The 72,089-nt window shown below is 46.6% G+C and overlaps 2 protein-coding genes across 6 annotated transcripts; both read right to left on the reverse strand.

The window, feature by feature from the left end:
* Positions 1 to 3,347: 3,347 nt before the first annotated feature.
* On the reverse strand, positions 3,348 to 4,332 carry LOC123428753 (chaperone protein ClpB1-like). The gene is made up of 4 exons (XM_045112911.1): positions 4,128 to 4,332; positions 3,933 to 4,062; positions 3,415 to 3,702; positions 3,348 to 3,351 (listed from the first exon to the last, which is right to left on the reverse strand). The coding sequence occupies exons 1-4, from the start codon at positions 4,330 to 4,332 to the stop codon at positions 3,348 to 3,350; spliced, it is 627 nt and encodes a 208-aa protein (XP_044968846.1).
* Positions 4,333 to 34,164: 29,832 nt separating this feature from the next.
* Positions 34,165 to 41,775, reverse strand: LOC123427796 (disease resistance protein RGA2-like). Of its 5 annotated transcripts, none has more exons than XM_045111921.1 (7): positions 41,265 to 41,775; positions 38,912 to 40,701; positions 38,115 to 38,608; positions 36,013 to 38,035; positions 35,637 to 35,930; positions 34,909 to 35,071; positions 34,165 to 34,520 (listed from the first exon to the last, which is right to left on the reverse strand). In XM_045111921.1, the coding sequence occupies exons 1-4, from the start codon at positions 41,566 to 41,568 to the stop codon at positions 36,454 to 36,456; spliced, it is 4,170 nt and encodes a 1,389-aa protein (XP_044967856.1). In that variant the 5' UTR covers positions 41,569 to 41,775; the 3' UTR covers positions 34,165 to 34,520; positions 34,909 to 35,071; positions 35,637 to 35,930; positions 36,013 to 36,453. The 5 variants fall into 5 exon arrangements, with proteins under 5 accessions (XP_044967856.1, XP_044967855.1, XP_044967853.1 ...); XM_045111920.1 differs by having other exon boundaries at positions 36,013 to 37,517; positions 37,602 to 38,035; positions 38,115 to 40,701; XM_045111918.1 differs by having other exon boundaries at positions 36,013 to 36,112; positions 36,260 to 38,035; positions 38,115 to 40,701.
* Between the last annotated feature and the right edge of the window lie 30,314 nt (positions 41,776 to 72,089).

Consider the following 72,089-nt stretch of genomic DNA (forward strand, 5'->3'; position numbering starts at 1 on the left):
TGGAGAAGGGGCTGGGAACCAAAGCTGAAGTCCAGCCATTTACTGCATGTTTGTGTGGATCAATTGGTTATGACGAATAAGAATAGAGGAAACAGAGCATACCTGGTGTTGTCGACGGCAAGGAGGACCAAAACGGCTGTGACATCCAAGACGGTGAACCTCAACCACAACACCAGCGTTCTCCTTCACAATAGTTAATGACCAAACTTCAGAGATCTGCTAGGTGAGCCATAAAGATATATTACGATTTACAACACATAATTAGCAAATGGCCAAATGTTCCAACTAAGAGCAGTGAAGACACTTGATTCACAGGATGTGAGAGATCCAGCAGAGGAGACTAAGAAAGACAAAAAATACTTACCAGGACGAAGGGATGCCATCATGCGCCTCCATCACCTTGTACTGGTCCAGGTTTCACAATGGACTGGCCACCAGCTCTGCTATTGGAATGCTCAGAGCTCGTGACACACGCACAACACAAGGAAACACTATTGCAGTCCAGTGTGGAAAAGAAAGTAGTGGAGTGAACATATGCTTGCTTATGAGGAAAAATGGAAGCCAATGCGAGTATTGACTTTCTCGGGAACAAGTGGGAGCGTTTGGTTGCTTCCATCAATCATCACAAATATAAATTGTTGGTTGTGCAAGTTCAAAAAAAGATGTTGGTTGTGCAAGTTCAAAAAAGAAAATGTTGGTTGTGCTTATTAAAATACCTCTATGGAGAAGTAGAGCAGGATCTACACTTCTTCAGCTAAAATGCAAGTCAACTGTCCAATCTTGCAATAGCTCAGCACCGGGTACTACTTTTAGACTGCACAATCAGCTGAGCTTAAAACAAAATTATTCACTCCAGCTGACAGCACCTGCTGCAGGGCATTGTTAATTTTTGTGTTGATGCATAATAACAGGGACACCTAACTGAACCTTCCGACATCAATAAATTCTCGGGTTGATATAAAAAGAAAATAAATCAAATATATTTTTCAAGAAGATAAAGGATAACTGAATTCTCACCTTAGTAGAGAAAGAATAATTAGATTAAGGATAGTTGGATGACAAATATGCTTAGAACAATTTCGAAAGTTTAAAAGGAAGCACATACATATAGACACAAAATCAGCAAATGTGCTACATGAACACCAACAAATAAGTGATAATATTACTCAGACCAGCAAAGCCATATTTTGCAGAAATTAGGTGTAACAAGTGGGTTGGTCATAGACTCAAAGTTATTCAAATCTGTGCAAAGATTCATAGATCAAGTGTCAACAACTCTAAATTTCATAAATCTTCTCATTAAAGCAGCCCTACTGCCTTCAAAAAAGTGCAAGTACACATGCAGATCATGAGGGCATTGGCTGATGGGTAATGGGTTGACCAGTAAAAATTCCATGTGCTCGTAACAAAACCATCTTTCCTGCCTTGAAGCCTAAGAAAGAATATGTATGCTGAGTACTTCGAGCGACAAATTTATTGATCCCCACTTTTTACTGATGCCCATGTGAAAAATTGGATCTGAAAAAGAATAAAAAGAGCGCATACCTTGGTGGCAGCTATTGCGGCCTACGAATCGAACAAACAGGTCCCAAATTTGCAGTTTACTGAAAGATAAGAAAGGACAACACCGCAATAAACACCTGAGTAGAGAATGACCAAAATGGAGCGCTCCATTTTCCTACATGACATTACTTTCTAGGAATGTCAGAGGGTGCTTTTATAAAGACAACTACCATATGGGAGACCTGTTAAGAGTACAAATAACATCTATTACCTTTAGGGTGTTTGGAGAACACAGCCCACAACCATATGCATTTGATTGTACACCTAGCATTGATGATAGGAACTCGTCCTTGGGGTTCTAAATTAATTCCAAGAGGAAAGGCTTGTGCTTTAGCTCAAATCTCTAGTAGCTAGACGCTTTTCTGCAAGCACAAACAGAAATAAGACAAACATATAAATAAATGTGTTCTGGTTCTCAAAAGGATGTGTGCGATAGCTACCGTACCTGATGTACTAGTTTAGTTGGATAGAAAGTTCCCACTATGAGGAAACAACTAATGATAAGGATGTTCACAGGGTCATGTCATTGCTTAGAAAGACTACTATTACAAAACATTGTTTTGTGCATATAAAGGTCTTTGTCTGAGCCAGCAACGGCCAACACAATTTGTGACATTGTATGATCAAGTTATCTGCTTCCTCGCGAATTTCCTGGTCATCTCATCTAGCTTTACATGCATACCACGCCTAATGCAAAGCTGAAAAAACACGAGGAAATGATCAAGGGAGAGGTCAAATTATGAGGGCCTCGCAGAATCGAGCTCGTTGGCTCGACAACCTTGGTCTTTGCAGACATCTCCACTATAGCAATGACCAGCCGCAAACATTACTAATTATCTAACACTGCCCAGAATAATTGCACTACAAAAACAATCTTTACACTACAGCTTGTAAAAACTATAACTCTCATCTGCTCTGTTTAGAGACATAACTTACTACACTGTATTTTTTTGTCATTCCATCTTCGTCCAGGCAGCCTTCCTGATTGAATAGCAGATTCCATCTCATTGGACCTGGTGTGCAGTGAGGTTGCCAAAGAACAACAAAGAAATCAGTATAATGAGTTGAAAAATTAATGCACTCAATGACAATACACGACAATATTCAATTATGTCTCTAATCAGCTCTTGGGACTCTGAATTTTTATACATAGGCATAGAGGATGATCTAGAGATAGGGGTTGATACTTCTGCCTATTAGTAGTACTCTTACACCACCGCGAACCCCGACGGGCACCCGTTGTACGACGCGTGCGCCGCAGCCTCCGCGGCGTCCTTCAGGCACCCCTCTAGGTCGCCGACGGCTGATGTATGCCAAGACCTGCCATGCTCTGGCCGTCTTGGCGTTCACCAGCCCGCCGGTGCGGTCCACCCGGTAGGCCAGCTCGTCCTTGTTGGCGGCGTCGATGTACACCATGCAGTTCTTGTCGATCTCCTCCTGGATCAGCATCTTGGACAGCTGCGTCACCACCCGCTTCTCGATCCACCTCCGGATCGGCCGAGCGCCATACACCTGCAACAATGTGGAACGAATTCAGAGTCAGCGTCCGAGCCCAAAGAAGGTGAAGAAATTTAGATTGTTGTCACGTACTGGATCGTAGGCCAGAGACGGGATGACATCCAGCGCGGCGTCGGTGACGGCCAGGGCGACGCCCCGCTCGGCCAGCCGGACGGCCACGGCCTTCATCTGCACGCGAGCGACCTTCCTCAGTTGCTCGTGGGACAGCGGGTCGAACACCACAATCTCGTCCAGCCGGTTCAGCAGCTCCGGCCTGAAGTGCCTCCTCACCTGCACACATACAGAATACAGATTACAGAGATAGTTTTGGTGGTTCTGGAATCGAAAACGAACTGATCCATACATACCTCCTGCATGACGAGGTCGCGGGCGACCTTCATGGAGTTCTTGCCCATCATCCCGGCGAGGAGGTGCTCGGCGCCGAGGTTGGAGGTCATGATGATCACGGTGTTCCTGAAGTCCACAGTCCTGCCTTGCCCGTCGGTCAGCCGGCCGTCGTCGAGCACCTGGAGGAGCGTGTTGAACACGACCACCTTGTCCACCTTGTCGAACAGGATCACGCTGTATGGCCTCCTCCTCACCTGCTCCGTCATCTGCCCGCCCTCCTCGTGTCCAACATACCTGCATTCAATGAAATAATTTAATCAGCACCCAACAAATTCAGTCTTTGTTTACCCTCACAATTGCATATGGAGGGTGAAATGTGAATAAGTAGTAACACTTAACAACATGAATTTAGTATTCAGAATTATAAATTAAATCCTGTAAGCATCCAATTCAGTCTTTCTCTACAGCTAAAAAATTAAGGGATAAAACGTTGAGCAGAATCATCAGTGACTCGGTGTGCTTACCCAGGTGGTGCTCCGATGAGGCGAGCGAAGGAGTGCTGCTCCATGTACTCGGACATGTCGATGCGGACGAGCAGGTTCTCGTCGTCGAACACCGTCCCAACGCGCGGCCGCCGCCTCCCGCGCACATGACCTGCTCTTCGCCCACGCGCTCCTCTTCACCGCCACTCCCGCCTCCCCCACCCCCGATGCGCTCACGCTCGCCGAGCCCCTCCTGGCCAACCTCGACGCCTTCGTCGCCGCCATGGACGAGATCTCCGGCGGGGCCTTCCCGCGTGCAGTGCCGAGCGGCGTGGGGGCGTGTCCCACTCGCGGAGGGCCGGCGGGGAGGAAGAGGGCGCGCCGGCGAGGAGGGCCGGTGGGAAGGGAAAGGGCGCGGGGTGGGGGACGTGTTTTTTTTCATCGTTGGTTCGGAGGTGGATTTTTTTCATCGATTGTTCTCCGTGTGGGGTCATGTCGAGGGGATTAAAAGAATCGGTGGGAGGTTTGCATGTACGAGGGGAGGTGGGATCGATCGAGGGTTTTTTACCATCCTGAAGGTTGAACCATCACGACGACGGCAGATCCCCTTTAATAGTAAAGATTGTTGAAATCCTTTGCCCATCGGCTCCAGTCTGCCCAACGGCTCCTCGCCCCTGGTCTTGACTTGCTCCGCAAGAAGCATGCATGCATGCGATAACTTGGCTCCTGCGCCAGCTCTCCGCATGCAGTGCCACGCCCCGCACGCCCGCATGTATAGGAAGGGATAGCCATCGCTAACTGACGTGCCGCGTCGCCTGGCGCTACCGATGCTGACTAGCTCCAGCACTCTTTCTGTTAGATACTTGATGATCTATCCGTGTATATATATACCTAAGGATTGGATTGAATAAAGTGTGCAGATCAAAATATCCCTCTCTCAATTCTTACATGGTATCAGTTTTCTTCTGATCCTCTCCCCGCTCCGCTCCCCACCTACGGCATGGCCTCGCCCGCTCCACCCTCTCCGGCGAGGTGAATCCCTTCGCCGTCCTCGAGCCCGCCTCAGCCGCTAGTCTTCGGTTGATTCACATCCAGGACCATGTTCCTGTCGTGCTCGATCTCCACACCCCCTCCTTCTCCACTTGGCGCACCTATTTCTCTCACCTTCCGCGAGTTCCAGATCAAGGATCACGTCGACGGCTCGGTGGACGCACGCGCCATGCGCGAGGACGCCAACTGGATGGGGGTCGACGCCAGCATCATCAAGTGTCTCTACCGCACCGTCAGCAACGAGATCCTGTCGCATGTCATCCGCGATGACGACTCGGCTCTCGGCGTGTGGACTTCCATCCGTCAGCTCTTCCTCGACAACCAGCTACAGCTCAAGTGCTTCTCACGACGGAGTTCTACAGCCTCTCTCAGGAGGGCATGGGGTTGTTCGACTACTGTCTTCGCCTCAAGGTCCTCGCCGACGAGCTTCGTGACGTCGGCGCCCCCGTCTCCGACGCCACCATGCTCACCAACCTGATCCGCGGGCTCGGTCCGGACTACGCCAACGCCGCCTCCAACCTCAACCTCCTCACCGAGCCAACTTTCGCCCGCGCCGTTAACTACCTTCGCCTCGAAGAACGGCGCATGCGGCAGTCTACTCTGCAACGCTCCCAGACTGCCCTCGCCGCATGCACTTCACCTCCCGCGCCTCCCGCGGCGCCTCCTGCGGCCGACACCTCTCCGCCTGGGCACGCCCGCAAGAAGAAACGGGGCTCTGACGGCCGCCCTCGTGCCGCCGGCAGGTCCCCGCTGGCCGGCCGTCTACTCCCTCCGGTCCCGCCCCTGCCCCTTGGTTCGGGGGCGTTAATCCGTGGACGGGCGTCGTCCACGCCTGGGCTCTGCCACCGGCGCGTGCGCCCCACCCCGGCATGCTCGGTCCTCGCCCTGCGAGCCACCAGGCTCTGATGGCCGCCTCTCCTCCTGGCGGCTACCCCGCGCCACCACCCAACGCCTGGCCGCCAACTCCTCCTGCGCACTGACTCGGCACCAACAACGGCGGGGCGTCCTCATCCCACGATCCCGCCCTCCTGGCGGCCCTGCACCAGGCCCCTTCCCCGGGCGCGTACTCCGGCAACGGCGACTGGTTCATGGACACCGGCGCCTCCTCCCACATGGCATCCCACCCCGGTATCCTCTCTCGATCCTCCCCGTTCCCTACATCTACCCGTATCGTCGTCGGTGATGGATCTTCTCTCCCCATCACCCACCGCGGCGATCTCTTCTCTCTCCTCTACTTCCCCCTTAAACTCTATGATGTTCTTGTTTCTCCTAATCTCATCACTAACCTCGTTTCTGTCCGTGCCTTAAGACGTCAAAACTTTGTTTCGGTTGATTTTGACCCTTTTCATTTCTCCATCAAGGACATGCGACCAAGACGGTGCTGCTCCGATGTGATAGTCCCGGCGATCTTTATCCGCTCCGGCCGTCGCTGCCCAACCACGCTCCATTTATTCTACTCGCCGGCGTCGATCTCTGGCATGCCCGCCTAGGGCACCCCGGGCACTCGACCATGCAGCAGCTCCTCCATAGCAGTTCTTTTCAATGTAATAAGAGCGTGCCACACTCCTGCCCTGCTTGCCGCTTGGGCAAGAGCACCCGCCTCCCATTTTCTTCTTCCTCTCATATCTCTCGTTTCCCTTTTGAATTGTTGCATTGTGATGTATGGTGTTCTCCGATAATAAGCAATTCGGGTTTTCAATATTACTTGGTGCTTCTTGATGATTTCTCTCATCTTGTCTAGACGTTTCCGTTGCGCCGCAAGTCGGATGTTCTCTCCACGCTCACCTCGTTCTGCACCTTCGTGCAAACGCAGTTCGCGCGCCCCATCCTCGGTCTCCAAACCGACAACGGCCGCGAATTCGACAATCACGGTGTTCACTCTCTCCTCTCCGCGCATGGCTCCATTCTTCGCCTTACCTGCCCGTATACTTCCCAGCAAAACGGGCGTGCTGAACGTATTCTTCGCACACTCAATGACGCCGTTCGCGCTCTGCTTCTCCATGCCGCCGTCCCCGCTCGCTTTTGGCAAGAGGCCCCTCTCCACCGCCACACACACGCTCAACCTTCGCCCCTGCCGTGCCCGTGGCCAGTTCACTCCCTACCACCTGTTTTACGGCCAACCTCCCTCCTACGACAGTCTTCGGGTTTTTGGTTGCCTCTGCTACCCTAACCTGCTCGCCACTACCCCGCATAAACTCGCCCCCGGTCTATCCCTTGCGTCTTCTTCGGATACCCTCCTAACACCAAGGGGTTTCGCTGCTACGACCCGGAGTCTGGCCGTGTCATCATCTCCCGACATGTCTACTTTGACGAAACTATGTTTCCCTTTCAGCAGGTCTCGTGCTCGTCGCCTTCGTCGGTGCCCCCACCTGCACCACGGTGCTCTACCGTGGTTCTGCTACCTGCACGACCTGCGCCCCACGGCCCTCGTGGCGCCCCTCGTGCCACGGCGCCGCCTACAGGCGGCTCCTCGCACTCGGCGGGCTCTCCGCACCCTACTCCGCCTGCTACACCGTCGGGAGCGCCCTCTCCACCACTGGGATCTGCTCTCCCACCAGAGGTAGCTCCTACACCGCCAGGGTCCGCTGCAGCTACACTGCCCTCTCCACCGTCTGTTGCCGACTCGGTCTCGCCTGCGCCACCCATCGCTCCTATGCCCGCAGGGGCGGTCACCCGTGCGCGCGCCGGGATTCATCGTCCCAGCCGGCGCTACACCTCCGACGCGTACGTCTGCACGGCTACCACTGCGGCTACCTCACCGCCTCCTCCCGCCGCGGCTCCCGCGCCTGCTCCTTCTCCGCTCCCTGCCTCCGTTCACTCGGCGCTCCAGGACCCCCACTGGCGAGCGGCCATGCAGGACGAGTACGACGCGCTGCTGCGCAACCACACCTGGCAGCTCATTCCCCGTCCTGCTCGTGCCCACATCATCAGCGGCAAGTGGGTCTTCCGCCACAAACTTCACTCCGATGGCTCCCTGGACAGGTACAAGGCTCGCTGGGTCATCCGCGGCTTCCGTCAACTGGCTGGTCTCGACTTCACCGAGACTTTCGCCCCCGTCGTGAAGCCGGGCATGATTCGCTGCGTTCTCCAGCTCGCCTGCTCGCGTCGTTGGGTTGTTCATCAGCTCGACGTCTCCAACGCTTTCCTGCACGGGCACCTGACGGAGCAGGTCTTTTGCCAACAACCTGCTGGCTTCGTCGATCCTGCCCGGCCTGACGACGTCTGTCTTCTATCGCGCTCCCTCTACGGCCTCAAGCAGGCCCCGCGAGCGTGGTACCAATGCATTGCTGCGTTCCTGGTTTGTATCGGCTTCATCATCACCAGGTCCGACGCCTCGCTCTTCGTCTACCGCCGCGGAGCTGCCATGGCGTACCTCTTGTTGTACGTCGACGACATCGTTCTGGCCGCCTCCACCGACGATCTTCTTCGACATGTCATTGGTCTTCTTCAACTCGAATTCGCTCTGAAAGATCTCGGCGCCCTCCACTACTTCCTGGGTGTGGAAGTCATGCGGCACCCCGACGACTTCTTCCTTTGTCAGAAGAAGTATGCTCTCAACCTGCTCGACCGTGCTGGCATGACCAACTACAAGCCCGCATCCACTCCCATCGACACCTCCGGCAAGGTCTCCGGACAGGCTGGGGTTCCCTTCTCCGACGCCACCTTCTACAGCAGCATTGTCGGCGCCCTCCAGTATCTAACGCTGACGCGACCCGACCTCCAGTACGCGGTCCAACAAGTCTGCCTCCATATGCATGCTCCGCGCGACGTGCACTGGACGTTGGTGAAGCGCATTCCGCGGTACATTCGAGGGACGCCTTCTCTCAGGCTCTCTCTTTGTGCCTCCTCGACGCTCGACATCGTCGCCTACTCCGACGCCGACTGGGCCGGCCCCGACACTCGTCGCTCCACCTCCGGCTACTGCATCTACATGGGGCCTTCGCTGGTATCGTGGTCGTCTAAACGGCAGCCCGCCGTGCCTCGCTCTAGCGCGGAGGCCGAGTACCATGCCGTCGCCAACGCCGTTGCCGAGTGCTCGTGGCTGCGCCAACTCTTAACCGAGCTTCACTGCGGCATCACCAAAGCTACGGTGGTCTACTGCGACAACGTGTCGGCGGTGTACCTCTCCGCCAATCCCGTCCATCACCGCCGCACCAAGCATATCGAGCTCGACATCCACTTCGTCCGGGAGAAGGTGGCGCTCGGGCATGTCTGCGTGCTTCATGTCCCCACGACGCAGCAGTTCGCCGACGTCATGACCAAGGGGCTCCCGCCGACGGTGTTTCGGGAATTCCGCTCCAGTCTCTGCATCTCCGATGGCAAGGCATGCGCGGGGGGGGGGGGGGGGTGTTGAAATCCTTTGCCCACCGGCTCCAGTCTGCCCAACGGCTCCTCGCCCCTGGTCTTGACTTGCTCCGCAAGATAGCATGCATGCATGCGATAACTTGGCTCGTGCGCCAGCTCTCTGCATGCAGTGCCACGCCCCGCACGCCCGCACGCGTAGGAAGGGATAGCCATCGCTAACTGACGTGCCGCGTCGCCTGGCGCTACCGCTGCTGACTAGCTTCAACACTCTTTCTGTTAGATATTTAATGATCTATCACTGTATATATATACCCAAGGATTGGATTGAATAAAGTGTCCAGATCAAAATATCCCTTTCTCAATTCTTACAGATATGATTACGTTGCACTAAAAGGATAGTGGGTTAAGCTGGGTAGCCTATTACGGACAAAAGATAAATGAAAATTTTGCAAGGGGACTTCAAAATTTTCATTTCTCCATGACCAACGTCCCAAAATGCTGTTCTGCTTCTTTTCAGAAAGATTTCCGTTTCTTTTTCTGTACTTCTGTTTTGTATTGTTTAACCAGTGCCAACTTGTAGCTTGAGAATACATATGGTCTAGTATCTCCAAAATGCGACCATACATGATGACAACTTTTGGGGTAAGACAAGACATCATGCTCACCACCAAGTTTTATGGCCTACAAAGTTTTAGAGAGAATTGACAGTGGGGCTTGTAAATTGCAGCTCCCTCTGAATGGGGGCATTCACCATGTGTCTCATGTCAGCCAGCTGAAGCACGTCGGCCACTCAGATCTACCTTCAGTGAGTTCTTGCTACTCAGTGGCTACTTGAGGTCAAGTGTGTTCTTCAGGGGGACGCATCGTCAGCTGAATCCTATTCTGCAAGTGCCATGTTACTCAGTTAACTGACGCGTACCGGTTCGGCTACAGTTAAGAAGATCCTAGGTGGAGGTTGATGATGCCAAAATGAATGGCACATCGAACCGAAGACTTTTTTAAAACCAAACTACTGTTACTTTTGCCGAGCTTAATCACTGTTTACTTTCATCGGTATACCGCATATGTGACTCACTATATAAGAGCAACTCTAGCAGACCCCGCCTCCCGTCAGCCCGCAAAACGCGTTTGCAGTTCACGCAATACCACTTTTGCGGGACGGTGCGGGCTGACACAAATACAGACGTCCTAAAGGATCCGTAAAAAAGTATATTCGCGGAATATGTTTTTTTACGGGTCGGCTTCTGCGGGTTCTGCTCGGGCTCCACCGCGACGGCCCGCAAACAGAAAAAACTGTAAATCTCGCATTTGACATAGGGTTTGGCAAACAAGTTAAAATTCAAACGACATAAACAGTTTGCGTGCAAATAAAAGCGAAGTTCATTACGCAAAAGAGGGCATGCAAAGGTTTGCGCCCATGTCCGGCATCATCTTGGGGGTCGATCTTCGCTCCGTGTCATGAAGTCCATATTGAAGTTCATCGGCGCCACCGAATCCACATTGGCACCATATGAAGCAGAGAAAACATCACCGGAACTGGAACACGGACCGGACGAGGCGACCATTCTCCTCTTCAAGATTTCTCTCCTTGCCATATCATGCCATGTTTTGGTGAGTCGTCCATGTCATTGCGGTTCATTGGCATGATCGTGTTCTCCTCGGCGAGCAACAATGACATCGATTTGTTTTCAGAGGAGCGTGCTTTTCTCTCCTCAATGGCAGCTTTGCGGAGCCCCTCTTCCTTGAGCATTTGCCATTTTTCTTGCTTCTTTTTTGCCTTCTTTTCGGCCAACTCTGTCTTGATCTCCAACGACTTCACCATCAACTCGTTTGATTGCACCATGGCATCAATATTCTTCCTCAAGCTAGCTGCTTCTTGCTCTCTCTTCATCTTCTCTTTAGTCTTCTTGTTGCCATCGAACTTGTGTAAATTTCTTGGGCCATCATCATCCTCATCTTCATACATGTTTATAAGTGAGCCTCTCTTTGGTGGGGATTCTTTGTCGATTAACTTCCAATTCTCGCACTTTTGGAGCAACTCCCAACAACTCCCAACAATTGCTCAAACGCTTCCGCTTCGATCTCCTTCAATTCGTCCGCACAACCATGATCATCCACGCCGCCGTTCGTTTCATTGTAGTCGAATGGTTCGAAAGAGGCATACCTTCCGGCCATTTCGTCGAAAACCTCGCTCGCGGGGGGAGTGGCATCGTTGAACGGCATCGCCGGAGCACCTCCTTGCGGGGGGATGGAGTGAGAGGTTGAAGAAGGTGGCTTCCTTGAAGCCGTAAACTTCCTCCGCTTTACGCCTGTGGCCTTGCCGACCTTCTCCGTCGCCGGCCGGGATCGCATTGCGTCATTGGCGCCCGGAGCGCGGGCCATCACGACGGGGGCAGCCGGATTCCCGTCCTGCGCGACCACGTTGCCCTGCCGCTTGCAGGAAGGCGCGACGTGTGCTTGGGCGACGGCGGCGGGGGCAACATGGCCGACGACGAGATCCGCCCGAGGGGAAGGAGTATGCGTGACCTCGACGGTGACGGGGGACGGCATGGGGTCCTCCATGGCGGCGAGGAACGGCCAGGGAGGAGGAACCGGAGCTTGCGGAGGGGGGGGCAATGGTGTCGGACGGTGCGGGGAGCGGGAAAGGGCGTGCGGAAATGTCCCTCCCGCCAAATCTCGCGCCGGATAGGGGTTCAGCTCGGGTCGACCTCCCAGCCCGTGAAGATAGAGGTTGGGAGAGAAGATTTGCCACGCCCTGCAAAAAAAAATTGCGGGCCGGGGCGGGATGCAGGGTCTGATCGTGCGGAATTTCCGGCCCCGACCCGCAAATTGGCGGTTATTTTGCGGGCCGAGGCGGGATGCGGGGTCTTCTAGAGTTGCTCTAAGTGCCTGCGTGCGAGTGGGTGTCTATCCAATGCACTAAGCTACTCCTATTAAACACCTAGATATTTTTGAACGAAAGGGGTTTCCCCGTGTCCCATTTTATCATCTCTACTATTAAAAGCACGAGAGGGCAGATCCAACTCGTAATCTAAACCGTTTAATTATATTATCAAGGGCGTAAAAACATCGTTAACGAAACTAGACAGTTTTCCTTAGCGCTAATTGCCCACCCCACGTCGTCTCGCGGTCAATCCCCCCTCGCAACGCTCGCCCGCCTCCTCCTGGTCGCCCCGCTCGCCCGCCTCCTCCCGGTCGCCGCGCTCGCCCGCCTCGCCCTGGCCGCCCGCCCCCGACTGCATCGCTCGCTCGCCTGCTCGACCCGCCCCAGCCTCGCGCAGCCGCCCGCCCCCGCACCGCCCGCAGCCACCCGCCCCCGCACCGCCGCATCAGCCGTCGCCGATTCAGCTGCCACACCCCCCGCTCGGCGCGTCGCTGCTCTCCCTGCCGGTATCCATGCCCCGCACCCCTCTCCCTCCCCGTCGGGGCTCCTCTCCCTCCCCGTCGACCACCCTCTCCGCCTCTCCACCACCGTCGCGCCCCGCGCCATGTCGGACGTCCTCTCCCTCCCCGCCGACCCTTCTCTCCCTCCCCGACGGCCCTTCCCCCGGACCTCCTCTTCCTCCCTGCCATAGCCGGGTAGCGGGTGTCGTCTCGGCGTTGGGAGAGACAAACGCCCAGGATTCTGTCTGACAATTCGGTCAGGACAGGAGGAGGGGTCATGATTCGGTCTGCCTGACATTCCAATTTGTGTAGTAAGAATCGAACTCATGTACTGCCTTTTCCACTTTCTTATTGTAAATCACAGGAGCGGATGTGCACTGATATGAATAGCATCACGTAGAGTGTCCTACTTCGCAGAACCGTAGTGTCTCTTTGTTCAATTACTTATATAAAATAGAATTGATTCTTTTCTCATGGATTGTCTGCTACTTTATGGAGAAATTTTGTGTAGTACTAACCCTGGAGAGATTGCTGCAAGAAACAACTACATTTAGCATTTCAATAAATCAGTGGGCTAATTCTATAAAGAAAATTTCTTAGAACTATCGTATATGCTTGGAGCAATGAGGTAATTTTGTTCCATGTGACTTTCTTGCTCTTGAGTTTCCTCATTTCGTGTTTTCCCGATTTTGTAGGTTATAAGCCTTGACTCCCTAATTCGACATTTGTTAGAAAAGAAGTTGTTAGCTGTAAATACCATTTTATATATGAGGAATACATTTGTCTTTTTTTATTTATGGCTTCTATATATATTGTTCCATATATTGCTCCGAGCATGCAATGGTTGCTCATAAGTGATACATCAACAAAATTGTGTGACACTATAAATTTGTGATTATCTTATAATATGACAATTTTGGTCATCCTGATTCTGCATTATATATCTACTTGTTCAATGTTCTTGAAGCGATATGTAGTAGATTTGATCGGGTCTCGTAAACATGGGTCTAAGGTATTTATTGTATCAACTTCTGATTTGTAGGTAAATACCATATAAGCGTCGTTTAATAATCTACAATGAAATTTACTTTGCCTATGCAGTGCCAAGGTTCACTACTTGGATGCGGCCGCTGCAGGCAGCAAATTCTGGTCTACACCATCACTGCCTCAGCAACTCGACGTCACACATGGGTGAGATAGCCATAACTACTCGTGCACTTGTGTCTTGCTACATGAGGTTACCATTGAGGCTAGCGTCTTCCCCTTCCTGCTGGATCTCGTGAGGGACCTTGCTGCTCCGCTAGACGTAATTGATGGGAAGATGATACGTTCATTTTGCATCATGCTTTCATGTTATATTCCCCCGAAAGGTCTGACCCTCGTATCACACAAATTTCCTCTATTTTCGTTTCGAGCATGTTTTCTGCCGCAGATTTAGGCCAAGATGTCTTTTCAAAATTCAGAGGGGGAGAGCTATGTGGCCGATTACCTTGCTAACCCCAAGGTCTACGGGGACTTGGATCCTTATGGCTGGACCACTGATGAGAAAGAAGATTATGATCCCAAGGGGAAGGAACAAACAAGTTCCGATGAGGAGGAGGCTCCTCTACCTCAACTTGGACACACACATGTGGAGTTCAAGAAGTCGAGCCTCCCTGACTCAAAGAAGAAGCCTAAGACTTTGTTTATCCCTTCTCGTTTCTTGCAGGAGAGTAAGTAGGAATTATGCCAAATGGTGTTGAGGCTTGAAGAGGAAAATGATGATCTGAGGGAGCAGAATTTTATGCTCAAGTGGAAATTAAATAAGTTCAAGACCTCTGCAACAACTCCACCACCATCACCTCCAAAGGAAGACAACTAAGCATGGGTATGGGCAATCCCCTTGGCTTGTGCCCAACAGGTGGCTAGTATGTGTTAAACTAAAATTTCAATTATATATTCTGAGACATATGCTCTTCTTTGTACCGAGTTTAAGAAATTTTCTATTTCGTAAAGTTATGATATTGAATCTTTCATAACGATAATGATTACTTTTTTTATACACAGTAATAATATGTACTACTCACAGAATCAAATCACGTAGAAACCACATGCTGGTTCTATTTCAAATATGATAAGATACTTGCATGTCTCGGATGACTTTTGTTCATAGTCCACTCAAATTGACTTTGAAACAAGTGATGTCGAAATAAAAGATTGTTATCCCTGCCACACACTGGCTCCACATTCTCACGATATTGGCCCGACCAACAAAAGAAGAAAATTGAATTACATAAAACATTTCATCAGAAAGTTTGCGGTATTTGTATAAGCAGGTCCTAATTGGGATGTGTTAAAAACATTTCATCACTATAAGTTTTGCAGACAATTTTTTACTTCTAAACAATTGTTGTTTGATAATGGAAACTTCAGATTTATCATTTTCGGGTGCAAGTGATGTCAAATAATTACTTTTGATACTAAACTTATATACTTATTTAAACAATGTGTACCATATTATAATTTAAATTAATATGATTTTATATTACTCAATCACATATTTTTTCCCCAAATAATAGTTATATTATTCATTGTTACACAATTGTAATGTATATCATTGCAATTTTTTATTCTATAAAATTTAAATTGTATGATTTACTAAAAAAATCCTTTTTTGTTAATTTCAAATTATTTTTGTAATATTGCATAAATTATGTAGTGTATACACATATATTTGCATATCTATGTGTGTGTTCATATATATTTTAATATTGTACAATAACATGATAGATATCTATAAATTATACATCTAGCAAATATTTTAGTAGTGGTTTCCAGACAATCATATTCATAGAAATTTCTAGCGTATAGAAAACGTGACCTGCAAGTTGGGTTAATAATAAAATCATCGATGAATCAAAAATGTTGTTGATTGTACTTTTGCGCTTGATTTGAATACCTAATACGATCATCTTGATTCACTTGGTTTAATTTGGTGCAAATAAGATCCCATGCCCATTTCTCAAGTGAAAAAGTGTGGATTGGTTTAAACATTGAAATCTTGTTATCATAAATTTCATTATGATACTAAGACATCCATCATAAACTAAGACTAACAAATTTAAACTCAACTTCACTAGTCGAATTACTTTGCCTCTCCATGGTATAAGTATTACTATGTGGTGTGTATTTGCGCTCCTTCAAATTGAAGCTCTATTTTATGCATTTAATAATATTTCAAATGTAATGTATAATTATATAGTGTTTAATAGTACTCCATCCAGAAATACTTGTTGAAGAAATGGATAATTTATTCATTTCTTCGACAAGTATTTCCGGACTACATTCTCTCCCTTGTCAAAGGCGTTCGCGTGAATTTCTGGCGAACTCACCACCCCCATCTCTCCCTTGGTCCCTCCCCAGTCCTCACGCGTCGCATTCCTCGCCGTCGTCGGACTCCTGCTAGTTTCTAATCGATCATCGTGTCACCAGGAGTGCATCGCCCAATTTACCACGGGAAGGGGCAGGGCACACCTCCATGTCTCCGTCGGCGTGCGCGTGGTAGAGGAAGCGGAGGGGGAGAACGATGGGACCGTGACCGAGACAGACCCCCACATCGCCATGCACTAACCGCATGCGTCCGGTCTCATGGCGGTGGCTACTGAATCAGGGTCAGGGAAGGGAGAGTGGCATCTTCTTGCTCCAGAGGGAGAGAATGATAGATCGGGGAGAGGAACAACTTATAGCGCGTGTTTTTTTATCTATGAACGCACAGTCAACCATATTAACCCGATTTTTCCATCGGAGTAGCTACCCTCTAGGATAGTTGGCCCACTCACATCCAACGACTAAAAACGTGTAGAACGCTCGAACTAATGGCCAGAAGTGTTCAGTACATGAGAGGGCTAGGATTAAGTGTTCAGCACGCTCGTCTGGCTAACAAGCCTTGCAATCCCAGCAGTGGGCCGCCTTTGAATGGTCTAGCGGAAGGCTCAATGCACCAGAGGCCTTGCCTTCAGTACCTCGAGCAGCAGCCTGATCGTCCAATCTCTGGCGTTAACTAGACGAATGCTTATGACAACGAACCTTCTCCTGCAACGGAACCAGAAGAATGCTGATAGCACTCCCCGGTAATGAAACTAGAAGAATGTTGTTGATGGCCCACCAGCGCGTGGGTTCGCAACAGTTTTCAAGGGTAGAGCATTCGACCCAAATTTGTAGATTGCCTAAAGGAGGTGAGAGAATACTCTCGAGTATTAGCAGCTGAATTTGTCGGATTCAACCACACTTGAAAGATTAGTATCTGCAAGCACAGTAGTAACAACAAAATAGTATGATAACAACGATGTTAGAAACGATCTGTTGACGGCAAACTATTCCTAACAATTGTATCAATGGCGCCTTCGTTCCCGCGTTGACGGAAGTTGTCAATTCCCGTCAACGGTAGGTGAACCAACGGTGTAGCAGGTAGCAGCACTGTAACGAGCAATAGCAATGGCAAGGAACAGCAGTAGCAAGTAGCAAAAGTAGCAAGCGACAGTAGTAGCAATAGTAGCAGCAGAGCAAGACAAGTAACAGCAGTAGCAACAGTAGTAGCAGCAGAGCAAGACAAGTAACAACAGTAGCAACACTAGTAGCAGCAGCAGAGCAAGACAAGTAACAGCAGTAACAACAGTAGGACAAACTCGTAGGCAATGGGTCAGTGATTTGTTTGGATGATATTCATCATGCAACAGCTATAACACGGAGAGATATGTGGCTAGCTCCCGTTCGTCCATGTGATGTAGGCATGCATTCCGTGTGTCGTCATACGTGCTTAGGGAAAAGAACTTGCATGATATCTATTGTCCATCCCTCCCGTGGCAGCGGGGTCCAAAAGGAAACTACGAGATATTAAGGTTCTCCTTTTCATAAAGAACCGGACCAATGCATTAGCACTTGGTGAACACATGAACTCCTCAAATTATGGTCATCACCGGGAGTGGTTCTGTTATTGTCACTCCGGGGTTGCCGGATCATAACACATAGTAGGTAACTACAACTTGCAAGATCGGATCTAAAACACACATATATTGGTGACAACATAATAATTTCAGATCTGAAATCATGGCACTCGGGCCCTAGTGACAAGCATTAAGCATGGCAAAGTAGTAGCAACATCAAATCTTAGAACATAGTGGATACTAGGGATGAATACCCATCAAAACTAACTCGATTACATGATAGATCTCATCCTACTCATCACCGCCCAGCGAGCCTACAAATAGATTACTCACGAACGACGAAGAGCTTCATGGAATTGGAGAGGGAAGAAGGTTGATGATGACGATGGCGATGAATTTCCCTCTCCGGAGCCCAAGACAGACTCCAGATCTGCCCTCCAGATGAAGAATAGGTGGTGGCGGCGCCTCCGTATCGAAAACGCGACGAAAACTTTTCTTTTTTATTTTTTCTGGGACGAAAGGCAACTTATAGAGCTGGAATTGGGGGCGGCAGGTGCCTGTGGGCCCCACAGGCCTGCCCACCGCCACCAGGGGGTGGTGGCGGAGCAAGGGCTTGTGGCCCACTAGCCCACACCCTGAGGTGGAACTTGGCGCAGATATTTTTGATATTTTCCAAAACTTCTCCCCGTAAATTTTCAGGACGTTTGGAGAACTTTCATTTCTGCACAAAAATAACACCAAGGCAATTCTACTGAAAACAGCGTCAGTCGAGGTTAGTTCCATTCAAATCATGCAAATTATAGTCCAAAACAAGGGCAAAAGAGTTTGGAAAAGTAGATACGTTGGAGACGTATCAACTCCCCCAAGCTTAAAACCTTGCTTGTCCTCAAGCAACTCAGTTGACAAACTGAGAGAGAAAGAAAAACTTTGACAAACTCTGTTTGATCTTGTTGTTGCAACTATGTCTAACTCATAACCAGAATTTCAGCAAGATCACAAGTTAACCACATAAGCAAATGACACAAAGGTCTGACGGTAAACTAATATCAATGGCATAATCAGCTAACGAGCAAATAATAATGAGTTTCAAATACCAACACTTCAATCAAAACAAGCATGAAGTAATATGAATAGGTGGTATCTCGCTAGCTCTTTCTAAGACCGCAAAACATAAATGCAGAGCACTTTCAAAGATCAAGGGCTGACTAAACAATGTAATTCATAGCAACAAAGATCCAGTCATAGTCATACTCAATATCAATCAAAAGCAAAGCATAAAAATGACAGAGGTCTCTCTAATTGGTGCTTATAAAAGAAGAGGATGACTCGACAAGAAAATAAATAGACATGCCCTTCGCAGAGGGAAGCATTGATTTGCAGAGGTGCCAGAGCTCAAGCTTTGAAAATAGAGATAATAATTTTGGGTGGTATGCTTTCATTGTCAACGCAATGACCAAGAGTTCTCAATATCTTCCATTGCTACTCATGCTATAGGCGGTTCCCAAACAGAAAAGTAAAGTTTTAACTCCCCCAACCACCAATCAATCACACTCCACGGCTAGCCGAATCCTCGGGTACCGTCCATACTAACATCAATCCGGGGGGAGTCTTGTTTTACAGTTATGTTTTCGATTTAAGCATGGAACTGGGCATCCCAAATACCGGCCCCTTTCTCGTGAATGACTGTGAATAAACACATGTCGAGGATAACACTCCTAGCATGGAAGATACCAATAGCCCTCTGTCACCACATGAGCGGTTCGGGCATGCAAAACAGATTATTTCTTGAAGGTTTAGAGAATGGCACATGCAAATTTACTTGGAACGGCTGGTAGATACCACAAATAGGTAGGTATGGTGGACTCTCATGGAGAAACTTTTGGGTTCATGGAAGTGGATGCACAAGCAGTATTCCCGCTTAGTAGAAGTGAAGGCTAGCAAAAGACTGGGAAGCGACCAACTAGAGAGCGACAACAGTCATCAAGATGCAATGAGTTTGACTAACATTGAATGCAAGCATGAACATGATATAAATCACCATGAACACGAACATCATAGAGGCTATGTTGATTTTGTTTCAACTACATGCATGAACATGCGCCAAGTCAAGCCACTTGAAACATTCAAAGGAGAATACCATCCTATCATACTACATCATAGTCATCTCAAAATCTATGTTGGCAATCAAGACAAACCATTATAAGCTCTCAGCTAAATAAGCATGGCATCAGAAACTATGATCTCTAAGTTGTCATTGCAAACATGGTTCTCTCACAACAAAGCTAAATCTGGGTCGACAAGCTAGTCATATTTACAAAAACAAAATAGATAGAGTTCATACCAGCTTTTCAGTCTCAGTCACTTCATCATATACCATCATTGTTGCCTTTCATTTGCACGATCGAACGATGAAAACGATAATAAGCGCATTGGACTAAGCTGAATCTGCAGGCAAACACAAAGGAGAAGACAAAATATATGGCTCTTTGAAAGCTAAACAGGTAAGCATACAAGAACCAATAAACATTGTAACCAATATCTTCTACCTTGACCCAAAGAAAAAGAAAACTATTTACACGAGAAAGCTCCCAACAAGCAAAAGAAGAAAGAAAAATCTTTTTGGGTTTTCTCAAAAGGATACAAAACTAGAAAACAAGAAAACGAAAAGAAACTAGCATGGATAATACAGTGGCAAAGTGTAAACACCGACTAACAAAGTGAAAGCATAAGCATGAATGTAAAGTCGGTGAGAACACGTACTCCCCCAAGCTTAGGCTTTTGGCCTAGCTTGTTCTACTCCCAAGGTGGGAAATAACTAGCTCCGGGATACTCTGGAGCATACTGTGGATGCCACTGCTGTGTAAGCTCCTCTGGCTCCCACTGATAAACTGGCGTCTGGTACTCGACTGGCGGCTCGGGCACGGGCGCCTGTGGTTGGGCCAAGCCCCAATATGCGTAGATGTCCGCGGGCATAATAGTGTACCTGCCTGCATGAAGATCAAACAAAGAAGGAGCAGGCAAAGTAATAGTCTCTCGAGTACCCTCACTAAACACCAGGTTATAAATCATCCATCTACTAGCATCTCTATCCAGAAAATCATGTCGAACCATGTTGTCATAATCCAGATATCTCTCAGGGAGAAGCATCTCTCCTTCCTCTCCCAGTCTAATGGGTATCTCAAAGTGTCTGGCAAGACGGGTAGCATAGATACCTCCATAGACAACACCTTTAGAACGGTTCAGGTTCAACCGTTGAGCTACTATAGCACCCAAGCTATAAGTCTTATCGTTATAAAGGCCTTCGTGCAAAACCGCAAGGTCTGGAGAACTAAGTGATCCAGCCTCCCCACGGCCAATCAAACATTTTCCCAAAAATAGTGAGAAGTACCAAAGCACAGGAAAATGTATGCTAGCAATTCTAGCGCGAGACACTCCTCTCTCCTCTCCAACAACAATGGAACCAATGAAATCCTCCAAGTCCCGTGGACGAGAGTCACGGATATCCCCAATATAAGGTAATTTGCATACATTGCAAAAATCCTGCAGCGTCATGCACTGGGGGACATCGTATATCATGAACTCTACCATGGGAGGATTCTTCCTCGGATAAAAGTTGAAGCTTTGAACGAAAATATTGGTGAGGAGGAGATATTGTGGGCACTTATCTTCAACGAACGCAGTAAGACACGGGTTCTCCACCAAGTAATAAAAGTGTGCATAAAGTTCGGCAGCGCGCAAAAATTCATCACTTGGCCACTCGCACGCTCAAACTTCTGTGACTCGAGGGACTACGTACTTGGGGTGGTTCTTCTCATCCTCCTTGTGGTTACGGCTTGAAGAGCCTCTCAAGAACCTCCTCATCTCTTCCTTTTTCTAGCTCTGAAAAATTCTGAAATTTTTAGAGACTTCGAAAGAAAAGTGAATAAGGATTAACCCAACTTGTAGCAACTACTCCTACTAGTGCCTAGAGACCGTATCACGCGCTAAAACTACTTGGGACCAGCTAAAATCAACTTTTCTAGCTCAAGAACAGGGTCACCAAGGTAGCAAGAATTCGCGAAGGATAAGGCACTAGAGCAAAAACTAATTGGACCAATGGAGGAGTCACTTACCAAGGAGTAATTTCCCTAAAACGGTTCGGAGAATGGTGCTTTGAGCAAGGAGATCGAAAATCATAGCCAAATGAGCAAGAACACGGGTTTGAGTTGCAAAACAACTTTTTCTAGAGGTGGAAGAAGAGGCTGGGAGCTGGAACGAGTGGAGGGGGTGCCTGTGGGCTCCACAAGCTTGCACCCCGCCACCAGGGGGATAGGTGGAGGTGGGGGGGCTTGTGGCCCACCGGTTAGCCCCCCAGGCCAGCTCTCAGGCCCAAAAAATTTCAAAAATTCCAGAAAAAATCATACTAAATTTTCAGGACCATCGGAGAACTTTTATTTTCGAGGTATTTTTCTCCGGGACGCAAAAACAGAAAACAGGGAAAAACTAAAGTAATTCTATCATTTTTCTTCTAAGCAACAGAAAAGGAAAACTCAAACAGAGGTATGTGACTCTCTGATTCATCTGTTTCATGGTCATCGAAAGAAATCCGTCAATGGGATTGATCAAGTCCTTATGAAAAAACCTTCTCGAATCGCAAGAGAGAAAGGAGAATTTTAGAATAGCCACTAATTCACCTCAATAGGGATATGTACCTCCCCAACAAGCAAATCATACTTCATCTTGACACGGGGAATAGGGCATTCAAACCTCCCAATGAGAATCGATGAAGTCTTTTTGATAGCATTGATGCAATGTACTGGATATCGTTTCTTCGGAAAGTGCACTGTGTGCTCATTACCGTTGACATGGAAAGTGACATTGCCTTTGTTGCAATCTATAACAGCCCCTGCAGTGTTTAAAAAGGGTCTTCCGAGGATGATAGCCATGGCATCGTCCTCGGGGATATCCAAGATAACAAAGTCTGTTAAGATAGTGGTATTAGCAACCACAACAGGCACATCCTCGCAAACGCCGATAGGGAAAGTAGTTGATTTGTCGGCCATTTGCAGAGAAATTTCACTGGGTGTCAACTTATCCAACTCAAGTCTACGATAAAGAGAGAGTGGCATAACACTAACACCGGCTCCAAGGTCACATAAGGCAGTTCTTACGTAGTTTCCTTTAATGGAGCAAGGTATAGTGGGCACTCCGGGATCACCAAGTTTCTTAGGAGTTCCACCTTTGAAAGTGTAATTGGCAAGCATGGTGGAGATCTCATGATCTGTTATCTTCCGTTTATTAGTCACGATATCTTTCATGTACTTGGCATACGGAGACATCTTGAGCATATCAGTTAACCACATCTGCAGAAAGACGGGTCTTATCATCTCAACAAAGCTCTCAAAATTCTCATCGTCCTTTTTCTTGGATGGCTTAGGAGGAAAGGGCATAGGTCTCTGAACCCATGGCTCTCTTTCTTTACCATGCTTCCTAGCAGTGAAGTCATTCTTGTCGTATCTCTTAGGTTGTGGATTATCAGGATTAATCGTAGGTTCAATCTCCACATCCTCGTCATGGCTAGGTTGAGCATTATTATGAACATCACTGTCCATATTGTCACCAGGTTCATGTTCATCACCTGATTGTGTTTCTGCATCAGACGCAGAAATATCATTAGGTTCTTCAGGTGTGACAGTATTTGGTGAACTGGCGTGCAGGCTTCTATCATCCTTCTTCTTCTCCTTAGGATGACTGGGTGTATCACCATTGATTCCTTGAGAATCTTGATCAATTCTCTTAGGATGACCTTCAGGATACAAAGGTTCCTGAGTCATTTTGCCTCCTCTAGTAATGACTCTGACAGAGTTGTCATTTAATTCATTGAGCAAGTCATTCTGAGCTTTAAGTACTTGTTCTACCTGAGTAGTAATCATAGAGGCATGTTTACTCAGAAGCTTCAGAGCATTGACATTTCTGTCTACACAAGCACTTAAATGGCTAAGCATACGAGTACTTTGTTCCAAATGTTTGCTAACATAATCATTGAAACTCTGTTGTTTGGCAACAAAGTTGTCAAATTCATCAAAGCATAGGCTAGCAGGTTTATCAAAAGGAATATCACTCTCATCAAACCTACGCACATAATTCACTTCTACTACCTGTATCGGGTTATCGAGACCAGGGATCTCTTCGATAGATGGTAGATTTTTGACATCTTCAGATCTAATGCCTTTCTCTTGCATAGATTTCTTGGCTTCTTGCATATCTTCGGGACTGAGGAATAGAATACCTCTTTTCTTAGGAGTTGGCTTAGGAGGTGGTTCGGGAATAGTCCAAGCATTATCGTTGATCAAGAGGTTATTCAGTAGAGTCTCGGCTTGTTCTACAGTTCGTTCCCTAAAAACACAACCGGCACAACTATTTAGGTGGTCTCTAGAGGCATCGGTAAGTCCGTTATAGAGGATATCAAGTATCTCGTTCTTCTTAAGAGGGTGATCGGGCAAAGCATTCTGTAGCTGGAAGAGCCTCCCCCAAGCTTGTGGAAGACTCTCTTCTTGGAGTTGAGCAAAGTTGTATGTTTCCTGCAAGGCAGCTTGCTTCTTATGGGCAGGGAAATATTTCTCACAGAAGTAATAGACCATCTCCTGGGGACTACGCACACATCCAGGAGCAAGAGAGGTGAACCAGGCTTTAGGATCATCCTTTAGAGAGAAAGGAAACAACTTAAGGATATAGTAGTGGCGGATCTTCTCCTCATTAGTGAAAAGGTTGGCTATTTCTGAGAGTTTGGCAAGATGGGCTATGACCGTCTTAGACTCATAACCGTGAAAAGGATCAGATTCGACTAGAGAGATTATCTCAGGGTCGACAGAGAATTCATAATCCTTATCGGTGACAAAGATAGGTGAAGTGGCAAACTTCGGGTCATTTTTCATCCTAGCTTCACGAGATTTTTCCTTCCACTTGAGAAGTAATTTCTCAGCGTCATAGGCATCCTTACACGCAAGAAAATCCTCAGCTATCTCTCCCTCCATAACGTAATGTCACGCCCAAGATGCGACCCTATCCTCAATTTGGCACGAAGCCCTCGTCGGGGATAGAAGCGCATCTCGTCGTGTCGCAAGAATGGATATCGTTACAAGTACATGTACTGAAAAGAAGATATATATATATATATATATATAGAATTGGCTTACACTCGCCACAAGCTACATCAGAGTCACAACAGTACAGTACATAGTCATCATGAATAAGAGCAGGGTCCGACTACGGACGAAAACAAACGAGAAAAGAAGAACGACGTCCATCCTTGCTATCCCAAGCTGCCGGCCTGGAACTCATCCTAGATCGATGATGAAGAAGAAGAAGAAGAAGCAACTCCAAATGAACAATCAAGGCGCTCGCGTCAAGTAATCTTTACCTGTACCTACAACTGGTGTTGTAGTAATCTGTGAGCCACAGGGGACTCAGCAATCTCATTTCCAAAGGTATCAAGACTAGCAAAGTTTAATGGGTGTGGTATGGTTAAGTGGTGAGGTTGCAGCAGCGGCTAAGCATATATTTGGGTGGCTAAACTTACGAGTACAAGAAATAAGAGGGGGAAGATCTATGCATAACGGACGTGAACTACTGTTGATCAAATGAATGATCCTGAACACCTACCTACGCCAGACATAACCCCACCGTGTCCTCAATCGGAGAAGGAACTCACGAAAGAGACAGTCACGGTTACGCATACAGTTGGCATATTTTAATTAAGTTAACTTCAAGTTATCTAGAACCAGTGTTAAACAAAGTTTCCACGTTGCCACATAACCGCGGGCACGGCTTTCCGAAAGATTTAACCCTGCAAGGGTGCTCCAACTAGTCCATCACAAATTACCACAAGCCACATAGAAATCCTCAATCACGAAGCTCGCGATCTCGTCGGATTCCCTACTGGAATACCTCAACTCTGAGATTACCCAAAGCATCACCGGAATCCCGATGCACAAGATATCTCATCAAAGGTAAAACTAATCCAACAAGGCCACCCGACGTGTCGACGATCCCGATAGGAGCCGCGTATCTCGTTCTCAGGACACGACGGATAAGCTACGCGTACGAGTGCCAAACCTCGAGTTTCCTCGCGGTGGCCCCGCACAGTGCTCTGTTTTGGACCAACACCATCAGCACTGGCCCTCCCTGTATTATGTGAAATTACTCCTCGGGTTCATGACGCCCTATGCATTCAGTATTAACAAAATTATTATGTTGGGCAAATGTAGTACCAATGTTGGGCCTTGCCAGACCAGCTTTAATCTAAAACGAATTATCAAGGGGGTCCTCATAACAACCCCGATCGTGTTAGGAGCGCTCGTTTATGGAACATAACACCGGTAGTCGAAACTAAGGGGGCAAAGGTGGAACAAAACACCAGGCTAGAAAGGCCGAGCCTTCCACCTTTTACCAAGTATATAGGTGCATTAAATTAAATAGCATTTAATTAGGGTGATATAACAAGGAACCCATGTTGTCACATGGAAGCAACTACACCTGCAACTAGCAACGCTAACAACATGGTTAAGCAAGCGGTAACATAGTCAATCAGTGGTTTGCTAGGTTGAACAGGTTGAAGGTTTCATGGCATTGTTGAGAGGCTGATATTTAACATGTGGTAGGCAATGAGACATAATCGATAGAAGCGATAAACTAGCATGGCAATGATAGTAAAGATATCTGGGGAAATGGTCATCTTGCCTGAAATCCCGCTTGGAAGAAGAATGACTCTGAGATGTCGGCGAACCAACGTAGTCGAACGGGTCATCACATTCAAACACGCTTGCGGAACTCTATCAAGACGGGAAAACCGGAAACAAACATCAACACAGATATTCACCACACGATGCACAACATGATGCACAACCTAATATGATGCATGGTCAGTTCAAAGATGCAAGGCAGGCATGGCAATTCACCTCACGCAAACACTACACATTAAGTGAAGCTCGATATGCAACGGGTTGCATACCGACGGAACTCCACGTTTGATTATTTAATTCACTCCCGATTATTTACACGGCAATATTAACTCGTTCTTAACATGGCAAGGGGTGAAGCGGTGATCCTACATGGCATCCTAGTCGGTTTAACTCGTGGAACATAGAACGGAGCTATGGCACAAGAGGCATGCAACACAAGATTTATATGCCATGAATGCGTCTGCATGCAAGTTCAAACATCACGGGCAAGAAGAGAAAGAAACAGGTGTCGCCACGGCGAACGAGAGGGAACCATGGCGGCAAGGCGGAAACGATGCCACGGCAGCGTTCCTATCCCGATAACTCGTCGAGATATCGTGCCAACGTTTAGGAAGCGTGTGCGAGAACGCTAAATAAAGAATGGGGTGATCCCGTCTATCGGGTTCCCATGTGTCGGGCACAACATAGAGGGACAACGTGCAACGGGCAACATACGGTGCAACATACATTCAACTCATACAACACATACATACGGTTCTCGGCCACGTCTCATCGGTATACCTTCGAAGCGTGCGATTCGAAGCGGATCGGTGCGTAGCGGACGTCGTGGAAGTCGTGGTCGTCGTGGAAGTAGTCGTACACGGTCTCGTCGACGGTAGTCGTTCTCTTGCGTCGGTAGACAATCTTCGGTGTCGGGAGTCGAACACGGTTTCCGGGGATCGTCGAGGATGACGTGGTGCTCGGCGAATTTGTCGGTTCCACGAAGGAGGGAATGGTGCACGCGGCGACGGCACGCGACACAACAGCAACTACAACAACTAGCAAACGAAGCAAACTACCTACAGCTACTAGCACTAGCATCTAACAGCAAGCAAGCAAGTACAGGCAGCAACACGATGCATCGGCAACAGGGCAACAACAAGCATGCACGTCAGCTAACAACGGCAAGCATTAGCAGGCAAACACGCATCAGGCAACAGCGGCACAACTACCTAGCAGCATCAACCTACAGCAGCTATTAGCTAGCAAGCAACAGCAAAAACTAATGGCTACAAACAACAACTACATCAGCACGAGCAACAGCAAAAGCAAACCACCTAGCAAGCACGACCAACAACTAAGCAGCCACGCAGCGGCAACACAACAGCAAAACGCAAGCCTCACGCAAGGCAATCTAGCAGCAAGCTCGGCAAGGCAAGCGGCACGCAGCAACAAGAGCAACAGCTATAGCAATTGCAGAACTAAGCAACAGCAAACACAGCTATACATCTACAGCAATAGCCTAGCCACTGCACAGCAACGACACAACAACTCGGCAGCAGCATAGCAAAGGCAACATCAACTACAATAACATGCAGGAGGAGGCCGGGGTCCTGGAGGTCTTGGCGGCGGCGCGGAGAACGGCCGGCGGACACGGGACGAGGCACGGGGCCAAGGCGGCTCGGCGACGGGGCGAGCAACCGGAGGAGGAGGTCGGGCACCGGCGGCGCGGCGACCATGACGGGCGGCGCGACGACCACGCGGGCACCGGGAAGAGGAGGCGAGGCCTGGAGGGGCCGGCGCGAGCACAGCTCCGACAGTGGAGCTGCGGCGGCTCGGGGCCGGCGAGCTCCTACGCGGGGAGGCTGCGGCGGCGGGCACCCATGGTGGCGCAGCGCAAGCTCGCGAGGGGCGAGGGGCGAGGCGAGCACGGCAGGGAACCTGCAGGCGGCGCGGGGAACGGCGAGGCGGGCGGCGCAGCTAGGGAGACGGAGGCCAATCCAGCGGGGAGAGGCCGGCGAGCAGGGGGGAACTCGGCGCTGGCAGGGAGGCGGACACGGGACGAGGGGGATTCGGGACAGAGGGGAATCGGGGCATGGGGAAGGCGACGGCGCACGGGGAAGAACAGGGGGACGAGCAGCGCTAGGGCTACGGGAGGCTTGGGCCTGGGCCTGGCCCCCTTCCCTTCACTCCTTGCTCTTTTTAAAAAAAAATCAAACAACAAACACAAAAGAAAAAGGTTTTTTAACAAAATAATAAAATGCCTTTTACTCCTTTAAAAATACACCCCAACTTTAAAAATAGTTTGGGCATTTTTAAAAGAAATAAAATAAAACCTTTTGAAGAATTAAAATTAAAACCCTTTTACAAAAGAATAAAAATCAAATCCCTTTTATAAATAAAAGGGTCTCTAGTTTTTTTTAAAGAGAAAAAATAAAGCAAAATTTAGGGGTTGCCCCCACATTTAATAAAATAATTTTCTTTAAAAGAAGAAGAATCTTTATTTTTAAAAAAAATAGGGGTTAAAACGGAACTTTAGCAAAACCACAAAAAAAGAAATAAGAGGAGAGAGAGGGGGTGTTACTATCGCACTACGACTCGGTGATCACTCGAAGCACAACACTCAAAACACCACACGTGACAGACGATGCAAGATGCCATGCATGATGCGACGATGCAAACTAAATGATGGTGCAACAAACGAAATAATCACACGACGCAAACGGAAATACAGGGGAATCTTCTGGGGCGTCGGTCTCGGGCTGTCACACGTAACCCTCAGGTATATCAGGCAATTCATATCTAGGAGAGCTAGATCTAACAGGAGCAAAAACACGTTCTATCTCAATAGTATCGGCAGTATCAGAAGCATCACGAGCATTGGCAGTAACTCTAGCAATATGAGCATCAAGGAACAGTCCTAGTGGAACATCAGGCAAAGTAGTATCTCTAGCAGTATCAAGCATAGCATCATCAGGCAAAATAACATCTCTAGCATCATCAGGCAAAGCAGTATCAAGCATAGCATCTGTAGCAGTATCAAGCATAGCATCTGTAGCAGTATCAAGCATAGCATCTCTAGCAGTATCAAGCATAGCAGCATCAGGAATAGTATCAAGCATAGTATCATCAGACATAGTATCGCAAGCATCATCAAGCACACGCGACATATCAAGATTTATAGCAGGAGGTGATGTCGCAAACTTACTCATAACTGAAGGTGAATCAAGTGCAGAGCTAGACGACAATTCCTTACCTCCCCTCGTAGTTGAGGGCAAGACTTTGGTCTTCGGATCCTTCAGATTCTTCATAGTGATCAACAGATATAAATCCCAAGTAACTCAGAGAATATAAGAATACCTACCCGGCAACGGCGCCAGAAAAATGTTGATCGTGCAATCTCTGGCGTTAACTAGACGAATGCTTATGACAACGAACCTTCTCCTGCATCGGAACCAGAAGAATGCTGATAGTACTCCCCGGTAATGAAACTAGAATAATGTTGTTGACGACCCACCAGCGCGTGGGTTCGCAGCAGTTTTCGAGGGTAGAGTATTCGACCAAAATTTGTAGATCCCTAAAGGAGGTGAGAGAATACTCTCGAGCATTAGCAGCTGAATTTGTCAGATTCAACCACACCTGAAAGATTAGTATCTGCAAGCACAGTAGTAACAACAAAGTAGTATGATAACAACGGTGTCAGAAATGATCTGTTGACGGCAGACTATTCCTAACAATTGTATCAATGGCGCCTTCGTTGCCGCGTTGACGGAAGTTGTCAATTCCCGTCAACGGTAGGTGAACCAACAGTGTAGCAGGTAGCAGCAGTGTAACGAGCAATAACAGTGGCAAGGAACAGCAGTAGTGACAGCAGTAGCAAGTAGCAACAGTAGCAAGCGACAGTACTAGCAACAGTAGCAGCAGAGCAAGACAAGTAACAAGAGTAGAAACAGTAGTAGCAGCAGAGCAAGACAAGTAACAGCAGTAGCAACAGTAGTAGCAGCAGCAGAGCAAGACAAGTAACAGCAGTAGCAACAGTAGGACAAACTCGTAGGCAATGGGTCTGTGATTTGTTTGGATGATATTCATCATGCAACAGCTATAACACGGAGAGATATGTGGCTAGCTCCCGTTCATCAATGTGATGTAGGCATGCATTCCGTGTGTCGTCATACGTGCTTAGGGAAAAGAACTTGCATGACATCTATTGTCCATCCCTCCCGTGGCAGCGGGGTCCAAAAGGAAACTACGAGATATTAAGGTTCTCCTTTTAATAAAGAACCGGACCAACGCATTAGCACTTGGTGAACACATGAACTCCTCAAACTATGGTCATCACCGGGAGTGGTTCCGGTTATTGTCACTCCGGGGTTGCCGGATCATAACACATAGTAGGTAACTACAACTTGCAGGATCGGATCTAAAACACACATATATTGGTGACAACATAATAATTTCAGATCTGAAATCATGGCACTCGGGCCCTAGGGACAAGCATTAAGCATGGCAAAGTAGTAGCAACATCAAATCTCAGAACATAGTGGATACTAGGGATGAATACCCATCAAAACTAACACGATTACATGATAGATCTCATCCTACTCATCACCGACCAGCGAGCCTACGAATAGATTACTCACGAACGACGAAGAGCTTCATGGAATTGGAGAGGGAAGAAGGTTGATGATGACGAAGGCGACGATTTCCCCTCTCCGGAGCCCAAGACGGACTCCAGATCTGCCCTCCAGATGAAGAACAGGTGGTGGCGACGCCTTCGTATCGAAAACGCAACGAAAACTTCTCTTTTTTATTTTTTCTGGGAAGAAAGGCAACTTATAGAGCTGGAATTGGGGGCGGCAGGTGCCTGTGGGCCCCACAAGCCTGCCCACCGCCACCAGGGGGGTGGCGGAGCAGGTGCTTGTGGCCCACTGGCCCACCCCTGAGGTGGAACTTGGCGCATATATTTTTGATATTTTCCAAAACTGCTCCCCGTAAATTTTCAGGACGTTTGGAGAACTTTGATTTCTGCACAAAAATAACACCAAGGCAATTCTGCTGAAAACAGTGTCAGTCCAGGTTAGTTCCATTCAAATCATGCAAATTATAGTCCAAAACAAGGGCAAAAGAGTTTGGAAAAGTAGATACGTTGGAGACGTATCACAGCCCACAGGACAGCTGGGCTAGATTTAACACACCGTGGATCAAATCGACTTAGACAGGAAATCCGATGGCCAGAAACTCCTAGATCATAAAAACGGACGGCCGAAAATGCAAATCGCTGTGAGGGCAGGGATTAGGTATGGTTATACTGTCATTAATATGTATAGATGGGCTTCTTGCGTGGTTAAAGGAATAGGTGAGGCCATCGTTGTTTAATTGGAAATGACACTTTCGCAGCCGGAAACCGATCTGGACGCACTTCACGCGTTGGCACGAGCGACCGAGTAAGAGTCTTTTCCCATTGAACCCTTTAAGTCGGGTCTCGGCATTCAAATTCTGGAGTTAAACCTGAACTAGTACTAGTAGTTTCTGCTCAGAATTCTGAATTTTTTGAGGGAGTTTCCTTTGATCTCCAAACAATTCTTTGTGGATGACGAACTCCTTATTCATTTCATTTGCCCTCTGTGCGTAAGAATTTAAGATGGAAAAAAGGAGGATATATCATCATGAATTTAACACATGAGCTAGGATCCAAAACAAAATAGTGTGCAGAAAAGAAAGCATTCATAAGGTGCTTGTACATCGTCTTGTTGTATAAGCAACCTAACATCAAAGGAATGAACATCGAATGCATGCCTCAATGTAGCCACCGCCTCCTTCACGTCCACAAGTATGACACCATGCCGAAGGGACAAGAGGTTCTGCAGACCAAAGCAGAAATCGCCATTGCGATCATCTTTCGCCTTCTGGACACAGAAGTTGAAGAGAACCGTCTTGCCGCAGTTTCACGAAGCTGATGACCAATTCAGACAATTTTGAGAGATACAACGGCTCCTTTTTTATCCACTCGGGTACCACTGTGAATTCCCCACACCTAACCAATTGAAATGCATGGAGTTGTGGTGGTGGGAGCCACATTTTCCCCAAAAGATCCATGGATTGAAAATACCCATGAATAATTACACTTCCAATTTTCTTTAGGCTACGTAGAGATTCAAGAAAAACTTTCCCACGCTCTAGGCTTGTATTATGCCCAAACTTAATTTTGAACTCCCTTAGCATTGATAGCTTGAGCAGCTCTTTCACAATGTTTAGTGTGGCACCTATCTTCTTTAGTACTTTCAAGGATGTCAGATTCTCCTACCCATCTGCAAGGCTTATGTGATAACCATCAAGACGAAGACACATCAATCTTTTCAACTTACAGATAGTGGATTGTAATTCTTTTAGGTTAGAATTGTATCTCACATCCAACACCTCAAGAAACAACAACATTCCTATTTCCGTTGGAAGCTGGCGGATATTTGTACCGGCAAGGCCTAGGTACCTCAAGTGACATAAATTCCCAACATTCTTGAGGTTTAGGTGATTGTTTTTCCGAGTTGGCATCCATTTAGATCCAATGCACGATAAAACATAAAAACTCGACAATGCACACATATGATTAATTGCACGCGGAAAGGTAGTAATGGACCTCACTTGTGATTTACACATGGAAGCCGGTGGCTTTCTTTGATGATCTTCAGTTCTGTTCTGGATGGATAGTTTACGAACATTGCTTGGCGAAGATATGCAATGACTCTTGATACGTCTTCAACGTATTTATAATTTATAAAGCATTCATGCTATATTCACATCAACCTTGTATGGTTTCCGTGCACTTTATATTATTTTTATGTGCTAACCTATTAATCTACTGTTCAATGTCAATTATTGTTTTCTGTTTGTTTTTTCGTTTCTGGAAAATTATGAAAAGGAAGGTCTGACGAGGTGGGGGGGGGGGGGGGAAGAGGAAGACCGGACGCGGTGCAAGGCCACGCTGGTGGTGGCGTGCTGGTCAAGCGGTCATGCACGCGACACTTTACAAGGAGGTGAGAGGGGGGGGGGGGGTTAAGGAGGAAAGAGACTGGATGGTGAGGTGGGGAAGCAAAGGCCAAAAAAGAGAAGGGCTAAAGGAATGTTAGCTCGCGCTGTCATTCCTTTGCCACGTCGAATTCACCGTCAATTGATGTTTTGTGCATTTTATCATGGATTACCATTGATTTTGTCATTCCTTTGCCACGTCGAATTCACGGTCAATCGATGTTTTGTGCATTTTATCATGGATTACCATTGATTTTTCGTTAATGATGTCAGGAATGTTGTGGTTATGTGCTTTTCATAATACACATAAGCAATCCCGGTGACATATTATTAGAGACTAGGTTCATATAAGAATAGCAGTTTCGGGAAGTGTCATTAATCATCAAATCAAAAAGAGAAAAAGAATAGTAGTTCCGGGAAGAGTATCCATGCTGCTCTGCTCTCTACATATCCTCAAAGAATCCATCCACAGCAACAGCTTCCGCCGGTATTTCCATCTCTTGGAACTTCCATCCACGGACCACGGAGAGGTAAGATTGAGAATCTTGGCCGCGGATCAGAGCCTGCCGCCGTGCGCCGCGCTCCGGACTCCCGCCGCCGCCAGGGCCAGCAAGAAGCGCCAGGACCGCGCGTTCTTGGCCGGCATGGAGTCGACGACGTCGTCGGCAGGGCCCGCCACGGGCGTCAACTCGCTGGACGAGACCGTCGCCGGGGACCCCAGGCTGCGAGGGGAGGATCTTGCCGCGCTCCGCGCCCACCTCCTCCACTGCTCAGACTAACGCGGAGCTCGGACGCAGCCGTCGGCAACGGCCTTCCCTCCCGAGATCCATGTCCTACGGCCACGGCGGGGAGAGGAGCTGATTTGCCAAAAACAATAATGAAAACCGGTAATGATTCGTCAACCTAGCCGCAGTTGTGGTATATTCATGCAATTAACTCAGGCACAGAAGGTCGCATAGCAAAGTACAAATTCAACTAGTATTACTGAGAGTTGTCGCCATTCGACTGTATTTCTACTATCCATCTTCAATCAGGATGTGGTCTCCCTCTGTTCCACAGGTGGTAGCATTTTACTAGCTTGGAAACATTTGTTGTCCCATCTTCTTGTTGTCTCAAGCACGGGTGACTCCAAGTATATGAGCAGCGAGAAGACTTCGGCCTCCAGTTGTCATAGGAGGTCGTCACCGACTGATTTTCTGTACACGAAGAGTTTTTCATGGACATGGCCCAACTGCGCCAATCCACACCTGACACCATCAAAGTTGTTCGTCAGTAAAACCATCCTGCTTAGAGTAGATTCCTGTTGCGGGCTCCAGACTAACATAGGTAAAAAAAACCGATGATGAGGATGTTAACAAGAGTCCTGGAGTGATGTCAGATTCATAACATAGTACAATTTTATACAGTTCGCCGCTGTGGTTCAGTGTTTTTTTCATTTTTACGAGCAAACAGTTTTCTGAACTTCACTTTCCATTTATTACTACGATATAACTTGGCCGAAAGCTGAAACAAATGGCCACCATATAAAAACAGGCAAATACATGTAGACAAGGTACGTGCGGCAGATGAAATCAGAAAAGGTGCCCCTCGTGTGTTAATGAAGGTGAAGATAACCAAACAATAAACAGAACGTACCGAAAATGGCAGAGTCAGGCGACCAGCAAATTGATGTGCAGTCATCTGGTAGTCCTGGTTGACCGCAGATTCCAAATGCCGCGATGTAACATGGTAACAGTAAGCATCCTGCGTGAGGTTGGTTCGAGCAGTCCGCTGTGTGTGGTTTTACTGAATAACAAACCTGGAGCAAAATAAGAATACTTCAGTAACAAACCTAGTGCTAACTGCTTGTCCTTTTTTTTCAAAAAAACGCAAAGGACCTTTGTGCTTCATCGCATTGAAAAGAGAGAGTTTAAGGTTACAGCCCTCCTAGGAGGTGATTTAGAGTGAAGCTGCGTCATGAGATTTATGTTTCTACTACATTTTTAAATCATATCTCATGCTGAACAGTCAAGTGCAAATAGAAAATACAAGCCAATTCAATGCACAACAAAGGCAGGGGCAGCATGACAAATTGTTTGTGAGAGCAAGATCATTGGTGCCTTACGGTGTTTCTAGTTAACAGCATTTTTATCGAACCATGCAGGAGAGGAGAGCCTAGCTAACAGCATTGTCAGATAATCATAGGGGGAGATTAATAGTACTGGACAAGATGGGTTGCATGATTAGGTAGCAGAAAACATACTTGAATCTTTTCATCACTTAATCAAAAAGTAGCCGAGAAGAAATAATATCGCCAAACACTAAATCCCTGAACCACTGACAAAACTAATCAGGGTAAAAACAGACCACCCAAAAAGTCATACCATGGTAAGCCTTGCTATAGCATAGCTCACGGCCAGCCACCTGTGTCTCTTCTAGTCGGTGGCTGGCCGTGAGCTCATCTTGTGTAGAAGAGACAGTGTGTGAATTAATCACCAGTACTTCTAAGGCCTCTGATGAACAAAAAAGGCTTTCACTTCCAATATATGGTTTCCTGCATCCGTCCATCATGAAGCTAGAGTAGCTCGTGGAAAACCGAATAGGCATATGGCACTTGTCACAAATGTGCCGTTGACAGCGAGCACAGAAATATGTACAACATCTGGGGTGGCTGCAGTCTACAGAGAGATGAATTAGTTTTAGCAAGAAGAGGGTGAGCACGTAAACTAGTTCTGTAGGAAAAATGCTCCTAGAGTGTACCTTAGAAGTAGATACTGGTGATTAATTCACGCACTGATTATCAATTATGACCCGTAGCTTATGCGTTGCAGCAATTCTGCATTGCATGGCTAGCTCCTCACTGCAATGGAATAACTGAAGAAACGTGAGAGAAGTTGGGAGGCCCATGTCTGGCAGCCTTGTGATGCTCTGACAATAATTGATAAATAACGTCTCAAGGGAGGTCAGACTATGAAGGTTTGCAGGAAGTGACTGGAGATTCGTGTACCACGAGAATTCAAGTTCTTGAAGGGAGGTTAGAAGCTGTAACGCTCTCTCTTGTTCCCCTGTCAGGCTCACCAAGTTCCCTCTCTGTTCACCACTCTGACATCTGAACCGTAGGTGTGTTAGAGATGTGAGCTGTTTGCAGAAGGGCATGGAAAGAACAGATGCGTCATCAATCTCAAGAGTCCTCAGTCCAGACTAGATATCAGAGGGCCTTTGCTGATGCGACACAAGCTCCAAACAGGAAACTAGGCCAGGGGAGTTGAGTACTCTCAAGGATGTCAGGTTTGTACAGAACTGGAGGCCCTCGATCGATGCAAGCGAGCTGCAATCTTCAATTCCCAACTCTTTCAGTGCAATGCAGCATCCCAGCTGTAGAGACGTCAATTCTGGACTTCTCCGTATTGCTAAATTGGTCATGACAGGAAGGCAGGACAGAAGACGGGATTGGACACTGTCCGTGAGAGCACTGATCTCAAGTTTATCAAGTGACGGAGGAAGCAGCGGAATTTGATTGCCACCCTGTTCTTGCTCCTGCAGGTTGAGATCCCATGCAGAAGACAGCTCGGGATTCATCTCGATATTCAAGCTTCGAAGGGAGGTCAGGAACTGCAAGCCCTCCAGTACAGCCAGCTGGACACAACTCCCGATTTGCAGCTCCTGTAAAGCCGTGCAAGAATGCAGTTGTACAGACGTCAAACACGGGCCATTAAATAGATTTAACTTTTTTAGGTAGAGAAGGCCTTGAGGAGCGAAGGACTGCAGGTTTTCTGGGAGATGACTGATACAGAGGTCTTCAAGTGATGGTGGGAGTAATCCAACATCAATGGTACCGTCATCTTTCGTTTCACCCAACAACGATGAGACAAGCTTGGGGCAACCAAAAAGGACTAGCTGTGAAAGAGAGGTGAATCTTGTTGAGTCTCTATTACCCCCAAAGAACTTTAGATCCAGGCTTTGCCGAATACATAGCATCTTGAGAGAACATAGGAGATCACATGGCAGTCTCAACTCTTGTTCATCTTGGGCTGAGATCATCCCTGCTGAAGCCAAACTGCTGGTTCCTTCTGTTTCTGTAGGTTGACTGATAGATAGAAACTTTATCTGTGAACAAGCAGTTAATTGCAACTCCTCAAGGCGCTGTGAATGTGAAAGCAGTTGAGATAGCCACCTCCCAGTTACACCACATGTGCTAATGTTGACGTATTTGAGAGATGGGAAGACAAGGCTGCTTGCAGATGTGCTGTTTTCCTGGACAACCTCTGGCATGATGTTTGACATAGTAAGATTAGGGCAGTCGTGTATACATAAAATCTCTAAAGCGATGAGCTGGCTGAAAGCTTTACTTGAAACCGAGGCCAGATTGGGACAATTATTTATTTGAAACGACGTTATGCCCCCAAGGTTATTGAATGCCAGGGTAGTGTCATCCAGCACACTCAACTCGTTAGATTTGATGATGATCCCTCTCCGGTTTATTATACGCATTTCTGCAAGTCCCGGAACTCCCCTGATGGACATCTCGGAAATCAAAGCAGAAGGCGGCAGAGGAGGTGACACTATCAAACAAGGGCAATCATGGATGGTAAGTTTACGCAGGCTAGATGGCCATTCCATTTGATTTCCTTGGGTCGTTAGACTGCTGCAGAATTCCAGGCTTGGCATTTTAGTCAACACCAACTTCTCCAGAGAAGAAACTGACACCCTGATAACATGTAGGTCCACCAACTCCAACTCCTTGAGCGCCTCCATTTCTTTTAGTGGAAGGATTGGCCAGTTGCTGTAGCATCATTTATAAAAGTAAGTTCCAACAGTTTGCAAATGTATTGAACAGGAAAAATCAGAGAGAAGAAAAGTACTTTAATATACGAGGACACTGCCCGATGGAGAGTTTCCTGAGAGATGGAAACCATGATTTCTGCTCAGTGTCGAAAGAAGAGTAACTCTGGAAAAGAGTGCACTCATTCAGTTGAGGACAGTTCTTGATCATCAAAACCCTTAGACGAAAAGTCAATTCCATTCCATAAGAACCAATACATTTGTCCAGTTTTGGCATATCAATCAAGATCAACTCTTCCAAGGAAGGAACTGAGATTTCCGTTAAATTCAACATTCTGATCAATGTCAACTTCCTAAGGAAAGGAAGCATTGCAGGAGCTGGAAAAAAATTCCATTCCCTGCACTTCTCCAGATGAAGTATCTGCAGCAAGGTAACTGAGGAAGTATTAGAAAGCCAGGTTGGGGAGGTGAGACCACCATATCCAGTTATTTTTAGAGTTTTGAGGTCCTGATGTGGTTGAAGACCTTCAAGCACATCCTTTGCTGCCTCTGTCTGAAGGCTCGTGCTGTTATCCTGCCATGACAAGGACAATGTTTTTAGATACTCTTTGTCCAATAGCCTGGCCCCACTGGCCTCTTCTTTAGTCTTCACATTTTCAAGTTGAGAAATTTTAAGTACTACAAGCTCATTCAGGGACTGAAGTTCTCTTATCTCAAAACTACCGATATTTTGAACCTTGAAACTTAGTCTCTGAAGAGAGGTCATGTTTCCAACACAGGCTATTGCATGATGCACTTTCTCATGAGAAATAAGATGGCGCAAATTAACAAGATTATGCATATCAGTAGGCACAGCAAAATTGCCTGAAATACCCACATTCCATACTTGAAGGTGATAAAATCTTGTCAATGCTTGAGGAAACACAGTGTTGTTGTAGACTCTATATGACGATCTATCTGTAATGTCAACAGGAATATATTCAAGATAGCGAAGATGGTATGGATTGAACAAACTGTGTATAGAGCTCATGTCAGCATATGTCACATAAATTCTTAGGACCCGTAAACAGTTTGCCTTCTTGCATAATGTACGCAAGGACTCTAATAAATTTATGCTGCTTCGCCCAAAAAACATCAAAGTCCTCAATTTTTGCGAAGGCCCAACCTTCTCAAGTATTTTATCAAACTTCTCATTAGGAAAACTGTCAGGTTTATCTTTATCAAAAGCAGTAGTTATGACTGACAAATGGCGAACACTCGGTCGAATTGCCTCATGTTTCAATCCATGTATAGTAGCACACTCATTTGATGAAACTTTCCCTGCCAATTCATGCATTAGATCATGCATAACATAACGTGAGCCAGCCTTTTGGAAGAAGCACAAATCAACTAATCTTTCCAAATATTGCTGCCCTGTTTCTTCCAATTTCATCGTAGGGTCTTCACACTGCACGAAATTCTGTGATACCCAAGCATGGACCAATTCTTTCCCATCAAAATGTTTGTCCTCTGGATATAAAGAGCAGTACGAGAAACAGTGTTGAAGGTGGACTGGGAGATAATCATAACTAAGCTTCAAGACGGGTAAAATATCATTAGCATCTTCTTGAAGAGATCTCCATTTGTCACGAACTGCCCTCCAATGCTTATCGCTAACACTTGTGTTCAAAAGTGCACCAACACTTTGTGCGGCTAGTGGGCAGCCCTTTAGTGCTTTAACAATCTGTTTCCCAATAGACTGTAAACCAGGATCACCCTCATAGTTCTCGTTACCAAATGCACATGCCTTGAATAACAGCCAAAACTCCTCTTCATTCAGGCCACTCAATCTGACTTTATCCATCGTTTGTATCATTTTTGCAACTGAATCCATTCTAGTTGCTGCTAGTATCATGCAACCACTTGCTTGATTACCTTTCAATGGAGCCAAGAATTTAATCCATCCACTCCTGTCCTTATCTTCCCACATGTCATCCAATACAAGCAGAAATCTTTTGTTTCTGATATTCTTCAAAAGGTTCTTCTGCAGTACATTGAAATTGCTTATATCTTCATATTCTTGTCTATTTTCACATACATGCTCTAGGATCTCACGTGTTAGCCTCACTTCATTGAAGTCAGTGGATACACAAACCCACATTTGCAGATCAAAATGATCTCTAATTCTTTGGTCCTTGCATACAAATCTAGCAAGAGTTGTCTTCCCAACACCACCAATGCCAACCACTGGCAAAACATTCAGATCACTAGATCCCCCCTCTATCAACAGCTCTATTATATTGTCTCTCTCTGACTCCCTCCCATACATCTTAACAACTGGAACAGAAGTTGTCAGCCGACCATTATTAGAAATATTCTGACTCTCAAGTGATGTTGAAGTGGGGCGCGAGACCTCAAGCTGAAGAACTCTCTGCACGGAATTGCCAATAGTGCATAAACCTTTCACTATTCCGTTGATCCTCTGAGAAATGTCATGCTTAATCTCATAAGTCAGCATAGTACTTTGAACTGGCCCCTCCTCTTCACGCTTCCTTTTTCTGCTGCTTGAGGCCCAACTAGTCATTCCGCTTGTGGCGCTGCATACTAATTCAAAAGCAGAAGATGGAGCTGATGAGGACACATAGCTTCCCTCAGGATTAACACCACTAGGAGCACTACAACCTTTCCCTGCATAAAGGAACTCTAAATTATTTTGGGACAAGCAAACAAAAGCCACTTGAGCAAAAGCAGATATTAGCATGTAAGTCCTAACAAATATGAAAAGTTTCATAAGAGACTCCTTTACCATTCGCCTAAGAAAATTTGGTGTGTATTTTGATATCATCAAAAGGAGATCACATTGAAGCAAGAGACAACCTAAGGGTGGTTGCCATGATAATCAGCTGCTCTTGGTTACATTTCACTCTATTGGTCGCAAAATACAAGGCGCACATATAGTTCAGGTTCTAGCTTGACCAACAGTTAATACTACATAGGTTATGTGACAAAATACATATGTCATGTGACAAAAAGTATACCATAGGAAAGTGCTCCTGAGTACAAAGCTAATAGTATCAGATGTATATAATGCATGTGTCGTTCCTCAAATTGTTGTTCAAACCTATACTTTGCACTGGGTGCCTAACATTTTGGAATGTAGGGAGAAAACTGTAGGCCAAGTAGCAATTACACTCGCACCAATTCAAAAGCTGAAAGCAACAGAGATGGAACAAGAGAGACGAGTGGAGCACCTTCTTCGATCTGCTGCTGGAGTCGATAGTAATCGAGCTCGTCCATCACATCCTCTGAGTCATAAAGCAGCTCTTTGAGAAAATCCAGTGACCGTGCCAGAGGCTTGTTTTCAATCCTCCTTCCCTCGGCAGCAGCAAGAACCATCTCCACGTTTCTCATCTCAAATTTGAGCTTCTCCACATCTTCAGCAAGCCCAATTTCACGAGTCCAGGCTTCAATCTGTTCAGTGAAGTAGCTCCCAAGGATGGTTTCCACCAGCCATCCTATTGCTGCGTCAACCACCAAGCCAGGAAGCCCCGTCATCTCCCGGCACACCAGAGGTAGCGCAGCAAGCAGGAGCAAAATTAGGCCTTGCACAGGGGAGAAACCAAATGGATGGATTTAGAGGAAAGGAGAGAGTTGATGCATCAAAAGGAAGGAACTGGGAAGACGGAAAGCGAGGCAGGCAGCAAAAATGAGAGAGAGAGAGAGAGAGAGAGAGAGAGAGAGAGAGAGAGAGAGAGAGAGAGAGAGAGAGAATTAAACTACGCACCAAAACCAGCTAGCTTTACCAAATAAACTAGGATGATAGGGTCTACATGGAGCTAAGGAAGCACATGAGTCAAGTCTAGGCACCATACATTAATTAACGGTGTATGACTGTGCAATACACTCCACTTTACTAATGAAACAGAACATAGCTGTCAGCCATGTAAAAAAGATCAGCTCATGATGTTAACATACCAACTACAGAGCACTTTCATAGAGCTAACTTCACCCAAAAAACATGGCAGACAGCAATAAGATATGGATCAAACTGTGCACAAAAACAGCTAATTTCCCCAACTAAAACTAGATCCCTTTAACTGGCACACATGCCCCTCATGGCAGCTTGAAGCAGGGTCTGCACAGCAGTGGAACTATGGTAGCCGTGAGTCAAGTCTTGGCCTAATAGTAGTTGCGTTAATTATTGGTGTATTTGGCTGGGCGGCCTCTTTATACTAATGAAACATAACATAGCTGTCCGCCTTGTATAAAATATTAGCTCATGATGTAACATACCAACTACGCAGCACTTTCCTGGTAACTGAGCCTACAGAACGGAAATATGATTAGGTATTGGGCCTATAGCAGCCTGGAATCTCCGGACGCGCATGCATACAGGAGAAATGGTACAAGCAGTGCCGGACAAAGCGTCACGAACGGCCATGTTATGGCTTGGCACTGATCATAATCTTAAAACAAGATTAGTGGGCGACTGCGCGCGCTTTCAGCGACTTGGGATTTTCGGCCGTTGGATCTGCTGCTTGATGGAATCCAGACTGTTAGATCTTGAGATGGAGAGATGTCGGCCGTCGAATCGGGACCCGTGAACAGTAAAAATACGAATGGGTTTGCCCGGGCTGCCTCTCTCACTCATACCACAGACGAAAAATTTGCCCCCCGGCGAGGGTATATTCATCATTTTACGGCTTAGATAACCAAACAATAAACACAGCATACCCGAAATGGTAGAGTCAGCTACTGGCTATAAGACATTGTCATGTCATCTATAATTCATCTTATAACCAACATATATAATAGTTCATTATAAAAGTATACTGTTTTTTTATTATATCGTCCGTCTTTCATACTCATAAAATATCAGGAAGCACGTGCTAGAGCTGGCCCTTAGCTAAGAGTCCGCTTACCCGCTTACCTTTCTTCTCCTCTTGTCTTTATTTCAACTAAGTAAAATTATATTAGTTTATTTTTATAGCCAGCTGACTTAGCTTTATTGTACTTATTTTCAGACGACCAACAAATTAATGCACGAGAAAAGTTGAACAGTGCACCAAAAAAGCAGCTAATGTTATCAAGTAACATTAGGACCCCTTCGGGTCCACACAGCCATGGAACTATGGAAGCCTGTGGGTCAAGTCTTGGGTCCACAGCTGCACAATTGCATGGCTGCAATAAACTCCTCTTTACTGATAAACATGTTGTAGCTGTCAGCCATGTGGAAAAGGCGAGCTTACGATATGGAGTACATGACAATCACAATGTATTTTCGTGGAAGCTGAGCCTAGAGAAGAGAATGAAGGATAAGCAATGGTCCTGCAGCAGCCTGGAATCTGTGGACGCATATGCATGCTGAACAAATGGTACAAGCAGTAGGAGACAAAACATCACAAGGGGTCACTCGATGCTTAAACTGAATCCTCATTAGATGGTTTGGTGTTTATGGTAAGCATGCTCAACGAGTTGTACCGAGCGACAAATTAACGAGATGCTTGGACGCTTGGTGTCGATGGCTTGTAGTACAACCCAATTAACAAACTAATGAGACGCTTGATCTTGAGGCTTTCTACACAACCTTGTGCCTAATCGACAAAATTTTGCTATATAGAGTACGCTCAGCTTTCTTAGCCGAGGCAACGATTGCATGGGTCGATTCATAGAACACGGTGTCCCTGGAGATCCCAAGCGGCTATCCTGCGTACTTTTCTAATCACCACGGACTTTTCTAATCACCACAGACTTTTCTTACCTGCGTGGTGCTGCGGACCAGCGAGTCTGAGCCGCCAGGGGCCAGGGGATGCCCGCGGGCAGGATGAGCCCACGACATCGATCCTCCGCCAATCAACCGGACGCTCGGATGGAGATCGCCGACGTTGATGGACGCGCTAGCTAGGGCCACCGCCCGCGGGTGGACCCCGCGTAGACCCGGCGCAGGTTCTCCGATGGGGCATTTCCTCGAACACGTCCAGGGAGCGACCCCGCTGGACAGCCGCGACGGAAGGCGGGGAGGCGCGCACGCCGTGGTAGACGGGCTCGACCATGAGCGGCGCGACGTGGTCGGGTGGTGGATTCTGGCGCGGTTACGAGCGGCGCAGAAATGCGCGCTGGAGGCGAGGGAAAGCACTAGACATACAAAGAGTTACATAAGGTTATACCTGACTAGGATTCTTTCTTTCTATGATTTTTAAGGGGTGGGCCCTCATCCCCTTAATCTCCAATTAAAATCCATATGTTTGTAAAACCCATATAAAGTTATGTATGTATAGCATTGCTGTGGGAGAAAGGGCAAGAGAGTGGCTCCGAGGCCGTGATGGACTCGTCTCGGCTCGGGTAGCGGCCGGTTACAACTTACAACACAGTTAAAACTTAATTAGCATGTGTTAATTATAAGGAAATCTCCACTTTACCAACCGCAGGCGGTCGCCATTTTTTTTTATAACTTCCTCCCACTTTATTCAGAAATAAGAGTAATCATATCATTTACAATAGCTAGGATAACCTCAGGTGTAACTGAGTCCATCCAGCACCTAGGGGGAGAAAACTTTACTAACTTAGCTAGTTCATGCGCCACTTGATTACTTTCTCTAACACAATGTTTAAATAAAACATGATTAAATTCCGAACCCAAGAAGAAGCAGTCGTCGATGATTGCCGAAGCTGTCGAGGAAGAGTATCCCTTCTTTAGATCCTCCACTATCTCCAAATTATCAGAGTTGACCACGATTTTGCTGCACCCGATATTTCTTGCAAGGTTCAGTCCAAATCTTACCGCCAAAGCTTCTGCCGTGTTCGGATCATAACATATATCGATCCTATCATTTGTCGCCGCAATGAACTGACCTTTTTGATCCCTGATGATTGCCCCAACCAATCCTTGGAGAAGATCCTGATCAAATCCTGCATCAACATTTAGTTTAACATATCCCTGCAGCGGCTTGTTCCATCCCCAGTTCGGAATCTTGCTGTATGAGCACATGCAATACTGAAGTTAGCCGACGGTCCACGTATAGCTAGGGCTATTTGAGGCGTTGTTTCGATTTCATCCCCATGATAGACCTTCCGGTGCTCAAACCACAAGTACCAAGCAGTAGTAGCGACTACCTCTCGCAGCTTAGGGCAGCCCAATATAATGATTTCTGAAGCGTCCATATGCAATAGCTAAAAGATCACATCCTCACCCGAACTATATTTTGTGCATTTTCTTTTAACAATATCATACGGACCCAACTGTTTCCAAACTTCTCATGATCTTGGGCATTCAAACAGGAAATGGCGGATACTATCCGGCCCCTTCTTGCACTCTGGGCATTGGACTTTAACCTTCATATGCTTAGATGCTAGGTCTGCCCGACAAGGGATAGCTGACTGTAGAACTCGCCATATGAAATTTCTGATTTTAGCTGGGCATTCCAAGCTCCATACCAGCTTCCATTTGTCAATAGGTGATGAAGAACCTGTACTGACCTGTATTAGGGCGCCAAACCTGGAATTCCATTCCGTTTGGTATGCTGATCGAACTGAGAAGACGCCATTCTTCGACGGACTCCAAGCAATAAAATCATTCATATCGTAAACCGGCAGCGGGATCGCTAGAATACGATGAGCATCCACCGGCCAGAACGTTTGGTTCACAAGCTGGGTATCCCAGTCCCCCGTCACCGGATCAATCAAATCAGAAACTTTAGATATCAAGTTGCTCCCTCTGATAGTTATCACTTTTTTGTTCGGTGATTGTGGAATCCATGAGTCCTCCCACATGTTAACGTTTTGCCCATCACCAATCCTCCAGATATATCCCTTTTTGAGTGTTTCTACCCGTGCCAGAATACTTTGCCATGTATACGATGATCCTGGTTTGTGAGTCGCGGCCAACAGATCATCATTCACTACTGGAAAACAGTTTTTTGCCATTTGCTGCTTCTTTGCCGTCTGCTGGCTGATGGCAAAGACCCTCTTTGCCATCAGCTACCAGAAACCAGACGGCAAAGAGAAGGCTGATGGCAAAGAGGGTCTTTGCCATCTGCTGCTTCTTTGCCGTCTGCTGGCTCACGGCAAACACCACTCAGGCTGACGGCAAAGATCTGGGCTCACGGCAAACTTAACTTAGGCAGACGGCAAAGCGCTCAGCTCGCCCACCCCGCACCCCCTCTCTCCCCCCTAACAACCTCTCTCTTTGCCGTCCGCTTTTCTCCTCTATGTCGTCGGGAGGCGGACGGCAAAGAGGGTGCGCCCCTAACGGCCGTTAGCCCCATCCCCATGCGCCTGTCTCTCACCCCTAACGGCCACCCCACACCCCTCTCTCTCACCCTCCGACACCACCACCGCCGTCGCGCCCTCCTCCGGCCTCCCTGCGCCACCGCCCCTCCTCCTCCGGCCTCCCTGCGCCCCCTCCTCCTCCCTCCTCCGGCCTTCGACCTCCCTGCGCTGCCGTCCCCTCCTCCTCCGGCCTCCCTGCGCCCTCCTTCGGCCTCCCTACGGCCCCTCCTCCCTGCGCCCCCTCCTCCTCCACCACCATCGTCGGAGCTCGCCCCTTCTCCACCACCACCCCCTCCGCCACCATCGCCGTCTCCTCCACCGCCGCACCCTCCTCCTCCCCGGCCGCCCCCCTCCGATGAGTCCTTTTTTTCTTTTTTTTGCTAATTAACAGATTTAGTGGCATATATAGTTTAGTTGGTAGGTTAGTTAATTAGTAGTTTTAGTGGTAGTTTAGTTAGTTGGTAGATTTAGTTAGTTAATTAGTAGATTTAGTAGGTAGTTTAGTGGTAGATTTTGTTTTGTTAATTAGTGGTAGCTAGATTCTTTTTTAGTTACTTAGTGGTAGATTCTGATTTTGTTATTTTTTTTGCTGTTTAGTGCTATCTAGGTTTAGCGATAGGTTTAATTAGTTTGATTAGTTAGGTTAGTTAGTTAGTTAGCTTAATAGAAAGAATAGGAAGAAGAAGAGGAGGAGGAGAAGAAGAAGAAGAAGAAGAAGAAGAAGAAGAGGAGGAGGAGGAGGAGGAGAAGACAAAAATAAGAAGGAGAAGAAGAAAAGAAGAAGAGAAGAAGAAGAGAAGAAGAATACCTTCTTCTCCTCCTTCTTCTCCTCCTCCTCCTTCTCCTTCTTCTTGATTTCTTCTTCTTCTCCTCCTCCTCCTCTTTCTTCTCCTCTATCTTACTCTCCTGACCTTATTTTCCCCCCAACAATGAGATAATTAGCCCATTTAGCTACAAAATGGCATAAAAACCTTGGTTAGCTCATGAATATTATATCCTTAACTTGTTTTCCTCTAAAATGACATAATTAGAATATTTGTGTTGATCGGGTGGATTTACATGTGATAGTTGTCTCCTCGCTGTGAGGTCTGTTATGCGAAGACCTGCCCGTGCGTTGTACGAGCTCCGCCCCTGCATTCGTGGGTCAGTACAAATTTCATCTCCTCCCCGCCCCTTCATTTACTGTGGCTCGGTTTCCGGATGAAACTTTCTAGATTTAGGTAATTAAATTAATTTATCAGTATGCGTGATCAGTATGTGTCTCCCATTCGAAAGGGCGACATCTATAAATATGCATGTCTTTGCATATTTGTAACCGCCATCCTTTCGAATTGTCCAACATTATCCATGGACAGCCCGAGTATGTGTAGATTGGGTTCGTTTTCCCGTATGCTGTGCTCTGGATCCGATGCGGAATTTCGTCAGTGCCTCCCTGTTGTTCTCTGGATGCACATCCTCTCTGTTTATTGCGGAGACGTGTATCAGGAGAACAGCGGGGAGGTGCTGCCGAAATTTTGCGTTGGATCCGGGGCAGAGCATGGGAAAACGAACCCAATCTACACATACTCGGGTGAGATTAGGACTTATATTTACCTATTAGCGTGTAGGTTGCCTGGACGTAATAAAAATGGTGAACATGATTAACCGATGAATATAAATGCTAAATTATATATAAATATATTTCGTCTGTCTTTAGTAGCTAGGCAAGATGAGTGATCGTGCGTGGATGTATACCGGTCACCCTAGTCAGAAAAAGATGACGAAAGAATGGTTTGTAAAAACAAAGGAATTTGTGAAAGCCGCATTCGCAAATGGCCAGGAAAGAAACTATAGCCCCTGTCCTGGATGCGGCAACTATAAAAAGACGACAGAGGCTGTAATGATTAAACACCTGCAGAGGAGGGGTTTTAAGCCTAATTATACGGTGTGGACATTTCATGGTGAGTCTATACAACGCACAAGAGCTGAGGTGGTCCGTCGTCGCACGGACGAGCATGGTACCGGGATCGAAGACATGGTGCAAGACTTTGATGATGCTCGGGATTCAGAAGATGAGATGGAGGAATCTGCAAAGGCCTTTTATGAAATGTTGGAGTCTTCAAAACGTCCTCTCCATGAGCACACTAAGCTCTGTCAGCTGGATGCAATTGCACAAGTGATGGCTCTGAAGGCTCAGTTCAACTAGGGAAGAGAATGCTACGACGCGATGATGACACTATTTGGACGCTTCCTACCCAAAGGCCATGCCATGCCTACAAACTTGTACCAGTCGACAAAATACTTCGTGTACTTAAGATGCCCTATGAGAAGATAGATGCATGTGAGAAAGGATGTGTCTTATTTAGGAAGGAGTATGCACACTTGGACTATTGTCCCAATTGCGATTCTTGCAGGTATCTTGTGGTAGACAACGGTATGGGTGAGAAGAGGCAGACCAAAATCGCAGTTAGTGTTCTTCGGTATATGCCAATCGTACCAAGGCTTCAACGTCTTTTCATGGTCGAAGAGACAGCCAGACAGATGACATGGCACAAATTGGGCAAAAGAACCGAACTAGATGCGGATGGGAATAAGATGATGGTACACACATCGGATGGGGAAGCGTGGAAACATTTCGATGGATTGCATCAGGATAAAGCGGCAGATCCAAGGAATCCTCGAGTCTGCGCCGCCACGGATGGTTTTAATCCCTTCGGCATGACGGCAACCCAATACAGTTGTTGGCCTGTATTTGTCATTCCACTCAATCTCCCCCCCCCCCCGGACAGATTAGGCAAAAAAGAACATGTTTCTGACGTTGATAATTTCAGGGCTCAATTATCCGGGGAAGAATATGAATGTGTACCTGCAACCGCTTAGGGATGAATTGGAAGAAGCTTGTGATAATGAGGTCAAGACATACGATGTCACTAGAAAAGAAAACTTCAAAATGCATGTGTGGTACATGTACTCTATGCATGACTTGCCAACGTATGCGCTATTCTCTGGATGGTGTGTGCATGGAAGGTTCCCGTGCCCCCAATGCAAGGCAACTCTTCAGTTTCATTGGTTGCAGGAGGGTCGGAAGTATTCTTGCTTTGACTTGCATAGACAGTTCCTGGATCCTGACCATCAGTTCAGAAAAGACAAGAAGAACTTTACCAAAGGTAAAGTTGTCAAAAACTTGGCACCACCTGCGTTCACAGGCCAACAGATCCTGGATCAGTTAAACGCCATCGAGCCTGATCCAGAGCGTCCAGGGTATTTCAAGGGGGATAATTCAAAACACGCCTGGACTCACAAGCCATGCTTCTGGGATCTGCCTTGCTTCAAAGACCTCCTTCTTCCACACAATATCGACATGATGCACACTAAAAAGAATATCGGAGAGGCTATTTTTGGTACATTGTTCGACATAGATGGGAAGACAAAGGATAATACTAAGGCTAGAGTCGATCAAGAGACACTATGTCATAGACCGTTACAAAACATGCAAGAAGGCAAAGGAAAGCAGAAGTGGTCGAAGCCAAAGGCCTGGTTCAATCTTGGAAGGCCAGCTATGAGGGAAATTATCTTTGGTCTCAAGAGTCATGATTGGCACATATGGCTAGAGCGGGTAATGTCGGTGATGTTACGTGGCTTTATTCCTCAGGATGAATGGCTAGTACTGGCGGAGCTGAGCTATTTCTTCCATGTTCTTTGTGCAAAATAATTGTCGCCTGGCGTGGTAGAAGACATGGAGGAGTGTGCAGAGGAGTTGTTGTGCAAGTTAGAGAAGATCTTTCACCGGGCTTCTTTAATCCAATGCAGCATTTGATTTTACATCTACCGACCGAGGCAAGATTGTGTGGGCCCGTGCAAGATCGTTGGTGCTATGCAACTGAAAGGATGCAGAAGACCCTTCGAGCTAAATGTAAAAATAAGCGTAGAATTGAAGCATCGATGGCTGAGGCATTCATTACTGAGGAGGTGGCAAACTTTGTGAAAGCACACTACGAAGCCAAAAATCATCATTTGCATAATCCGAAGCCTCGGCACAATGATGCAGACCCTAAAAAAGGTGGGTCCAACCTCAGCCTATTCAAAGGGAAGCTCGCACCAGCCGGTGCTTCGAAATCAATAACGTTGGATGTCGAAGAATGGCGGAACATTTCGTTGTATATCTTCAACAACCTAACAGAAGTGCGGCCGTACATCGGGTGAGTTCCCGGCACATTTTCCCGTAACTTCTAATTCATTTTAACTACTCTTATTCCTGGATATTTCAAACAGCCGTTACGTCGCCAAATTCTCGGATGGAGCGGTGATCGAAAATGATTCCGTCGAAGAGTATGAGATTCTGTCACAGACAGGAGGCGGCTATCCCGGTTTCATCTCTTGGTTCAAACAAACGGTAATTATCTATAATGGACCATTTCATTTCTTGGTCTAACTTGCGGCTAATGCAACAATCGTTTCGTATTAAACTTGAGGCTAATTCAGAGTCTATGGATGCCGAATTGAGACAAGTCGCTAATGGTTTTGACTATAAGGTCCGTTCATTTGAGAAATACAACATCAACGGGTATCTCTTTCGTACCTTTGGCAAAGAGCTATCTATGCCCGACCGGAAATCTACAAATTGTGGTGTCTCTGCTATCGGCGAAGGTGTTATCGAGTATTATGGAAGAGTTGAAGCAATTTATGAACTTCAATTCTATGGTGCCACCGAACGTCGTAGTCTTCAAATGTTATTGGTTTCAGCCGAAGGAGACTAGAAGGACTCATGAACATATAGGACTAGTCGAAATCAATCCAAACACCCATTTAGATGTTCCCGATGTCTATATTACGGCTCAACAGGCGAGCCAAGTTTTCTATCTACCGTGGGCATGCCAAACGGATAAGAATCTGGAAGGTTGGTATGTTGTTTATGAAGTGCCGCCACATGTCAGACCACCTCTCCCAAATGAACAGGATTATGAACCTTACATTAACCCATACATATATGATGGAGAATTCTTCCAAGAAACACGTCTTTCCAAGAAACGTTTCAAAAACCGCCGTGCTTCACCCAAGAACATGGAAGTAGACAGCGACAATGAATCCGACTCCAGCCCTGAGCCGGAACCAGAAGACCTGGAACTCGTAGAGGTTACTGATGCGGATGACCTATAAATGCTTCAATGATTAAAGGAAGGCCTTTCACAACTTCACGCCGTTGAACCCGACGAGCACGTCATTCATGAAGACATGCGTGATAGTGATGATGATGATGCATTTATTGATGATGATTATTAGTTTGTAAGATTCACAACTTAAGTTATATATATTTTAATCTTTATTATTCATGTACATATTATTATTCATGTCAGTTATTCAAATTTTTTTTGTTGTACTAATTTCTTTTAATCTTTATCATGACAGGTCACCAGGTGTTGAAAGATGGTGGGCGCTGGTCCAGATCGGTCGACGGGTTCTTCCGAGGCGCCCCGCACAAGGGGTGGTACTTCCCTTCCACCCCTATCTCTCCGTAGAGCCTTGGCAGACAGTCTGTCGACACCACCCGTGGGTTCTTCTTCGTCGGCGGCATTGCCCACTGGGGAGGTGCTGGTCGGGTAGGGAAGAAGGGGAAGGGTACAGGGAGAGGTGGTGGCCGTGGAATATCCAGGAGGACTGTTGAGCTGTCCTCGCCACCACCACTAGCTCATTCACCCGAGCATAGGACTACTATGGTCGACCCGTTTGCCGAGGAGGCTACGGGGACTCCGTTCCAGGAGCCTCGTGTTGACGGGCATTCGTCCCATGAGACTCCGGTCCAGGAGCAGCCTCGGGTCGAGGTGCATTCGGCCCACGAGACTACGGTTCCGAAGGCTTCACCCGATGTGGAGAGGCCCGGATGGGAGACCTGGCCGGATCGGACCGAGTTGCCGGATTGGACCGAGGGTCCGGGTGGCTCAGGGGGCGGGGATGGCGGGGATGAGCTTACGGATAGTGAGGGTGATGTGCAGGTGGACGGGGCCACCGTGTACAAGCGTCGTAGTACACGTCTCCCGGTCGTGCCGGCTACCCGCGAGCAGAGGCCGATGATTAAACCTGAAGGAGATAGGTAAGTACATTTACTCTTTTTTTAGCTTTTGCCTTCAAGTTTGTTCAAATATCTAATGCGTTGACCTTATCATACTGCAGGGGATGGGTACACCCTCTTGGAGTCCGTAGGCCGAACTCCGTGCTTGGTGTGCTTTGCCGGACAAATTTCCCGGGGTTTGTCACGTTGCCTGGTGAGGGTCGGGTTCCTACACTAGGATTTTCCTGGGAGCAGTACCAGGCTGCGCAGGCCCCGCCGGAGGAGATTATAGATGGTGTCTTGTGCCACACGAGGGCCGAGATGATGATCAAGAGATTTTGGGTAAATTATCCTTTTACACAATCTAACATTAACAATATAGCTAATTATTGTACTAATCGGTGTTTTCACGTTTGATTGCAGACCTTCTATAGGTGTGAGGATGGATATGAGGAGGCGGCGGTCAGGGTTCTCGAGGCCGAGTGTAGGCGGTTACTATAGAACTTACGCCACGAGGCTCGGCCGCAGGCTATTCGAGATTACTACACCACTCGTGGTATTAAGAAGCAGAAGAAGGATTGCCACGGAAAGTTTCTGAAGAAGGAGCAATACATGAAGGTAATTACCTATTCTTAAGTCCTTCTACGTAGTTTTATTTATTTCATTCATAGGCGTAGCGCTCAAAAATCTTTCTAATAACTTACAGGTGCCCCCAAGATGGTGTGCGGATAAGATGGATTGTTGGGAGGCGTTGGTTGATGAGTGGTGCACAGGCAGCTGGTGAGCCGTCCACGAGAATGCGAAGGATCGGCGTAGCCAAATGGTTGGTGTGCCACACCATCAAGGCAACGCCAACTTACTTCAGTTCGGACGAAACTTGGTATGTGGTTTGCTTCATGATTCATGCAATTCATTCTTCATGCTAATATTTTGTTCCTCTCTTTTAGGCGCATCACAATAAGACGGAGATGCCACACTTGTACGACCTTTATGGCATGGCCCATACTGCCTCGTACAAGAAGGCGAAGGCATTCTCTGAGTCTGACCTGGATGATCCCAATAACTTCACCAACATATCATCCCACCAGAAGCTCGTGGCATACAGGGACACGGGGAAGGCTACGAAAGGGGTTGACTTTAACCCTAGCCAGGAACCTTTGGATCCAGAGCTGGTGATGATATCTGGTGGCCGGAGGCCCCATGGCACGATAGCCATTGGAGATGGGATAATACATTGTCCACTCACTCTCCCGGAGATCAAGGCACGCCAGTCGAGCAGCTGTCCTGAGATAATGCGTCGTCCACGGCCAGTCGATCTTGCCATCGAGGTTAGTTGTACGGACTAAGAACACTTTCATCCACTTCATTATGTGTGTCACCATAGATCATTACTGTGGTAACGAGGAATGGTGTTTCAGGCTGCTCTTCAGAAAGAGAGATTGGCAAACCAGGCTGCTCTTGAGAAAGAGAGATTGGCAAGCCAGGCTGCTCTTGACAAAGAGAGATTGGCAAGTCAGGCTGCTCTTGATGAGAGGGACCAGACCACGGCATGATTGATTGAGGAGGAGAGGTCCCGGAATGAGGCGGGTCAACGGGCCCTGTACGAGCTTTTTGTGGTAATTTTTTTTCACATTAGCCAAATCATGTGTGTAATGTCTGTTTCATTACTAACTAATACGACCCACTCTTCAGGGTCTGTGCGAGAAGAGCGGTCAAGTCCCTCCGCCGATGCCCGTCTTCTCTTCGATTGGCACGGTGAGTTTCATTATAAACTAGTATTAATAATTGAGTGTCATCATGCTAACTGAGACATTGCAAAATATCTATTCTGCAGAATAACTCCCGAGCGGCATCGCACGACCCTTCTCCAGGTGTTTCTCCTCCTTGATGACCACTACGGTAAGTTTCTCTTCTCCTCTTTCATATTCTCCTTGCCTTAATTTCCCCAACAATGAGATAATTAGCCCATTTAGCTCCAAAAAGACATAGTTAGCTAATTTAGCTCCAAGAAGAGGAGAAGAAGAGAAGAAATAGGAAAAACGAAAAGAAAGAAGAAGAAGAAGAAGAAGAAGAGAAGAAGGAGAAGGAGAAGGAGGAGGAGAAGGAGGAGAAGGCCAAGTAGGAGAAGGCCAAGGACCTTCTAGTCCTTCTCCTCCTCCTCCTCCTTCTCCTCCTTCTTCTTTATTTCTTCTTCTTCTCCTCCTCCTCCTCTTTCTTCTCCTATTTCATATTCTCCTTGCCTTAATTTCCCCAACAATGACATAATTAGCCCATTTTAGCTCCAAAATGCCATAATAAGCTCAAAATGGCATAAGAACCTTGGTTAGCTCATTAATATTATATACTTAGCTTGTTTTCCTCTAAAATGGGATAGCCCATTTAGCTCCAAAAAGACATAGTTAGCTAATTTAGCTCCAAGAAGAGGAGAAGAGGAGAAATGAAAAGGAAGAACAAAAAGAAGAATAGAAAGAGAAGAGAAGGAGAAGGAGAAGAAGGAGGAGGCGAAGAAGGAGAAGGAGGAGGAGGAGGACGAGAAGGACGAGAAGGCCAAGGACCTTCTAGTCCTTCTCCTCCTTCTTCTTTATTTCTTCTTCTTCTCCTCCTACTCCTCTTTCTTCTCCTCTTTCATATTCTCATTGCCTTAATTTCCCCAACTATGACATAATTAGCCCATTTAGCTTCAAAATGCCATAATAAGCTCAAAATGGCATAAGAACCTTGGTTAGCTCATTAATATTATATACTTAGCTTGTTTTCCTCTAAAATGAGATAATTAGCCCATTTAGCTCCAAAAAGACATAGTTAGCTAATTTAGCTCCAAGAAGAGGAGAAGAGGAGAAGAAATAGGAAAAATGAAAAGAAAGAAGAAGAAGAAGAAGAGAAGAAGGAGAAGGAGGAGGACGAGGAGGAGGAGAAGGAGGAGAAGGCCAAGGACCTTCTAGTCCTTCTCCTCCTCCTCCTCCTTCTCCTCCTTCTTCTTTATTTCTTCTTCTTCTCCTCCTCCTCCTCTTTCTTCTCCTATTTCATATTCTCCTTGCCTTAATTTCCCCAACAATGACATAATTAGCCCATTTAGCTCCACAATGCCATAATAACCTCAAAATGGCATAAGAACCTTGGTTAGCTCATTAATATTATATACTTAGCTTGTTTTCCTCTAAAATGGGATAATTAGCCCATTTAGCTCCAAAAAGACATAGTTAGCTAATTTAGCTCCAAGAAGAGGAGAAGAGGAGAAATGAAAAGGAAGAACAAAAAGAAGAAGAGAAAGAGAAGAGAAGGAGAAGGAGAAGAAGGAGGAGGATAAGAAGGAGAAGGAGGAGGAGGGGGAGGAGAAGGCCAAGGACCTTCTAGTCCTTCTCCTCCTCCTCCTCCTCCTTCTCCTCCTTCTTCTTTATTTCTTCTTCTTCTCCTCCTCCTCCTCTTTCTTCTCCTATTTCATATTCTCCTTGCCTTAATTTCCCCAACAATGACATAATTAGCCCATTTAGCTCCAAAATGCCATAATAACCTCAAAATGGCATAAGAACCTTGGTTAGCTCATTAATATTATATACTTAGCTTGTTTTCCTCTAAAATGAGATAATTAACCCATTAGGTCCAAAAAGACATAGTTAGATAATTTAGATCCAAGAAGAGGAGAAGAGGAGAAATGAAAAGGAAGAACAAAAAGAAGAAGAGAAAGAGAAGAGAAGGAGAAGGAGAAGAAGGAGGAGGAGAAGAAGGAGGAGGAGGAGGAGGAGGAGAAGGCCAAGGACCTTCTAGTCCTTCTCCTCCTCCTCCTCCTTCTCCTCCTTCTTCTTTATTTCTTATTCTTCTCCTCCTCCTCCTCTTTCATCTCCTCTTTCATATTCTCCTTGACTTAATTTTCCCAACAATGACATAATTAGCCCATTTAGCTCCAAAATGCCATAATAACCTCAAAATGGCATAAGAACCTTGGTTAGCTCATTAATATTATATACTTAGCTTGTTTTCCTCTAAAATGGGATAATTAGCCCATTTAGCTCCAAAAAGGCATAGTTATCTAATTTAGCTCCAAGAAGAGGAGAAGAAATAGGAAAAATGAAAAGAAAGAAGAAGAAGAAGAAGAAGAGAAGGAGGAGGAGGAGGAGGAGGAGAAGGCCAAGGACCTTCTAGTCCTTCTCCTCCTCCTCCTCCTTCTCCCCCTTCTTCTTTATTTCTTATTCTCCTCCTCCTCCTCCTCTTTCTTCTCCTCTTTCATATTCTCCTTGCCTTAATTTCCCCAACAATGACATAATTAGCCAATTTAGATCCTAAAAGACATTATAAGCTCAAAATGGTATAAGAACCTTGGTTAGCTCATTAATATTATATACTTAGCTTGTTTTCCTCTATAATGACATAATTAGCCCATTTAGCTCCAAAAATACATAGTTAGCTAATTTAGCTCCAAGAAGAGGAGAAGAGGAGAAATGAAAAGAAGGAAGAAGAAGAAGAAGAAGAAGAAGAAGAGAAGGAGAAGGAGAAGGAGAAGAAGAAGGAGGAGGAGGAGAAGAAGAGAAGAAGAAGGAGTAGGAGGAGAAGAAGGAGAAGGACCCTCCTTCTTCTCCTTCTTCTTCTCTCCTCCTTCTTCTCCTCCTTCTTCTCCTTCTTCTTCTCTTCTTCTTTTTCTTCTTCTCCTCCTCCTTCTCCTTCTCCTTCCCCTTCCCCTCCTCCTCCTCCTCCTTCTTGTTGGAAATATGCCCTAGAGGCAATAATAAAATGGTTATTATCATATTTCCTTGTTCATGATAATCGTCTATTGTTCATGCTATAACTGTATTAACACGAAACAGTAATACATGTGTGAATAAATAGATCACAATGTGTCCCTAGCAAGCCTCTAGTTGGCTAGCTCGTTAGTCAATAGATGATCATGGTTTCCTGATCATGGGCATTAGATGTCATTGATAACGGGATCACATCATTGGGAGAATGATGTGATGGACAAGACCCAATCCTAAGCCTAGCACTAGATCGTATTGTTCGTATGCTAATGCTTTTCTAATGTCAAGTATCTTTTCCTTCGACCGTGAGATTGTGCAACTCCCGGATACCGTAGGGGTTCTTTGGGTGTATCAAACGTCACAACGTAACTGGGTGACTATAAAGGTGCACTACGGGTACCTCCGAAAGTGTCTGTTGGGTTGGCACGAATCAAGATCGGGATTTGTCACTCCGTGAGACGGAGAGGTATCTCTGGGCCCACTCGGTAGAACATCATCATGAGCTCAATGTGACTAAGGAGTTATTCACACGATGACGTGCTACGGAACAAGTAAAGAGACTTACCGGTAACGAGATTGAACAAGGTATAGGTATACCGACGATCGAATCTCGCGCAAGTTCTATACCGACAGACAAAGGGAATCGTATACGGGATTGATTGAATCCTTGACATCGTGGTTCATCCAATAAGATCATCATGGAGCAAGTGGGAGCCACCATGGGTATCTAGACCCCGCTGATGGTTATTGGCCAGAGAGGTGTCTCGGTCATGTCTGCCTGTCTCCCGAACCCGTAGGGTCTACACACTTAAGGTTCGATGACGCTAGGGTTATAGGGAATTGTTATACGAGATTACCGAAAGTTGTTCGGAGTCCAGGATGAGATCCCGGACGTCACGAGGAGCTCCGGAATGGTCCGGAGGTAAAGATTGATATATAGGACGGATGGTTTCGGATACCAGAAGTGTTTCGGGCATCACCGGTAACGTACCGGGACCACCGGGACCACCGGAGGTGGCCCCGGGGGACCACCGAAGGGGGGCAACGACCCCAGGAGATAAGGTGGGCCAAGTGGGGGTGGGAACCAGCCCCTAGGTGGGCTGGTGCGCCTCCCCACTCAGCCCATAGCGCAAGGGAGAGAAAAGGGGGGGGGCAAACCCTAGGCCAGGTGGGCCTAAGGCCCACCAGATGGTGCGCCACCCCCTCCTCCCCCTTCTGGCCGCCGCACCTCCCATCTGGGGGGGCTGCCGCACCCCTAGGGTGGGAACCCTAGGGGTGGCACCCCCTCTCCCCTCCCCCTATATATATCGGGCACTTTTGGCCATTGAGACACACGGTTTTTCCTCTCTCTCGGCACAGCCCCGCTCCTCTCCCTCCTCCTCTTTGCCGGTGCTTGGCGAAGCCCTGCCGGGAGACCTCGTCTCTCCATAGACACCACGCCGTCGTGTTGCCGGAGTTCTTCCCCAACCTCTCCCTCCTCCTTGCTGGATCAAGGCGTGGGAGACGTCACCGGGCTGCACGTGTGTTGAACGCGGAGGTGCCGTTGTTCGGCACTAGATCGGAATCGTTGCGAGTACGACTCCATCAACCGCATTCTAGGAACGCTTCCGCTTAGCGATCTTAAAATGTATGAAGATGCTCTTACCCCTCTCTCGTTGCTGGTCTCTCCATAGGAAGATCTGAATATACGTAGGAAAATTTTGAGTTTATGCTACGTTACCCACAGTGGCATCAGAGCCAGGTTTTCTATGCGTAGATTCTATGCACGAGTAGAACACAAAATTTGTGGGCGATGATTTGTCAATTTGCTTGCCGCTACTAGTCTTATTCTTTTCCGGCGGTATTGTGGGATGAAGCGGCCCAGACCGACTTTACACGTACACTTACGTGAGACTGGTTCCACCGACAGACATGCACATCGTGCATAAAGGTGGCTAGCGGGTGTCTGTCTCTCCTACTCTAGTCGGATTGGATTTGATGAAAAGGGTCCTTATGAAGGGTAAATAGCTTTGGCATATCATCGTTGTGGCTGTCACGTAGGTAAGAAGGCGTTCTTGCTAGAAACCCAAATCAGCCACGTAAAACTTGCAACAACAATTAGAGGACGTCTAACTTGTTTTTGCAGGGTTTGACATGTGATGTGATATGGCCAAAGTTGTGATGTTGCATGTATGATGTATGAGATGATCATGTTATTGTAATAGGTTTCACGACTTGCATGTCGATGAGTATGACAACCGGCAGGAGCCATAGGAGTTGTCTTAATTTATTGTATGAGATGCAACGCCATGTGCTTACTACTTTTACTTCATCGCTAACAGTTAGCTATAGTAGTAGTGATAGTAGTAGTTGGCGTGACGACTTCACGGAGACACGATGATGGAGATCATGATGATGGAGATCATAGTGTCACGCCAGTGACGATGATGATCATGCGATGCCTGAAGATGGAGATCGAAAGAGCAAAGATGATAATGGCCATATCATGTCACTATATGATTGCATTGTGATGTTTATCATGTTTTACATCTTATTGCTTAAAACGACGGTAGCATAATAAGATGATCCCTCTTAAAATTTCGAGAACGTATTCCCCTAAGTGTGCACCGTTGCGAAGGTTCGTTGTCTCGAAGCACCACGTGATGATCGGGTGTGATAGATTCTAACGTTCGCATACAACGGGTGTAAGCCAGATTTACACACGCGAAACACCTAGGTTGACTCGACGAGCTTAGCATGTACAGACATGACCTCGAATACAAGAGACCGAAAGGTCGAACATGAGTCGTATGGTTGAATACGATCAGCATGAAGTTGCTCACCATGGTGACTAGTCCGTCTCACGTGATGATCGGACACGGGTTAGTCAACATGGATCATGTATCACTTAGATGACTAGAGGGATGTCGATTTAAGTGGGAGTTCATACTTAATTTGATTAAATGAACTTAATTGTCATGAACTTAGTCTAAAAGTTGTCTTTATAAATATTGTAGATGTCCAACGTCAACCTCAATTTCAACGCATTCCTAGAGAAAAACAAGCTGAAAGATGATGGTAGCAACTATGCGGACTGGGTTCGCAACTTGAAGCTCATCCTTGAAGCAGCTAAAAAGGCTTATGTCCTTAATGCGCCGCTAGGTGACCCTCCCACTCCCGCAGCAGACCAGGACATTCTGAACGTCTGGCAAACGCGGAGTGATGACTACTCTCTGGTCAGGTGTGGCATGTTATACAGTTTAGAAACGGGGCTCCAAAGGCGTTTTGAGCAACACGGGGCATATGAGATGTTCCAGGAGCTGAAGCTAGTTTTTCAAGCTCATGCCCGTGTCGAGAGATATGAAGTCTCCGACAAGTTCTTTAGCTGTAAGATGGAGGAGAACAGTTCTGTCAGTGAGCACATACTCAAAATGTCTGGGTTACACAGTCGTCTGATTTCACTTGGAGTCGAACTTCCGAATGATGCTATAATTGACAGAATCCTCCAGTCTCTCCCACCAAGCTACAAAGGCTTTGTGCTTAACTACAGCATGCAAGGGATGGAGAAGACCATTCCCGAGTTGTACTCGATGCTCAAGTCTGCAGAAGTAGAAATCAAGAAGGAGCGTCAAGTGTTGATGGTCAACAAGACCACTAGTTTCAAGAAAGGCAGGGGTAAGAAGAACTTCAAGAAATACGGCAAAGCTGTTGTCGCGCCTGGTAAGCCAGATGCCGGGAAGAAGAAAAAGAACGGACCCAAGCCTGAGACTGAGTGCTTCTATTGCAAGGGAAAGGGTCACTAGAAGCGGAACTGCCCCAAATACTTAGCGGACAAGAAGGCCGGCAACGTTAAAGGTATATGTGATATACATGTTATTGATGTGTACCTTACCAGCGCTCATAGTAGCTCCTGGGTATTTGATACCGGTGTTGTTGCTCACATTTGCAACTCAAAGCAGGAACTGCGGAATAAGCGGAGACTGGCCAAGGACGAGGTGACGATGCGCGTCGGGAATGGTTCAAAGGTCGATGTGATCGCCGTCGGCACGCTACCTATACATCTACCATCGGGATTAGTTTTAAACCTTAATAATTTTTATTTAGTACCAGCTTTAAGCATGAACATTGTATCAGGGTCTTGCTTAATGCGAGACGGCTACTCATTTAAGTCAGAGAATAATGGTTGTTCTATTTATATGAGTGATATGTTTTATGGTCATGCTCCGCTGGTGAATGGTTTATTCTTGATGAATCTCGATCGTGATGTTACACATATTCATAGTGTGAGTACCAAAAGATGCAAAGTTGATAATGGTAGGCCCACATACTTGTGGCACTGCCGCCTTAGTCATATCGGCGTTAAGCGCATGAAAAAGCTCCATACTGATGGACTATTAGAGTCTCTTGACTTTGAATCATTTAACACATGCGAACCGTGCCTCATGGGCAAGATGACTAAGACTCCATTCTCAGAAATAATGGAGAGAGCAACCGACTTATTGGAAATAATACATACTGATGTGTGTGGTCCAATGAACGTTGAAGCTCGCGGTGGTTATCGTTATGTTCTCACTCTCACCGATGATTTGAGTAGGTATGGGTATATCTACTTGATGAAGCACAAATCTGAGACGTTTGAAAAGTTCAAGGAATTTCAGAGTGAGGTTGAGAATCAACGTGACAGAAAATCTAAATGTCTACGATCTGATCGTGGAGGAGAATATTTGAGTCACGAGTTTGGCACACACCTAAGGAAGTGTGGAATCGTTTCAAAACTGACGCCGCCTGGCACACCGCAGCGCAACGGAGTGTTCGATACATCACAATGTAACTAGATTATTGACTCTAGTGCAAGTGGGAGACTGTTGGAAATATGCCCTAGAGGCAATAATAAAATGGTTATTATCATATTTCCTTGTTCATGATAATCGTCTATTGTTCATGCTATAATTGTATTAACAGGAAACAGTAATACATGTGTGAATAAATAGATCACAATGTGTCCCTAGCAAGCCTCTAGTTGGCTAGCTCGTTAGTCAATAGATGATCATGGTTTCCTGATCATGGGCATTAGATGTCATTGATAACGGGATCACATCATTGGGAGAATGATGTGATGGACAAGACCCAATCCTAAGCCTAGCACTAGATCGTATTGTTCGTATGCTAATGCTTTTCTAATGTCAAGTATCTTTTCCTTCGACCGTGAGATTGTGCAACTCCCGGATACCGTAGGGGTGCTTTGGGTGTATCAAACGTCACAACGTAACTGGGTGACTATAAAGGTGCACTACGGGTACCTCCGAAAGTGTCTGTTGGGTTGGCACGAATCAAGATCGGGATTTGTCACTCCGTGAGACGGAGAGGTATCTCTGGGTCCACTTGGTAGAACATCATCATGAGCTCAATGTGACTAAGGAGTTAGTCACACGATGACGTGCTACGGAACAAGTAAAGAGACTTACCGGTAACGAGATTGAACAAGGTATAGGTATACCGACGATCGAATCTCGCGCAAGTTCTATACCGACAGACAAAGGGAATCGTATACGGGATTGATTGAATCCTTGACATCGTGGTTCATCCGATAAGATCATCGTGGAGCAAGTGGGAGCCACCATTGGTATCCAGACCCCGCTGATGGTTATTGGCCAGAGACGTGTCTCGGTCATGTCTGCCTGTCTCCCGAACCCGTAGGGTCTACACACTTAAGGTTCGATGACGCTAGGGTTATAGGGAATTGTTATACGAGGTTACCGAAAGTTGTTCGGAGTCCCGGATGAGATCTCGGACGTCACGAGGAGCTCCGGAATGGTTCGGAGGTAAAGATTGATATATAGGACGGATGGTTTCGGATACCGGAAGTGTTTCGGGCATCACCGGTAACGTACCGGGACCACCGGGACCACCGGAGGTGGCCCCGGGGGACCACCGAAGGGGGGCAACGACCCCAGGAGATAAGGTGGGCCAAGTGGGGGTGGGAACCAGCCCCTAGGTGGGATGGTGCGCCTCCCCACTCAGCCCATAGCGCAAGGGAGAGAAAAGGGGGGGCAAACCCTAGGCCAGGTGGGCCTAAGGCCCACCAGATGGTGCGCCACCCCCTCCTCCCCCTTCTGGCCGCCGCACCTCCCATCTGGGGGGGCTGCCGCACCCCCTAGGGTGGGAACCCTAGGGGTGGCACCCCCTCTCCCCTCCCCCTATATATATCGGGCACTTTTGGCCATTGAGACACACGGTTTTTCCTCTCTCTCGGCACAGCCCCGCTCCTCTCCCTCCTCCTCTCTGCCGGTGCTTGGCGAAGCCCTGCCGGGAGACCTCATCTCTCCATCGACACCACGCCGTCGTGTTTCTGGAGTTCTTCCCCAACCTCTCCCTCCTCCTTGCTGGATCAAGGCGTGGGAGACGTCACCGGGCTGCACCTGTGTTGAACGCGGAGGTGCCGTTGTTCGGCACTAGATCAGAATCGATGCGAGTACGACTCCATCAACCGCGTTCTAGCAACGCTTCCGCTTAGCGATCTTCAAAGGTATGAAGATGCTCTTACCCCTCTCTCGTTGCTGGTCTCTCCATAGGAAGATCTGAATATACGTAGGAAAATTTTGAATTTATGCTACGTTACCCACACTTCTTGCTTTTCTTCTCCTTGTTCTCTTCTTGCATCTTATCTTTATTCTTCAGTTTAGCTTATTTGTCATATATATGTTGTTGTTCTTCTTCTTCTGACTTTCTTATTCCCATTTTGCAGATTGGATATACTACATGCATGGAAGCTGGCATTGGAGTGCTTTAGTTTCCGTTTTTATTTGAGTTGATGAACAATGTGGAACTATATGTATATGTATATATGGATGAACAATATATGTGCAACTATATGTATGTATATAAGGATGAAACTTTGTATGTGTTGGTTCTTTTGATATATGGGATGTACGTTGATGAACAAATGGCATTGATGAGCTTTATATGTATATCATATATGTGTTGTGACCTATTTATCATATATGTGCTATGATTATATGTATATGTGTTGTGAAATAGAAAAAATAAACAAAAATGTGACAATATAGGCTCTTTGCCGTCTGCCAGCTCATGGCAAAGGCCTTTGCCGTCAGCTGGCCGACGGCAAAAGGTGTCACGTGACGCCCAGCTGTGCAATCTGGGCAGTAGCGGCAGGCCATATAGTATCTTTGCCGTCGGCTTCCAGGGGGCAGACGGCAAAGAAGAGGGCACAGAGGAGGGGGGAGGGGTAGGCAGATGGCAAAGAGTGGAGGGGGGAGGAGGAGGAGGCAGACAGCAAAGAAGAGGGTGGAAGGCAGACGGCAAAGAAGAGGGGGGAGGCAGAAGGCAAAGCCTCCGTTAGCCCCTAACGGAGGCAACACCTGTTGGCTACCGTCTCGACCACTTTGCCCACTGCTCCTATGAAAAGCTGACAGCAAAGCTCTTTGCTGTCCGCTTCGGTGAGGCAGACAGCAAAGAAGCTACAATGCCGTCGTAGGCTGACGCAGAAATTTTGCCGACTGTGAGATTCTTTGTCGTCTGTGATATTCTTTTTGCCGTCTGTGATGGCAGATAGCAAAGAAGCTAATTCCTGTAGTGATTGGGGTAGTATTTTGCCTTGAGGATGGTTGCGCATAGCGATTCTGGCGCATCAATAAGACGCCATGCCTGTTTAGCTTGGAGAGCAAGGTTGATACAGTGGATATCCCTAAAACACATACCTCCAAACTTCTTTGGGATACACATCTTTCTCCACGAGAACCAATGCATCTTTCTGTTCGTTGCATCATCACCCCACCAAAATCTAGATATCGCGTCGGTAATTCCTTTGCAGATTTTTTTAGGAATTTTAAAGACTGACATCGCATAAGTTGGTATGCCCTGTGCAACTGATTTCAAAAGCACCTCTTTCGCCCCAGTAGATAGGCATCTCTCTTTCCACCCCATCAACTTTTGAACCAATCGATCAATAAGGTATTGAAAATCATCGCTTTTATCGACCCCCAGATTAGATGGGAGGCCCAAGTATCTATCGTTCAACGCTTCTGTCATGATCTCCAGGATTGTGCAAACATCAGATTTAACATTGGCATCCGTACTCGGGCTGAAAAGGATGCTCGATTTTTGAACACTTACTAGCTGCCCTGATGCCGAACAGTAGCGATCGAGTACTGCTTTTAAACAGGAGGCGTTAGCTGCATTTGCCTTCATTAGAATCAATGAATCATCCGCGAATAGCAGGTTTGTTACTGCCGGTGCGTCCCGACATACTTTAACTCCCACAAGTTCACCTTCGGCCTCTGCTTGTGCCGATAGCGTCGTGAGCCCTTCAGTACAGAGGAGAAAAAGATACGGCGATAACGGATCCCCGTGTCGAAGGCCTCTAGTTGGTTTAAAGGAGTCTATTTCCGTTGTGTTGTATCTCACCCTGTACTCAACAGAAGAAATGCACACCATGATCATCTTCACCCAATCTTCATGGAAACCGAGCTTCAAAAGGATCGCCTCCAAGAACACCCACTCTATTCGGTCGTATGCTTTCTACATATCTAGTTTGACCACACACCATCCATCCTTGCCTATTTTATTTTGCTTAATAATGTGCAAGCTTTCATAAGCAATAAGCATGTTATCTGTGATCAATCTCCCTGGGACAAAGGCACTTTGGGTTGGGCTAATTATCTCTGGCAAGAACGGTTTTAAACTTGTGGCGATCATCTTTGAGAAATCTTTATACACAACGTTGCATAAACTAATAGGACGAAACTGGGTTACCTTTTCTGGAGCATTCAGCTTGGGGATCATAACTATTGTTGTTTCATTCCACCCTTGAGGCATGATCTTCAAATTTACTGCATTTAACACCTCAGAAACCAGATCATCCCCTAGCATAGACCAAAACCTCTTGTATAAGATTGCATGTAATCCATCTGGCCCCGGGGCTTTGAGATCACAAATAGAGAACAACGCCTTCTTAACCTCTTCTGCTGTGTATGGAGCCAGGAGAACTTCATTCATATTCGGTGTAACTTTGGATGGCACCTGATTCAGGACATCAACATCTGGCACTGAAACTTGGGACGTGAAAAGCTCACTAAAATATCCTGTGACGATCGAATTGATCTCATGTGTATCCTCTCTCCATACCCCCGCATCATCCATCAACCTCCTAATACATTTTTTCTTCTTTCGGGCTGATGCAGCTTTACGAAAGAAAGAGGTGTTCCTATCACCGTGCATCAACCAGTTTGCTCTTGCTCTGTGTAGCCAAATTATCTCCTCTTGGTCCAACAAGCTCTCTATCAGGACTTGGATTTCCTTGATTCTTTGTCTTGGTTCACTGGTTAATTGTCCCCTTCTTACCCTTTCAAGTTCTTTTTCCAACTTTTGGATCCGACGTTTAGGTCCCTTCAAAGTCTGTCGGTCCCATTGCACCAGATCCATTTTATCAGCTCGAGTACGATCCGACAGTGATGGCCCGACTCCTGCTAAATGTGCTCGCTGTCATGCTGTGTTAACAATCTCATTCACTGTCTCTTCACTCAGCCATCTTGCTTCGAATCTTCTTTCACCTTTCGGTTGCATTGACAATGCATTAGCATAGTATTGTGCATCCAACACTAGTGGCCGGTGGTCTGAGTGTGTGTGATGTTCATGCACAACTGTTGCATATGGGAATTTTTCTACCCATGCCTCGTTACATAGAGCTCTGTCAAGCCGTTCCTTAATCACCCTCTGCTCCATGTAAATTGGTCTCCAATGTGCATTACTTCGTGGAGTCCACATTCCTCCATGCAGTCTCTGAAGTTTTGCATACAGTGTGATGGTCTTATATTCCCCCCTCCTTCTCGCTTGCTATTAAGATCTCATTGAAATCTCCGATAATCATCCATGGTCCCTCCATATTGCTATGTAATGTTCTCATATGATTCCATGATAGGTGTTTTAGATCCCACCTAGGTTCTCCGTAGAATCCAGTCAGATGCCATGCTACTTCATTGCCATCTTTGACAAGCCCATCAATAAAATTTGGTGATGAGAAGTTCAACACCACTTCATTTGCATTATTGTAGAAGAGTGCAAGTCCTCTCGCTCGTCCATCACTTTCTACTACATGCACGTGATCGAACCCCAGCTTAATCCTGGCCTCATTTGCCCTTGCTTTATTCATATGTGATTCAGACAAAAAAACCACATCCACTCTCACCCGCCCTTGCAACAACAAGAGCTCTCGAACCGCCGTGGACGAGCGCATTCCACGGCAGTTCCAGGCTAGGGTTTTCATTACTCCCGGCGGTCCTCCACCAGGGAGGCCGCCGATACATTCTCAGACAATTTTGCCACCGCTTCACCATCAACACCTTTCAGCTTCTTCTTGTTTGCATTTTCTGCGGGGTTCCCATCGGTGTAGAGCTTCCATTTTCTCCTCCCACAAATATGTCCACTTTATTTGTTGTATTACCCGCCGGCACCATGACTCCTCCAGCCACTTGTGGTATATCATCTTTGTTGCAAATAGCTGCCAAACCCGAGTCCGCTGCATACCTCTTCCCTAGCACATTGGTATCCATCGCCACAATCAGCTTTGACCTGGTTACATCCAATCCCAGGGTTCCATCATTCTTTGGCATTGTGGTTTCCTCCCCCACTAGATCAGGAATCTTTGCGTTCATATATTCCCCAGGTTCATTCGAAGCTTGCCTATTATAAGCAGTATTGTACCTCCAATTTGCTGACTCATGCAAATCTTGTCCTCTTCCAAAAGAACCAACTCCGATATCCTCCTCATCCTCACGCCCTCTACCGTAGGTAGCATCAAATGGACGATCATCTCTCCCTCGGCCTCCATTACTTCTACCTCCACGGCCACCTCCCCTACCTCTTCTCGGGGCCAAAATGAAGTTCCCCCATTCAAACTTACTTGTATCATTCTCACCCATTCCACACTCCTCATACCAATGTCCCATAAGGCCGCAGGCATGGCAGAAAGTCGGGAGCTTCTCAAATTTCACCAAGTACTTCTCCGTTGCACCCCCCCCCCCTTCGTGATGCCAACCACCCGGGTGAGCTTCTTATTCACATCAAGCTTGACTCTCACCCGGATAAATTCACCCACAAAACCATTAGGTAGTGTCACTTGTACCTCTTGGACCTCCCCAATCCGCTGAGCCAAATTCCCGAGAGCTTTTTCACTTTTTAGCACGCCATCAGGTAGCTTATGAATTTGAGCCCACGTCTCAATCTTATCTAGTTTGACCTTCTCTGGGTTGGTAAAACCATCATATTCAGCCAAGATCAATGCATAACCTTTGAAGTCCCAAGGACCCTGGTGTATCGCCTTATTCGAGTCTCCAAGACAGTTGAATTGAACAGAGAACAAGTTTGCATCAAGCCTTCTCCAAGTCACCTTAAGTGCTGGGTTCCATGCGGCCCTCATATCTGCAATCAAGGCACTATGACTGTAAGTTTTTGTTGTGAGCAAGCGCCCTAGGGCTAGCCACTTAGGCTTAATTTCCTCTGCATCCAATTCTTCCTCCCAAATCAGATCGTCAGCCTCATCCTCTTGCAGAGTTAATCTCTCCAGCAATTTGCTTGACAGTCCACCATCTTGCCTTCCCAAGTTCTCCTGCGATCCTGCCATGATCAGGTAACCAGATCTAGGCAGACCGTAAAACCCTAAACCCTCGCTTTTGATCTCCTTCTCCTCGAGAGCAGTCACCCCGTGGGATCCCTGGTAACGAGAGGAGGGGACTAGGGCAGAGGGAAGAGGGCACAGTAGGGCGTCGAAGAGAATGCCGGCAGCAAACTCATGACGACGGCCCGTCGGAGGACTAGAGAACCCTAGTCGCGACAGACTAGGGGGAAAAAGCCAGAGATGAGCTTTTGTTGGCACACGTCGAGATCGCAGCCAAAAACCTGGATGGAATTCTAGGCAGGCGGTCGCCATTTCATATCATCCCTCGTGAACGCATGCCTTTTCAAAGTATCTTTTTACGTGTATAAATACCTATAACCATCTAATGAAGAAAAATGTTTTCACCTGATGCGCCGATCGAAACTTGCGTCGGATGCACAAGGGCCTTACGATCAAGTGGGATCTTGCGTGGCCCACGCCTCCCACTTCTTGCTTTTCGTGTACGAATCGTTTTTCCATCTTCCCTTTTCTTTTATCACTGGGCGCTGCCACAACTGCTCAGTTCCCCCGTCTTCAAGCTCACACGCGGCACACTGGCATGAACGAGGCCTTGCTCCCTCTGTTTTTTCCTCTCTCAACCCCGCATCCTCGCCTCCCCGCGCACGAGCTGCAACGGTAGTCGTCAGAGCTGCAAACAGCTTTTCAAATGCTACAAATGACTTTTTTTGTCGGAACCATTAAACTCACGATGATGCGCCGCGCACAAGCTACAAAGACGTTGGAGCTGCAACCAATGGCACAGAATGCTATAACCTTTCTTTTTTTTTACTTGAACCAGAGAGAGAACGGAGGCTGCAAATGACGCAAGACGACCTACAAACAGTACTGCAAAATGCTACAATCGTTGTCTGAGGAAGCTACCACCGCTTCTAAAAAAGCATCAAACGACAACGGCCCTGTTTTTTCTGCAACCGTTGTTTATTTTGCTACGACCAGCGGGATTTTTTGCTACATCCATTCATGGCATAGTTGTGACTCGCGACAGCGACGATCCTATTTTTTGCTACAATTGTTGTCTATTTTTGCTACAACCGGTAGGATTTTTCGCTACATCCTTTTCATGATACTACCGGCGACTTTTTGTTTTGCTGCAACCGTCGATGTTTTTTGCTACTACATGCAACTTCAATTTCATATTATCTTCTTCAATTCTTTTTAATTTTTCTTCAAATAATTATTTTATTTTTCAACTAAATTTAACCGCTAGACAAGAGGGTCGGTTGGAATTTTCGGTTCACATACCTCCTAGATAAAGACATCTGTGTCAAGTTTGTCAGCATAATTGTCATAAACACTAAATGAAATAAATAGTTATAAAATATAATATACCACATCCAAATCATAGATCGGACGAGAGCCGATGGCAGCGGATACCAAAACCATGGCACTATATAAGAACAAACAATAATACAAGTAAGAAAATTATACAAGTCATACAAGTAAGATTTTTTTTTTCTTTTAGAAAATAGATAAGAACAAGAGGCTCACGAGGGTGGTGTCGGCGACGGGATCGGCGCAGGCGATCGTCGACGGCGGTGAGGACGGGACGGCACCTTACACAAGTGCAAACTAAGAAGTTAATTTGAACTCAAATTGTGCATCTAAATCAAATAAGTTCCCACAGACACTCCTTCACTAAAACTCACAAACCACACTACTTCTACAACATATGAAATGAGCTAAACTAGCAGTAAGAGATGAAAGGATGAAGTTGCTAACCTTTTAGAACACTTGGATAGTTTGTACACCACCAAATCTAGACAAATATTGAGGGAAATAGAGCTTGGAGGAAGAACAGAGGAGAAAGCTTAAGTGTGGCTCGTACATTTCATAAAACACATCATATGCATAGGAAGGTGGAACAGAGCAGCACACACACCTCCCACCTTCTACGCCCAATAAAATAGAGGAGAGGGGCGCAGGGGCGAGGATATATATATAGACATCTTTTTAGTCCCGGTTGGTGTCTAAAACCGGGACTGAAGACAGACCTTTAGTCCCAGTTGAAGATACCAACCGGGACTAAAGGGGGTGCGCCACGAGTGAGGCCCTTTAGTCCTGGTTGGTGTGTGGAACTGGGACTAAAGGTCCCAGTCGAACCGGGATTGATGTCTACCAAAGCCCAGTCGGTGTCCTAGCTGCTCGAATCGGGACTGATGCTCACATCAGTCCCGATTCGTAACAAGACCGGGACTAATGCTCTCATCTATAGAGAACCAAAAGTCATGTTTTCTAGTAGAACCGAAAGTCCATAATTGTTGACGTACATTTCTCAACTTGATTGCAAAACCTTTCAAATGATTCAGATCGAAAGACCATGGCCATGGAAAAGTGTTAACAACACTCGGACTGAACTCAAGAAAAGGGCATAATCTAGGTAGAAATGATCTTGCTCAATAATGGGAAGGTATTCATAAGCAATACCTACACCAGTTTTCTTCTGGAAACAGAATTGAGAACAACGAGGTGGTGAAACAAAGAGCAAGTATTGTAGCACAAGGGTTCACGCAGATACCCAACTATTCTCCAAAGGTCGGGTCTCTTTCTCATAACTTATTCATTGGTAGTACAAAATCATTTATCTATGAAGTGGATAGATGTAGTGATTACATATCCATGTGGATCACTAGATTCAGGCATAGATGATTCCCATTGGAAACTCGCTTCTCAATCGAAATGCAAAATGCAACATACATTGTGTAAAAAAATGAAGTGAGTTCCTTATTGTTGTCGGTACATATGGTACAATACGACGTAATGAGTTCCTTATGCACAAGGATTACTCCTACAATGATGATTATCCATGATAGTGTGTCTGCAATGACGACACATGTAATCATCTAAATGACGGAGTTTAAAATGAAGAATTTGGGTAAACCAAAATACCGTTAGTTACTACAACTTGAGCACCTTCATTCATACATTATGGTATACTATGTTGTCTATATCCAAAATATATTGGACAAATTCATTGTGGACAAATTCTATCCATCCATAACTCTCATGGTAGTTCATTCTCTAGACATAGAGAAAGATCTATTTAGACCAAGAGATGATGGAAATGAGATATTGGGACTCAACGTTCCATAATGTCATTGGATCCACCAGACACAATTGGTTGGGACTCAAGAATGACTATCAATGTCTCCAAAGGCATCAAACATCATGTCCTGGTTTTTCAAGTTTCAGAGTAATCTGAACACCAATACCATTGGATACATTGATCAGATCCCCATTATGTCAGATCATAGATAAGCTTAGTTTTCCTACTAGGTGTGGTAGCCCTTTCATGAAGAGTCTTCGAAACAAACCTCATGGCTACATCCACCAATCATTATCTCAACAATAATGTGTTTTGTGTTGCTGGATGCAAACACGTTAT

This window comes from Hordeum vulgare, chromosome 2H, assembly GCF_904849725.1.
Source record: "Hordeum vulgare subsp. vulgare chromosome 2H, MorexV3_pseudomolecules_assembly, whole genome shotgun sequence".
In the NCBI taxonomy this organism is placed as follows: domain Eukaryota; kingdom Viridiplantae; phylum Streptophyta; class Magnoliopsida; order Poales; family Poaceae; genus Hordeum; species Hordeum vulgare.

Excerpts from the sequence above, each read along its gene's own strand:
- LOC123428753 (XM_045112911.1), bottom strand. The coding sequence starts at position 4,332 with ATGAAAAAAAACACGTCCCCCACCCCGCGCCCTTTCCCTTCCCACCGG. Across the intron at positions 4,063-4,127 it reads CCAGGAGGGGCTCGGCGAGC|GTCATGTGCGCGGGAGGCGG; the intron begins GTGAGCGCATCG and ends GGCGAAGAGCAG. Across the intron at positions 3,703-3,932 it reads CTCATCGGAGCACCACCTGG|GTATGTTGGACACGAGGAGG; the intron begins GTAAGCACACCG and ends CATTGAATGCAG.
- LOC123427796 (XM_045111918.1), bottom strand. The coding sequence starts at position 41,568 with ATGACGGGGCTTCCTGGCTTGGTGGTTGACGCAGCAATAGGATGGCTG. Across the intron at positions 40,702-41,264 it reads CCAGCAGCAGATCGAAGAAG|GGAAAGGTTGTAGTGCTCCT; the intron begins GTGCTCCACTCG and ends TCCTTTATGCAG. Across the intron at positions 38,036-38,114 it reads CAGTGTCCTCGTATATTAAA|CAACTGGCCAATCCTTCCAC; the intron begins GTACTTTTCTTC and ends ATGATGCTACAG.